General features: G+C 36.6%; 2 protein-coding genes and 6 non-coding genes across 8 annotated transcripts; 6 read left to right on the top strand and 2 right to left on the bottom strand.

Annotated features, from left to right (window-relative positions):
• Positions 1-14,249: 14,249 nt before the first annotated feature.
• LOC108971302 lies at positions 14,250-14,588 on the top strand (the record flags this gene model as incomplete). Its single annotated transcript, XM_018937267.1, has 1 exon — positions 14,250-14,588. A coding segment is annotated over one exon (339 nt), but the record flags the coding sequence as incomplete, so codon positions are not given.
• A 10,875-nt stretch (positions 14,589-25,463) lies between these two features.
• On the top strand, positions 25,464-25,535 carry Trnac-gca. Its single transcript has one exon. It is a non-coding gene; the product is annotated as a tRNA-Cys (tRNA).
• A 2,105-nt stretch (positions 25,536-27,640) lies between these two features.
• Trnac-gca lies at positions 27,641-27,712 on the top strand. Its single transcript has one exon. It is a non-coding gene; the product is annotated as a tRNA-Cys (tRNA).
• Positions 27,713-28,853: 1,141 nt separating this feature from the next.
• Positions 28,854-28,925, top strand: Trnac-gca. The gene has a single exon. It is a non-coding gene; the product is annotated as a tRNA-Cys (tRNA).
• Positions 28,926-29,627: 702 nt separating this feature from the next.
• Trnap-ugg lies at positions 29,628-29,699 on the bottom strand. The gene has a single exon. It is a non-coding gene; the product is annotated as a tRNA-Pro (tRNA).
• Positions 29,700-30,316: 617 nt separating this feature from the next.
• Trnaa-agc lies at positions 30,317-30,389 on the bottom strand. Its single transcript has one exon. It is a non-coding gene; the product is annotated as a tRNA-Ala (tRNA).
• A 228-nt stretch (positions 30,390-30,617) lies between these two features.
• Positions 30,618-30,689, top strand: Trnac-gca. Its single transcript has one exon. It is a non-coding gene; the product is annotated as a tRNA-Cys (tRNA).
• An 848-nt stretch (positions 30,690-31,537) lies between these two features.
• On the top strand, positions 31,538-32,592 carry LOC108971339 (farnesol dehydrogenase). Its single transcript, XM_018937327.1, has 2 exons — positions 31,538-32,221; positions 32,289-32,592. The coding sequence occupies exons 1-2, from the start codon at positions 31,649-31,651 to the stop codon at positions 32,463-32,465; spliced, it is 750 nt and encodes a 249-aa protein (XP_018792872.1). The 5' UTR covers positions 31,538-31,648; the 3' UTR covers positions 32,466-32,592.
• Positions 32,593-53,439: the final 20,847 nt, after the last annotated feature.

Below are 53,439 nucleotides of genomic sequence, written 5' to 3'. Positions count from 1 at the left end.
AAGTACATATGTATGTATGTAAAATAAATATAACATAATATATATATATTTAATAATAATAATTGGAAATGATAATTTTTACATATAAAAACTACGTGTGACGTTATTTGTTCGCCATGGACTCCTAAACAATTGAACCGATTTTAGTAAAATTTAGCAGACTATGTAAAGTTGGAACCAACTTAGAAGATAAGAGAGTAAACAAAAAAAAAAAAACATCATAAATAAAAAAAAATACAGTACAAGCTCATACAAGCGGACAGCTCCATTAACCATGCGCATTGGCCGGTCCCACAATTTGTTCGTGTTTATAAAGTACAATCTATTCAGCGGACAACTCTATTAACCGGATAGAAAGGCTGGTAACCAGATATTTATAAAACAGCCTTAATTTCGTTTTTTTTTTTCAATGAAATTTTTTTGTACGGAAAAATTTTCAAAATTAAACCTCAAGTACAATCGCCTGGGTTCTTATATCGACAAAAACGTTTTGCCTTTATTAGTAAGCAAAATTTTTTCACAGTATTGAATATTTTAATATATGAATAAAAGTGTAAAAGGTATACCACAGCAACGCCTGGCCGGATTCACTTGTAGAGTTATAGATAATGCTTTAGTGGTGCTGCTATCTTTGCTCTTAACTGTAAATGTAAAAGTCCGCAGTTCTTGAATAAATCCGGAAAATAGTTAGCACAACCACCTTTAACGATGCCATTAATCTTTATGACCGCATTAATAATTAAAATTTTTTTATTTTGTAATTAATTTATAACTAAAGGAAGGAAAAAAGTAAACTGCGGTTGCATCGAAGCTAGTAATCTTCACAAATACAAAAGTGTTCTTACTAGAACCTGACGCCGATTGTTTGTATGAAAGCTATACATACATATGCTATAGTGGTTCGATAAATAAGAAAACTTAAAATAGTTATTCACTTCTTCATAACCAAAAAAAACATGTATTAAATTCATTTCCCCTTTGAATTTTTTAAATTCTGTTTGTTCAAAAAAAAAAAAAATGTAAAATTTTTCAATTTGAGGGTGGTCAAGGGTTTTCTTCAACTTAATTAAGCGCACAATTTGTGAAACGTTTTAGTAAATCATTTCCACACTTGTTCAACGTTCGTAAAGACAAAGGCCTAAATATCAAATGCCTGAATCAATAACCGAAACAAGCAATTAACAGCCCGCTGCCTTGGAATTTCTTGCTCAAGTTTCATATTGCACAGTTGCTGCGAATTTCAATTAAAATACCTATTATTTCATACACGTAGGTAAGTTTGTGATTGCGTTTTGTTGCAGATAATGATGCACTTTGGGCACCTATGAACATACTCTTCATTTCGAATTTGAGAGCGTGGCGTATGCCAGGCAAAATTATTGAGAACGTAATGAGTATTCATTAAATTACACAAGCATACTTTCACACTGAGCACACATACACACACACGCTTTCATCACATGTGTATGCAATAATTTGGAGAAGGCATGGCAACACGTACTTCACATACTTGAGTTCCGCACTGCAGGCGCATAATTATTTAAATATTACGTATACGCCAGGGAGCCCGAGCTGCCAGCGTGATTATTTACTAAAGACGAGTGTCGCTGCAAGAGCATAATTGCACGTTCCACGCAAATGAAGTGGAAGGGTAAACAAAAGTAGGCTAGGGGCGCTGAGGAAGGATCATGTTGGCATACAGTATGCAGTCATATAAGTAAGTACACGGCACTGAATGAAGGTAAAAACGAAGGTTTGAGTGGAAGAGATTGCGTCTTATGTGTCATTCTGCTTGATTACCAACAAATGTATGAAGAGTTTTCGCATATTCGTAGTAATTAGTGTCGCCTAGAGTCTTGCATACAAACAATTTACAACAACTTTTCTACTTACATTGCTTTAGATGCTTTAGCTGTATTTGAACCTTTCCTTTACACCACGTATTAGTTTGCTTAATTACTGTTATTTGATTATTGCTAATAACGTTTAGATGCTGAGTACTGCAATAATAAATAAATGCGTGCGCGCAAAAAAAAAAAAATATATATATAATAATAATAATTAAAAAAATACGAGCCACTGAGGAACCATATAGTTTCGTTCGAGGACGTGCGCTTTTAGATTTGTAAACAGATATCGAAAAAAGTGAAGAATGTGTGCGATTGATGGACTCTGGTAGTCATCAATGACAGGGCTAGTGGTCTAGTGGCTAAAAGCCAATATAAAAGTGCTCACAGCAGTCTGCCAAAGGCAAATTAGCTGCAAAATAGCTGTTTGGTCAGAAGGCCAGCAGAATTAGTCAAGAATGGTAGTTCAAGAAATATAAATGGAATAATAATAAATTTGGTTGACAAGTACCATATTTTAAATTTTTGGTTCCACAATTGAAAGCCGCTAATGAAGTGAAGAGAAATAGCCTCTCACGAATAAGAAGCTAACTACAACAGTGCTCTCGTTTATCAAGGGATTATAAAAATAGATTTAATACCGGCTACACACACATTTTAGTACCACATTTTTACTCCACAAAAACAAGAAAAAATGTACACAGACACAGCACATAGAGTCTTTGCAACGACAACATGTATTCATATCTGTTTCCACCACTTGCAGTTATCAACTGCTGCGCGTGAACAAAACACCTCGCATAAAACCAGCGAACATTTACGGCTTTACACTCCGCCTTTGCGGATGACAAACGAACGGTGATAAAAAATTGGAACTGAAGACACTTAAGACGCTAACTACTTGACAACTTCAACTAAAAGCAGCTTTAGCACCAGAACGAAACTGCGACACGCTTTGGGCAGATGATGTGGCACAAAGAGTGAGCTTAGCGTTGGGGTTAAGTGCTGCCGCGGCGACTGTCGCTTATCGATGATGATGCGATTGACAAAGTTTTGCACACGGCAGCGTAACAAATTCCAGTTATCCTGACACTGTGGAGTAGAACTGCGCTTACAGAGCACTTCAGCACATTTAATGTTTTCGTTTCAAACGAAAAATAATGGTTAATATTAATACAGAAGAATGAAAATGCAAATAGAATTCGATTTCTCAGGACGGAGTAGTGCAAGTATCACAAAGATTTATCCAGTTTAATAACTGCCAAGTCAGAAAAAAAGGAAACTGGAAAAAACTATATTTGTTGCCTTTCCTCGCAGAATTTTTGTGTATGTAATTAAATAAGGGTAAGAATGGAAGTCTACAAAACATTTTTGTTACTAGTTTTTATTTTTCTGCTACTACAAGGTGCGTTCCAAAGTAAACAGAACTTAAAAAAAATAGAACAAATGGTTTTTTCGGCAAGATCAATTTATTTGATTCAAAATAGTTTTCTTCTGCTTCAATACAGCTTTTTGCATGTCGAACGAGTGTTTTAGCTTGTTGCGCAATGGGCAAATACATTTTTCCGAAAAGCAGGAAAAAGTCGCACTGTGCCATATCAGGTGAATACGGGAAGTGGTTAATAGTTAAAATCTGATTTTTGGTCAAATAATTGGTCACAAACGTCGATCGATGAGACGACGATATTCGGGCCGAACACTTTGAATACGGCGCACCAAACGCTTTAAAACTCCAAGGTAGAATACCGCATTAACGTTTTGGCCAGGTGAAACAAATTTTTGTGGACAATAGCCTTGAAATCCAAAAAACTAATCAGCATTGTCTTCACTTTTGACTTTTCAATGCGCGATTTTTTGGGTTTCGGCTCGTCCGGGTCCTTCCACTCAGCACTTTGGCGGTTCGTTTCGGAATCACATTAGAAACACCATGTTTCGTCAGTCACAATATTGTAAAGGAAGTTTCTGTCCTTTTAGACCTTTTTAATGCTGTCCTTCGAATGTTGGGTTCTGAGCAATTTTTGGTCGTCAGTCAATTTGTGCGGCATAAACCGTGCACACACCTTTCGTAAGCCAAAATTTTCGATCAAAATGCGATAAATCGATGTTTCGGAGATGTTAAACTCCATTTCCAGAACTTCAATGATGATTTCGGCTGATTTTTAATGAACTCACGCACAGTTTTGATGGAATTTCCGGTGGTGACTGATTTTGATTGGCCCACATGTTGATCGTCATTTATATCCTCACGACCACTTTGACCACGTTGAAAACACTCTTGCACTCTGCTATAGGATAGGCAATTATCGCCATAAGCCTGTTTCATCAATTGAAACGTTGCGGTAACAGTTTTACCAATTTGAAAGCAATATTTAATGTTGGCGCTTTGTTCGAAGACTATTTTCGCATCGATAACACGGATGTACTGACACTTAAAACCCAATAACTTCACTTCTAATCAATGAAATTTCATGAAATCCTCCCCACCGGTCGACATATAGATGGCGCTACCAGGAGGCGCTAGTTTCAAAAAGTCCTATTTGCCTTGGAACACACTTTGTATATTTATCTCACATTATTTTCCTTTTTCACACATTTTGACTTGAACAAGGGAAACATAAAGGGAATTCTAGAATGAATATGTTTCGTTCGTTCGTTGTTTACTTCTTGAAGCTCGCGAAAACTGCACTTCGACCCTTGGTTGTTCTGACAAGATTCTTCGGAATGAAATGCACACTTTCCGCCGCTTTGCTAGTGCCTGCATACACATGCAGCCAAGTAAGTGGGTGTGGGTAAGTGTACAGCGTTTTTGAAGTTTTCCACCACTGCAAACGTCTTTGCTTTCAATATATGGATCGTAAATTGGATATTCAACGTTTGTCTTGTGGCAGATTTTTATTGCATTCTGCCAAGTGCGCTTCGGGCGAATTCATGATGAAATTCCCAAACACACCGACAGCACTTTTATTAGTGCTTTCGCTTTATGTATCTGCGTTATGTGGAAAATGGCGCAGCGGATAACTGTGTATTCATGTTTCGAGATTGAGTGATTGGAAAAACACTAGCGACGATATCATAAAATTCAACAGAAGCTTAAAAGTCATGAGCAATAGAGTAAAAGAGCTGGTCATTTTTAATCGATTGATTTAAAGGGAAACTGTTAGCTGATTTGAGTAATTTTGTGAACAAACTTCAATTATCAGGTAGATTTTAGCTTCTAGAAAGCTTACTAACTGACTTAAATGAGAGGCACTGAGAATTTTGTATACGAGGAGTGAGCTAAAATAAGCTGATCAACCTACGCTTTCGATTAAAAAAAAAATGAATTTAAAATTCACCAAAGCTTTTACTTTTCCATAAAACTCCTTTTTCAGAGTAAATAATTGCAAATGAGTGATTGCTTGGAGCCCAATTAAAGCCCAGTTGATGTTCACTTCTTATATATCTTAAGTCGCTTCGACAGTAATTGATGAGAGTGCAAGTTAAAGCACATAAATACCCTTCTGTATGTGCCACTTCTTGGCATAACTTTGACAGGAAAAGAGTTTAAAAATACGGAATTCGGGTGCCATAATGGACGCTTACGCAAATTTTTCGTGGAAAATTGCGAAAGCGCAGCTGCATTCGCCACTAACCACATAACTGCAATCGGTGCACCAGTGCGTATAAGTGACGCCACAAAATGCTTCTTTGACACAACCAATTTCACAGGTTTTTAACTTAAATCGAATATGCGTTATAAATTAGTCGATAACGTAAAAAAATTATTACACATAAAAAAAAAAGTTTCATAAAAGTATTGTGAAAGAGTCGCACAAAAGAACAACATTGGCAGCGACATTAATAAAATTAAAGCGACACCATGAAAATGTCCGAATGCAACGAGGAATAACCGAATGAAGCGAAAAATTACACAAAAGTGAGGAAATAAACTCATTACGTTACACACGCCGCACCCAGTGCACATTCCTGTCGACTGCCAAGGAGCGACGTGCGCTGTTAAACAAGCTCGTGCCGGCGTGCTGACAACTGGACACACACGCACACAGGCGAAGGTGAATGAATATGTTTAAAGAGTAAATTCAATTTTATGAAGTGGTAAATTTAAATTGCATCGCCGCAGTGCGCGTAGTGGTTCGGACAGCAGTCGGCCGTGCAAGCAGCGGAGAGATTTTGAAGAAGAAGAGAATTTTAAGTGACCGCTGCGTCTGAATGGATAAAGTGTAATTCAGATCACGTTTGCCTCTTAAATAAGAAACCATCGAATGAACTATCGAAATTGGGTGCGAGTTCAACGCTCACAGCGGGGCTGGCGCTTGGTGGGCGCTCCTCCAGTGAGGCATAACAAATAATTTGCGCTGCGAAAAATGCGTTTGCGGCACGAACAGCATTAAAAATTATTTAAATTGCCTTGCTGCGCGGCAACAAAGTAAGGTAACTCGCTGCGGCAAAATACTTTAAGCGCTGCGCTTGAACGTTGCTTCAGAAGTTTCCATTTGGAAAATATACCCATTACATATAAGTGCTCGCTTTAGCTGAAAGAGAGGCCTCTTGTAGGCTAATGCTGCGACAGTTATGCATATATTTGTAATGGCGTGTGTGTAAAAATTATCCAGCAGCCACTTGCTGCTGTCATGGAAGTCATTTTATAGCTTCGTAAAGTAATCTACCGCTCAAGCTGGCATTGCCTCCATCCAGCATCCTTCCAAAAACAATAATAATAATTCAGAATTTTAATAATTCATCATTTCATTCGTATCCGGTTACCTTTCTATATATATAATTATGTATGTATGTATGCATAAGCTCGTTGAAGACAGTTTTCTCATTAAAAATGTATTTGCAACAAAATGGCAGAAAGGCATGATCATATATATATATGTATATGAATATACAAATGTATATTTGCATATATGTGTGTTTATATGGATGTGTGTATAGGTGTAATAGGTTAGTTGCGCATTTGCTTGCCGTCACAAAATTCGAGTTGTGCAAAATGTATGTAATTTGTGATGTAAGGTATGTGTGTGAGAGGAATTAAAAGTGCGGTTTATCGTGTCACTTTTACCAATTTTCTGAGTATATGTATTTAGAAATAAAATATTTAAGTAAGCACAAAGTCCTTACTTAGTTCCTTTCGTTCGAGTTTTGATGAATTTCTTTAGCAGAAACAGTTATATTTTTCAAGACACAGTGGTGCACAAAACGTTTCAGCTAAAATTTGTTTGATCTTTACAAATTTTTTAGTATATTGATTTTAAACATTAGTTTTGTTCTATTTAAAATTTTAATTCTATTTCTAATTTCAATTGATATTTTCATACTAATTAAATTTTTAATTTTAATTTAATTTAATTTTAAATTAAATTTGTAATTTTAATTTCAATTTAAATATTAATTATACCCTGAAAAGGGTATATTAAGTTTGCCACGAAGTTTGTAACACCCAGAAGAAAGCGGTGGAGACCCTATAAAATATGTATATAAAGTATAAGTATGTTGAGCTGAGCCGATTTTGCCATGTCCGTCGGTCTGTATATATACGAAATAGTCCCTCAGTTTTTATGATATCGCTTTGAAATTTTGCAAATACCATTTTCTCTTCAAGAAGCTACTCATTTGTAGGAACTGCCGATATCGGACCACTATAACATATAGCTGCCATACAAACTGAACGATCTGAATCAAGTTTCTGTATGGAAAATTTCACATTTGACGATATATCTTCACGAAATTTGACATGGATTACTGCTTAAGTAATAATATATTTTCCGAAGAAATTGTTCGGATCAGATTACTATAGCATATCCTTCCTATAGCTTCCATACAAACTGGACAAATAGTTATTAAAAGAAATGTACCTGTGAAGGGCTTTGGTGCAGCCGAAGTTAATATTTTTTCTCGTTTTAATTTTATCCTTGGTCTGAATATAAATATAATTTATTTTATTTCTTTTTTTCAATAGTAATTTTAGTTGCATTGAAAATCCAAAATCGTGTTATTTATTTCGACCATATTTTAAAAACTACCAATATCTGCTACGTTCAAATCAGCCAACTCACAATATGTCGCACATGACTGTAGACTAGCTTATTTACTTTAATTAAAAAGGTAAACCAAAGTAAATTTTAATCTGCTTGTTAAATATGTATGTGGTTCCTTGAGCTGACTCGGAATGAAGTATTAAGCCTTGAAGCCTATTAAGGAATATTCTCCTACTGAACTTTGGCATATGCTTTTACCTTACTTTATGCCCAAATTAATAACAACGTAATATTACTGCATTTGCTAAGCTTATAATGTGGCAACTGTGAACTCTCTGTACTTATATGGATATATGTGCTTGTGTGTATGTTAAATATTGAGTGATATATCTGCAGTGCTACCAATCACATAGTGTCATACCATATACTTAGTGTTGGAAAGGGGAGATTTTAAGCTTCATTTAACCAAAAATTAAATTCGGGGAAGTAGAAAAAAAGTTACAGCTGTTCAAAAATGAGTGGAAATGATGAATAAATTCCGTATATTTTGACTACTGATAAATATTTTATATATATTTTTATGATCTTTAACCTTAAAACTTATTGTTGGGCTGAAAATGCCAAAAAAAATTTTGTCCTCTGACTTCAGGTAAATATTTTAAATTTTTTATTAATAAATTATTAAATATTTTAAATTGTTGTATTTAGAAAGATTCCCAAAATAATTTTAAAAGATGCTACTGAGTTGAAAAAGTACATATAATATATATAAATGTTAAAAAGAATATACCTTTCTCAGTGTAAACACGTATAGGTATTAATTCGTTTTTGGCTTGCTGTAACGGCAACAGCAACAATTCACACGATTTAATGTAAATTTTTATCCGGCAAATTCATCTATCTCAGTGCTGCCTCATTTGAAAAAGTGCAGAACTTATATTCAAAATTCATTTAGTTTACTTTTACTAAGGCTTTGCGCTAATACAGATCCGGATAGTCTTCTTAATCGCATTACTCTATTCTTAATTGAATTACAAATATGGGAGCATAGCTCTCATGAACAAATCGATCCACAAAAGCCTGGTCATGATGTTTTTGTGGAAAGAAGTTGGTTTTCCATTTCACACACACACATATATATACATACATGCACACATATGCAAATGAGCTGTTTTATAATTGCACACACCGTCATCAAAGGGCAAACTCTATTTGACACAACTGAGGCGTAGCAAAGAGAGAACGAAAGAGTGCGGCGGAGGCGCTCGAACTTTTTTTATTGTTGCTAAAAGTATCCGTTACAGGATATGACAATGCCGGAATAAATATTTACATAGAATTGGTAGTAAATGCGAAAAGTTGCCAACAAATTAAATCAATATTTGGACAACAATGTCGCTCGCCGGTTGTAAATGTCGGAGAAAGTTTTCCGTCCACAGCAAATGCGACGACAAAGTGAAACAACAACCGTTCAGGCGCAACAAGGCATTTCGTAACAATGAAAATGGTGGAAGTGAAACGGAGCGCACACATAATCGAATGGATGGAGAACTTCGGGTGGAAAGTGATAAACTTTTTGCGCCTAACACACGCCGTGGACTGAGGAGGTGAGTGCGATAGTGACAAAGTTGCAGTTATGGTTCAGCAAAAACAAATGCTTTTAGGTTAGGAGTTTACTGGCAATTAATTATGGAACTCTAATAAAATTAGTCTCCACCGCAAAATTGCAGAAATTTAATTGAATTTTAAATATGCGAGAAAAAATAAATAAAAAACCAATGTTGGCTATCAACTTCTGCCACTAGGGAACAAAGGTACACAGACTAAGCAGATACAGTTATTAATGTGGAAAATATAGGCATATGTATAAATATTTATTGAAAATACAAGCAAAAAGCATTTTAACCCAATTTTTCTCTGCTGAGTGTAAAAAATATGATTTAATAAAAAAATTGAAAAAACTAATAAATATATATACAATTTTATTGAAAATTTTAAATTCAAAGTGCATATTTAACTGAATTATTTTATTCCTCACTCTCTTAGCGAAACCACAGTTTCTCAATGCACAAATCCGAAATGGCAAAAAGGGCAACAAAACTCACTAAATTGTTGCTATTAGTAAAGCTCTCGTTTGTGGCTAAGAGTTCATTGAAAAGTTCGCTTGTTTTGTAATTAGTTTGAACGCTTGGCGGCGTGGATTTCGTGTATTTTACCACACGCACATGCTCATACAATTATTGAATAAGTACATAAATATAAACACGTGTATACAAATGCATGTGGCATAAACTAGTTTCGCCAGCAAAATGAAAATTTACCGGAAAATTGTTATTATTTGTTGTTGTTTTGTTGGGGGTGAAATGTAGAACATTGGCGTTAAAAGCAATTATTCGCAATTACCCACACCAAGTGTGAATCGCACGACTTCACGTTGTCGCAGGACTAAACCGCGCTTAATACACAACACGTTTCCTTTGAAGTAGCTGAAAGCAGAAGTGCTAACCAACATGTTAAAAGCCCTCGTTGTCATTAACTTAATTACACGCTAGCAAAACTATTATTTTCAAACAAATTCAGGGAAGCATTACTATGCTTTCAACATCATTTGTTGCTCCTTTTACTCTATACAGCAATTTTCCCCTCCTTGATTTTATGCTGCTTTGATTTTCACATTTTCCAAATCCATTCTATGCTGCTAAGTGTCAGAGTGGAAGCTAATTTGCGGTTTCACCATGAATATTTGCTTCGATTCGGTTAGTAGTTGTTGCTGCCGTTGTTGGCAACCACAAACCTCGACGAGTCGAAACTATTGTGGATAATATTAAACCAATATTTATGTTTTATATACATACCTACATATATATGTGTGTTTTCATATAAGCAGAAGCAAAGGCAAAAATAAATTATGCAATGAAGGAGTGTGATTTTACGTACTTGTGGCATAGCTTTTATTATCTGAAGCATTACATAAATTATTACTTGGAGAGTAAATATACTTTCATTATAGGGGCATTTTCGACTGACTTAGTTATTTTCTAAGACAATTATGTAATATAAGAAGAAATTGTTCATATCGGCTTATTATAGCATATAGCTGTCATACAAACTGAACGATGGGAATCAAGTTCTTGTATGGAAAACTTTTGCATTTGACAAGACATATTCACAAAATTTGGTATGCATTGTTTTCTAAAGCAACAATGTAATCTTCGAAAAAATTGTTCAGATCGGATTACTATAGCCTATGGCTTCCATACAAACTGGACACATAGTTACTAAAAGAAATACACCTGTGAAGAGTATATTAGCTTCGGTGCAGCCGAAGTTAATGTTTTTTCTTCTTTTATTTATAGCCACGCACAAATAAAATTTATAAAATATATAATATTATTTTATGGATTAGGAAGAATATTGGTAATTTAAAATATCTTCTTAGACTAGTGCAGAAGCCTTGGAAAATGATAAAAATAGGTTGAATAGTTCATAATAGGTTGAAAGACCATAAAAAAGAAAGACGAAATAGTAAGCATTAAAAAAAAAATATATAAAAAAAAGGTATATAGCAATGTGGTAGGTAATCACAATATCTATAATATTTGTATACAGACTTTTATTGACATAACCTCAAAATTTATGTGAAGGATTAAAATAACCCAGATTTTGGGTATTTTTTATCTTGTACAAACAATTCCTTAATTCAAGAAATTTGGTGTAAACTTACCTTCTTATGTATTTAATTTTTCTCTTTATATTGAATAAATATCCAAAAAAAAACGTACTTTTCAATAAAAAAAATTTAAAAGACAAAATATTAGACTGTTTTTTTTTTAAGTTAGTTAATTTTATATTTTCCGAACAGATGGAAAAATATAACAAAATGTAATATAACTCCAAAATGGGTATGCTCTACAACAACATCTGCCGAGACTGCGAACTAGTAGGAAAAAGAAAACAATTTTCCACTTTCTCTGTGCATGCCCAGCCTTATCGCAGATCCGACACAGAACACTTGGAATGCATCAAGCACCAAACCGTGAATGGATGTCTACAACAAGCATAACGGATACTAGTAGCTTCATCGAAACCACAAAATGGTTTGAACGACAAGATGAAACGTGATAGCAATAATAAAAAAGTCCACGACTAGTGCATCAAAATGGCACAACTGGTGTTTATTGAGCCCGAAGTACAACAAGGCCACCCTCCTACCAACTACCTGTCTTATGTTTTCAGAAATCTCTACTTTCTGGTGATATAAAAAATATATACTTTACTATGGTAAATTTTCTTAGAAAATGCAAAAAACGCATGAAAAGAAAAAACAGAATGTATTTGATAATCTTTCTATTATTAATAGCGATAGTTAAGCAATCATCCAAAAATTATCAATATTAATCTTAATTGTTTTATTTAGATTGTGTCAAAAAAATATCCGGAAATTGTAAATAAAACGTAAAATGTTTAATTATCTCTACGATCGACTGAAAATGGGTTCCATTCAAATGCGTATGTGTTGACTTGTTTGCATTCGCAAGATCACGCATGTCAAAAGATACCTGTTTACGGCAATCTTTTTGAAAAAGATTCTGCTTTATCGAGACGAGTCGAGTTAGAACGCGCTTCATACCCAAAATATCCACCAAAATTATTCGAACGAGATGGCGAGAATTGACGAGCTCTCTACCCATCTCTCTGCTGTGAACGCGCTCGTTTTTGGCATAATAATTAAAGACTGTTCTACCAACTTAGCAAAAAACATTCTTGGAAATATTATTTATCCGTGGAATTTAATTATAATTTCTAAGTGCTTTTTCGTCATCATTTTTTACAAATGAACTTCCCACAGCGATACCTGATGTTGAAGCATTTCTAAATATCATATCTAATACTATATTTAAATTTCAGCTCACTCCATTGATATGAAAATATTGGCTATACCAAAATTATAACCTTAACGGAATTTTATTCAGCCGGCCCCAACTTTCCCCTTCCATATACATAGTTATATATACCCAACAACCAACAGGCCATTTCCCTTTCAACATTTCATTTAATAAGAGTGGATGCAGTCAATTATTTATTGTCTGCACAAATGGCCACTTCGCTTGTTCTCTGCATCGCCATTCCGCCACAATGCCCAATAATAATTTCAATTATTTAATAAATATTTTATTGCCTATCTATCAATCAAATGGATTGAAACGGAATGTGTGCACAGAGCGTTCGGCTCATTCGTAAACGTGACAAGCGGACATGTGGCCGTTTTGCTCCGGATTACTTTTTATCGCTTTCATTTTGCAGTGAATTTCAATTTATGTGATTAATTAGCGAGAAGCGAAAAAATAATTGTGTGTTGTGCATTAATAAAATAAAAACAAAATCACGCATCGAGATAATTAATACTCGTATTTGTTCAAAGCAATTAATCGGCGTGCAGCACATTAAAATATATTAAAATATGCATGCTGTACGTTATTTGTGTTGCTTGCCATGGCGAGTGTGTTGAATAATAAATTTAAATTTTAGCCTTCTTTGATTGGGTATTTTATTGCAATATTTGTTCGTTTATGTATGTTTTTGTTAATATGCTACATACCTGATGGCTTTCATACCTTTTATTCATTTGTATTAAATTAAGAAAAACAAAAAGGTGGCAAGTCCCTTCAAAATATTTATAACTGCGTTCTTAAATACTTTAAGTTCAAAATGGATTAATCCTTCAGTTTGGTAGGGTTCTGCCTAAAATGTGGGGTTCGCTTTCCCTTTCACATTTTTTCATCTGATTCTGCGCTCCACAGCTTTTTAGTTCTAAGGTTAAGGCAGAATTGAGCGTTTCAAATTTAAAAACTCCCATTAAGGTAAACTGAATTGAGCATCACTTTTATGGAAAAAAAAATTACGGTAAATTGATTAATGACGAATGTGTTCGGAAATAAACCCAATTGAGTTGTAAACCAAACAATTAAAACATTTTTTATAATTTTTATTTATTGTCCTTGTTGTTTTATTGAAATGACAAAACAATTGGGAACAATTAGTAAACCACTCATGAACTCAGCCGTGTCATTTAAAAGTCATTAGGGCAAGTAATTTCGCAGAGCAACGAATTCCAACGAAGAGGCTTGACTGTCTGTAGCAGGTGGGCGATGACTTCAACAAGTTACTACTGACAAATGGCATTGAAGAGCATTGACTAAAGTGGAGCAACGAAAAAATCCCATAATACAATAGTATCGTCGTAATAAATGGACCAACGAATACAATGCAAGATGCTGTGTCTTTTCATCTGTTGCTTGCTTATCGGCTACTCGTGGCAGGTGATCGGCTTCTAATTACACATACTTTTTTCAGCATTTTCGCAGGATAAATCTCACTTCTTTCTCTCCACAATACTGTTACGAGCTGAAAATACTGGCACCTACAACTGCTCCAATTGAAAACCAAACGCAATCAGCTGGGCAAAATCGAGCCGCCGAAGTCGCTCTACAACGCCACCTACAAGACGTGTGAGTTTTGGAAGTATGTGAAGCGCATACGGGTCTTCAACAATATGGCACGTCAGCTGCTCTTCAAGAGTGGTGGCAACATGAGCTTGGACTGCCCCTTGTCGGTGGGCACGTATGTCTTCAAAAACATCCACATGCCACCCGACACCGGCATGCTGAAGTTCACGAACTGGCCCAACACGATCTACACACTGCTCAGCACGGTCTACGGCCACTACGAGATCAACGACACTATTATCAAGTCGTGTTAAATATTGTTTCACATTATCAGAAACTAGTTAACTGTTAAAAATAAATATCGAAAAACTTGCACTTCTTCTTCTTCTTCGTTGAATTTATTTAAAGTCTTCCGAAAATAAGCAAATTCGAATATTTGTAAAATTGGCCCCCTTTTTTTAATTAAAGCGCCGTGGCATTAGCAACGTTGCATGTCGAGTAGCGTCACTGTGCGTGTGACCCAATTCCGACGGCTCGCCAAGGGAGCCTAATTATGCAAACATTAGTTTTATTTTCCTTTTCTCATTTCCTGACTTTTTGTTACAATAACCGCGCATTGTTGTTGTGTATTGTTGCATTCTTGCTTTTTGCTTTGGCGGCTTTCTAACATCCGCGCGACTTTAGCGCCAATCAAGCAAATGCAGGGCAAACATTCTGCGCGTTGCACGATGCATGTTGCACAAAAGCCGTAAGAGCTGCGTGCCGCGGCACACTTTGCGGTGCAATTTTTTCTAATTACCGCTGTTTTGAGCGCAGCATAAAAATTCTATTATTTACATGGTATGTATTCCCCTGAGTGCGCGCCTATTGGAGCTCCTGTGTGGCGCACAATCCTGCGGCTTCGGCTTTTGTGGCTCTTTGCAGGTTCAAACGCTGTGTTGGCAATTGTTTTTGCACAAAATTATTTTGAAATTTTAATTAGCAACGGCTATAGGTGGATGTGCTAATATTCGAGTGAAAACAAAGAGAAAGCGAAAAAATAATTCTGTTCGCTGTGATGATAATGAGACATGAAACCAGAATTCCGGAAAATTATGTGTTTAATAACAAAAACTAGATTTAGTTAGGTTTTTTCATTAAAATAATTTTTTTTTTGTTTTTGAATTTATTTTAAAAAAATAAAATTTTGATAAAGATGCATTATTATATTTAATTTTCTATAATATTGCTCAATATATATATACAATTTGCCGTGTGGCAACATGCAAGTAATTTTTCAATTTTCTCTTACTTTTTGTTTTAATTGGGTAAAACTTTTCTGGTTTGTAGGCGAAAAACTGTGACAAGTAATTTTCGCAGGCTTCTCTTGAAGTCAACTTTACTCCATTAAGGGAGTTTTGCATTAACCGAAACAAATGGTGGTCCGATGGTGCAGGGTCAGGGTGAATGCATCAAAACTTCCCAGCCAAGCTCTCCCAGTTTTTGCCGAGTCATCAAAGATGTGTGTGGTCCAGAGTTGTCCTGATGGAACACCTTTCTGTTCATCAGTTCTGACCGTTTTTTTTATGATTGCTTGCTTCAATCTCATCAGTTGTTGATAGTAAAATGTAGAATCAATTGTTCGACCATACTGGAGCGCTTCATAGTGGACGATTCCTTTCCAATCCCACCAAACACACAACATAACCTTACGAGGCGACAATCCTGGGTTTGCGACCATTTGTTGAGCTTCAGCACGCTTGGACCATGATCTTTTTCGCACATTATTGTCGTATTTGATCCACTTTTCGTCTCTTGTTACCATTTGCTTCAGAAATGCTTCGATTTCATTTCRTTTCAGCAAAGAATCGCAGACGTTAATTCGGTTCATTAAATTTTTCACAGACAATTCACATGGTACCCAAACATCGAGCTTCATTTTGTAGCCAGCCTTTTTTAAATGATGCAAAACCGTTTGATAATGAACGTTAAGTTCCTTGGCGATTTCCATAATTTCAGCGACTTTTTCAACGATAGGTCGTCCAGAACGAGGTGCTCTCCAACAGAACGGAAAGCTTTTTTTTTTTGGTTAAATAACGTTTAAAATCTGACCTTTCCAATACTATATGACACAATGTGATTGGTAGCACTGGAGATATACGACTGCAACGACAGCTATTGACAAAATACGAAATGAATTTTTTTTGACTACCCAATATTTTCGTTACGAGGAATAATAAAAATATATGGCTCCGATTGAATTTTACGTCGAATTCGTCATTACATGAAATTACTATTTCAAATCATTGAAACAATTTTCCTCATTTGATTTAGAAAACATCACTTTTAACTACCTGCAACCGTTCAATTCGTGTTATAGAAGCCTTACTACAACTTATTGGAACACAAGATTTCGAAACGATAACAAACATATTACATATGCACCAAGTGGCTTTCAAGCTGATATTTTTAATTCGAACATATTAACTGCTGGCACTCCAGTGATGAAAAGGCAAAATTAATATGTTCCCTTTTTTCGGAATTTTATTGTTATTTTATTAAAATTAAATTGTTAAAACTGCTGTAGTTCGTAGTAAAGCTGATAGCATAATAAAAATAAATCAAAACATCACATTCCCGTCATGGTTGGACGACAATCGAGACACGAGCAAACACAAATTTAACTTATGGAAATCGAAAGATAACACACCCCCGCTGAAAAGCAAAATGTAGTACAACCAAAAACTGCTAACAAAAATCAGAAAAAGCACCGAATCCGTCAGGGTGAAAGAAGGCCAAACGATAAAAGAAAGGTCGCAAATAAAAAGCGCTAAATATGAAGAAATAAGGCCCAGAGCTGCTTTCATACGAAATGCATGTGTGTGAAGAGCTCACAGCCCAGCCACACACACGCACAGACATCAAAACACGCGCATACAATATAAAGTGTAACAGAGAAAATTACATTCAAATCAGACAAAAAATAGTACATTTCATAAACCGAGCAGAGTGGGACTGAATCCGACATGCTGGGGCATTACAAACACACACATACGCACAGAGCCGAGTAGCAGCGCTCAACTGACTGGATGGGATGAGCGACAGTGGCAGAGTGGAAGGTGGAGAGGGCATGAACATGGAACGTGCATGTTAAGCAGCGGCATGAACACGCATAAATCGCCCACACGCCTTTGTTACGTGTATGTATGTGTGTGTATTAATATTCGAATGCAAATGTAACCACACATGTGTTTAAATATGTAACGACTCGGGCACTGGATCAGCAAGTTGTCTGACTAACTAAGAAGGACTCCAGCTCGACCAAATTCCTAAGCCAGCGCATAATACACATACATATGCACACGTCTATATACATACATATTTTCTTGTTTTCTCATGTTTGCCACGTTTACTCCGTTGACACACACACACAGACACACATCTGCATGTGCAAAATAGATATTTACCCGCAGGACCCATAAAGTGTGGCGGCGAACGTGTGTCGTATGTTAACATACAGTTATGTGCGTATGGGTGTATGTGTGTGTGTGGATTATTACATGAAATTTGCATGAAATTCCACCGAAGAAAAATATCGAGAGCAGAAGCTTCCGCAAAACTCGCCAACATCTTGGCTTTAACACAAAGAAACACACACTTTTCGCCACACTCGCACTTACATAAACATGTGGCAGCACTGTTGGACTTTAGTAGTTGCTCCGATTACAAGCGGAAAGGGACGAGCCATTCGCATGCAGTTATTTGCCGATTGTCAAAGCTACGGCAACCATTTTTACAGCAACCGTTATTGAGTAATGAAAAGAGCGTGTATGTGTGTATTTGTCTTGAATATTGCTCGGAGCTTACTGTGAAAATACAACAATAAATCCTTTGAATTTATTATTCGACTGTGCAATTTATGGGAGCGTTTTTCGACAGGTGACTCCACTTTAAAATATTGCTTACATAATTGAGCCGACATTTTGGCTGATAAGACAAATTTATACCTCGGCCCTCCGCTCTACACGCACATAAATATTCGGTATTAATGAGGTACCATGATAAGCCATTTGTGAGATATGATACCCGAGGCAAATTTTAAAGCAACAATAATATATAGAAAATATAACGGAAGCTATAAGCTCGGCTAGAACCGAACGCTGAATACTGCCGCAAATGGTAGGCATTAGAGAGATCTGTAAAAATTGTAAATTGTAACTGAATTAAAATTAAAGTGCAATATTTTCTTATAAAATGTTTCGTTAAAGGGTTACAGGTTACATATTTTATTATTAAATATAGATATTTTTCGTGTAATTAAATAATTTTATTATTTTTTTCACATTTATAAATAAATAATTAAATATAGATATTTTACAAGCATTTTTTTTTTTAAATTTCTAAAGAATTAATTGAAAACGCGGCCATTACGACGACCTTTGCAGTAGTCCCTCGGAAACGAGGTGTTGACAGCAGAACTCCTTATAAGATCATCAATGTTAATAAGAGTAAAGAATAAAATATCAACAAAAACACAAATAGGAGAAAATATTATTTTTGGCAGACGTTTTTACAACAAAATCCAAATTTCGATGAACATTTCTCGACTTATTTTAAATAATTGGAATGAAACAAAAAATCCTTTCTTCAACTTTATAAATTATACCTCGAAGACCTGTGTAAGATTTCACTAAGATCGGTTGAATAATTCGACAGAAATCTTGACCACCGACTTTGAAAACACGATTTCCAGAAAAACGCGTGTAGTTGACCTCAAGCGCGTACCTTTTATCTGAAAAACTATTACGCGACCAACTTGAGAATTCAAGACAATATTCTAGAGATGTTATAGAATTAAAGAAAACAGTAAAAAATATTTTTTCTTAAGCCGTGAAACCCATTTAATCTTTTAATGATCTGAAACATCCATTTTTTAGAGTCTTAGTCCTTAGACTCTAAAGCTAAAGAATGATTAGATTAATTTGTTTGATTAAATCGGAGTATTTTAGGCTTAAAATCCTCATATTAACAAATCTCCAATCGGAACTCAATGTTTAAATTTAATTTCATTTATTTTTATGTAATATTTTACTTTATTTCTGAGTTAATTGGATATGCAGATATCTGCAAGAAACGCTTGTGCGCCTGTTTGGATGTGTGTGACCGCCTGTACTATAGGTATGCATGTATGACTTTCAGAAACGCACGCATGTACATACATATGTATTTGCTCGCATGAAACGATATTTATGTCTGTAACGCACGTAAAGTCCATTAAAACGCCTAAATTACGCTAATGAAAAACTGTGGCGAAAAAAGGGATGAGCAAAATGATAATTATATCAGCATGCGCCTAAGGCGAAAACATTTCTGCTGCGTAATTAACACATGAAATGTCCGAAAACATTGTACAAACCCGAATATGAAAGTGTTTTTATTTTTTTTTTTTTTAATTTTTTTTGTTTATTTTTATAATTGCACACATATTGTGATATGTGTGTGTAGGCCTGTGCAGGCGTGAAAGAATATTCATCATTGTGAATGAACTAAGCAAAAACCATTAGATGGAATAAAAAAGAAAGCAAAATACGCGTGCCATAAGTTAGATAAAAAAAAGTAACGGGGAAATGGTGGAAAGAAACAGTGAAATCAGTTCGTAGTGACTCCACTTATCAGCTTTCTAATAAGCCTCACTCCTAGTTGGGGGCACTTTTTGCGGTGGAAACCATTAAAATTCTTGTTTAGCACTGCCTCTCTCATTACCATCGCATTCCCCAACGTCCAAACTTTGTAATGACCTCATTATTTTGCTAATTTCACAGCTCGCATTTGTTGCACTCTCATTTGGGCGAAATGGCGAAGCGAAAGGCGCTGCCTTTTTATGGTTTTACGCAACTCATTAAAACTCTGACATTATTCTACACCTAAAATCATAAATTTTCATAAAACACACACACACGAGCACTTACATACTTCCGCCATTGCATATGTGTTTGTTGAGGGTGTTGAGGATGTTGAGGGCACCCACGTATGTGTGTGTCGAAAACAGACTGTGCACAACTATTTGGTTACCACAATTGCCTTGCCAATTACAAAATATCAACAGCTTTCTGTTGTATGGGTTTGTGTGTCTGTGTGCATGTAGTGCTGTGTTTACAACTATCGCGTTTGTGCTTGTGGCAGTTGCATTTGTGACTCGAAGTATTCCCCCCTGTGGGACATGTACCCTGTCAACTCTCAGTCGGTCGTCTTCCCTCCAAATATTTTGATCTCTGCTTGCTTTGCATGAACATTTCATTTGAAATTTGGCATTTATTATTGCATGTGGGTGTGGAAATACCCGAGCAGAAGTACAAACGGGCCCATACACATGCGTTATAAGCTTATTTATTTAGATTTTGAATTTTTTTACCAAGCGAAAAACCATAAATCTACTAAATAGCATTGGGAGAGTACATCCAAGACAAATGATTAAACTTATGGCGTTTTTAGTAATTTTTAATTAATCGAATTAACAAGCATAAGTTGTATAAGAAAGGACTGTGATCCTAATATTTGGTTTAACATAATGTTAAGAAAAAGGGATTCACCCCTCTTCGGAGATGTGAAGTTTTATATCGAAACATTTTTTAATATTAAATATTGGGAATAGTTTTCAAAGAAATTCAACTACCAACCAATTAAGATAACGCCATGGGAATATTATGTACCAAATTTGGTGAATAAAAATCATCTAATAAGTCGTTGAGCAAAACTGTTTGCAAAAAAGTAAACCTTTGGGAATAGACAATATATTAGACTTACCAGATTGTTCAATAAGTTTTGTCGTTTGATACGAAAAATACAATTTTATGATTCAATTTACACTTTATTATTCAGTATAATCGCCCTGAACATTATTACACTTGCTCCAACGATCCTCCAATCTGTGGATCCCATCCCTGAAGTGAGAGTCCGGAAGGTCTGCAAAATAAACTCAATTATGACCTCTTCAATTGAAGAAAAACGCTTGCCACGCATACATTTTTTGGGTTTTGGAAACAAATAGAAGTCCCTGGGGGCCAAATCGGGTGGCTACGGTGGATGCTCCAACAATTTGAACTTTAGTTCATGGATTTTAGCCATTGTCAAAACGCCCTTGTCACACTGTGCATTGTCCTGATGAAAAAGGTTTCTTTCTTCTGCAAAGCGGTTCTTTTTTCATGAGTATTTTCCTTTAACTGATCCAAAAGGTGGTAATAATATCCAGAATTAATTGTTTTGCCAGCTTGTAAGTAATCCACAAGCAAAATGCCGATTTCCGGACACGAACTCGTTTAGCCGAATAATCACTTTCACACCATTCTTTAGCCTTTTGTTTTGATGCAGGATTATGGCGATATACACAAATCTTATTCATAGTGATTGATGCACAAAATCCACTTAATCCTTTTTAAAACGCCACAAATGTTGCTGAGGAAGTCGCATACGAATATGTTTTTGTTCCGTTGTTAGCGAATGCGGCACCCATTGTGCACACGGCTTTTTAAAAGCCAAAATATCACTTAAGATATGGCTCACACTGCCTAATGAGATGTGTAGATCTTCCAAAACCATAACCTGAATTTTGGCTATGGTGTTGATGCGCTTTTGGACGTTCTTCACGTGGCTTGTCTTCACGGCTTGTACGACCACGTTTAAAAAAAAATTTGGGCTAGTAGCAACGCCCTCTCTTATCGAACGACAAGACTTATTGAACAACCTGGTATTTGATTTTAGTATAAAACTAAGCAAATAGCGTTATTTGGTATAAGCATCACATCTAATCCTTTCAGACAGTAATAAGTAAACTTGAAATAAATAATTAGAATTTTTTCTTTAGCGAAGTTTGGAATGGTCAAGCTTAAATATATATTATTTCACTTGCATTTTATGATTTCAAAAATTCCAATTCACAAGCGATTAATACACATCAGGATACGTTTCAAATTGCTTTAAAATTAACAACAACTGGTTCTATTCATAGCTGCCAATTATAGTTTGAAACATTTAAAATAACATCAACAGCAACACAAACGCACTCATATCGCATTATATCTGGCTTACCGTCTCGAGCTATCACGACAAATCCTTGCCAACAGCACCACACCCCCTACAGAAATCCTTTTAATTAATAGATTGCTGTGCTGAAGACTTTAGTGACGGATCGTTTGCCAGAAATTGTCGTAGCACGAAGAGATGACGACGTAGACGACGAGAATTAAGTTAGTCATAATCGAATAAAGCATTTCGAATATTTATACGTTTTAGAAAAGTTTCATGCGAATATTTTTCATTTCTGCCTCATCTACCACAACGGTAAAGCAACGAGATTTTGTCTCTCTCTCACACACACACAGGGATCACTTAGTTGAGAGTTTGTCACATGGAAGGCATTGCATATTACTAAACTGTTATAACAGCAACAAAAACTAGAAAAATACTTATTTACGGGTGTTTGTTAGTTGACACTACCTCAATACCTACATTTTAGTTAATTTATAAATTACACGCAATTGTCTAGCTGCTTGGCACCCCACACCCCAGCGACTGCCGCACAAAAGTAGTCAAGAGAGGTAGCTATAAATTTGGAATTTCCTGGCTCCTTTCATAATGTGACACCTTGCTGTGCTCGACGCCTGTCGCTGGCGCTCGTCTCCGTAACTAATGCGTCTTGGTCGTGTTACGAGCATTTTGACTTGATGGTCGGTTGACTTGTCACTTTTTGGTAAACGACCATGTCTGAGTGTAAGTCGTACGTGTCGTTAGTTCGCTTGAGTTGACTGCAAGTAACATATTTTGATGCTTGCAAGGATATCCTTGGCTACGCGGGCTACGTGTTTGGGCCAACGGCTTGGTGTAATTTGCTTACTTGTCTGTCGGCGCTCAGGTTGTTGTGCGATGCTCATTTGCGGTAATAATCCTGCTTAGTGGAGTGAATTTTCACGTTAACTATTAGACGGCTCAAGGGCTAGCGTTTCGTTATTTCGACTATTTCGTACCTTTTTTCTATTTTTTATTTTATTTTTTTTTTTTTTTGGTGAACAAGTATGTGTGTAGCATTAAGAGTGCCTTCGGTAGGGTATTATAAATGGAGGGTAGAGGTGTATTTATACAGGCTGACACGCATAATTGAGATTTTATTTATTTTTCATGGTTCTATTATGTTATTTTTTAAGCTCACTTTTATGATTTAAAAGGACGATCCTGCAAACTTTAAGTTACTTTAAGTGTCTGTCCATTTTGTTTTATGAAAGTATATAATTTGCATCTCAAAAATTCATTCGTTAGAGCAAAGGTACGCGATTAAATTCTGTGTGAAACTCGGTAAATCTGCGACAGAGACGTTTGAGGCTTACCCAGATGTTGCTTTAGCAAGAAGCGGTATGTCTCAGTGGCACCAGGCATTTCTGGAGGGCCAAGGACCTCTTCTTGATGAGTCCAAAGTGAAAACGATGCTCATTGTCGTTTTTCACACCACCATGAATTTGTTCCTCTTGGACAAACCGTTTTACGTGGAAGTCCTCAACAGACCCAAATGAAGGATCAATCGAATCCGACGTGACATCGCAGCCGATTGGAAGTCACATCACGACAACGCCCCGGCTCACCCCACCTTTCTTGTGAACAGCTATCTAGCCAAGTCCGGCATCCTAACGCTTCTGCAGCTGCCCTACATCACAGATGTGACTCCTCGGACTTTTTTTGTTTCCTTGCCTGAAAAGACCGGAATGCAATTCGGTTCTCAAAGCTATTCCGAAGAATGCCTTCTGTGAGCCTATTTTGAAAGCTTTTAAAGAAACGATTGGTTCAATAAATTTTTTTAAATCGACTCAGTCACATTAGTTTCCGGACAAACCCTGTATGTATTTATAATTTGTCATGTGTTTTGAGCGACCTCAGTGCTGTCGCTCTGAATTATGCTCAAAGTAAAGATTCCCCAAACTGAATCGTGGTTTTGTGTTTAAGTATCTACAGCATTATCGTGCACCTCCCAGGTTTCACTTGTATTTCAGGTCGCCAAATTCAGTTTGCGTTGATACAATTTTATTTCATTCAATTTTTTTTTTTTTTTGCCTATAATCAAATGCTCTCAGCCTGCAAGTAGTAGTAAAGTTTTATGGCAAACTTGATCCTCACGAAAATTGAAGCGTCTTTTCCGAGTTAAAGGCACACACACACCCACAAACACAGAATTTTTCATATACGAATACGAATGCATGCAAATCTTCGTGTCTGACACCCGTGACTTTGCCAGAAACTTCTAGCGCGGCTTTGCTGCATTTTCATTTTGACATTGAATATACGAACTTTCAGTCATTCTTTTCCAAACTGCAACTGCTACATTTGTGGCTTTCCTTCTCCGCCTCACATCTCTCCAGCTCTGTGCAGAAGTGCAATTGTTTCGCAGCGCTTGTCAATATTGTTGTAAGTGATACGAGGAAGTTTCTCTTTTAGCTTGAGCGGGAGCTGAGAAAGGGCGGACGTAAACCCATGCACAGATAAATACGCAGCGACATAAAAGTAAAGTGTCCCGCAGAAAACAAGCTTAGCGCACACGCTCGCCCAAGAATGACGCAGTATTAATAAACAAAGAGAGATTTCTGAAGCAGTGAAATTCAAAAGACGCGCGAAGCTCATTCTTCAGTTCTTTGTAAATCGCAAAAAGTGAAATGAGAATATTGCCAAGCAGATTTGGCGAAAATATGCTTGATTTGATTAAAATATATGACTTCCCAGCAATCGCCATGAAATATGACGACCATTTGCATGCTAAGATTTTGTGGAAGAAGAAGCGAACGTCATTTGGTGCATTGAATTTTTTGGTTCCACTCCTAGTAAAAGGATGTGTGGACGCGTGGATGTGCATGTGTTGAAGGTTGATTAATTTTCTGTGACAGAAGTGAAATTTTCTTATTTTATATAACACTCTGCAGAAATATGTTTGTCTGTTTGATTAAATAATTGTACTAGAGAGACAGAACTCATATTAAAGCTTACATAAACTTTAAGTTAAAAATTCCACTACCAACCAATTACAATTATCTTGATGTTGATAAGACATACATACATCAATTGTATTGCTTTTTAAGATGCTTTTCGAACGGGTGACAGGAAGAGGGTAAAAAGATAGCTTGATAACAACGGTTACATTATATAACTTAAATTTATTGGGGGAATATTAAATATGTGGGGATATAGCTCAGTGGTAGAGCATTCGACTGCAGATCGAGAGGTCCCCGGTTCAAACCCGGGTGTCCCCTAATTAAGTTTTTTGCTTGACAGCTCATATACTTAGAACATAAGGATCAAATTCTCTACTTGCTATTTCATTATTGTAATTATTATAAATATAAAAGTAAATGTATATAAATGTTATAAATGTAATAATAACAAAAGGATAAATATTAATTTTAGGTACTTAAAAGGTAATGAAAGTGTAAAATTACATAGTCTAGAAAAGCTACATTTTTCATGAAGAAGACAGAAACGGATTTTATGGGAAATGCTTCTTATCATTGGCGTTTATTTTTTGAAGATTATCTCTTTCAAATGTTGACCGCGGCTATGTCTTAGATGGTCCATCCGGGAGTGTCGACTTAAACTTTTGACATTACCATGTGATATTATATTATATAATCTTGGTGGCCAATAGACCAGCCGAAATTATCTGCTCAACAAAGTGTTCCCTCAATAAAGCCATTGATTGAAGCGATGTGTGGGAAGCCGTCTTGTTGGAACCAAATGTCGCCGGGATCACGAGCTTTAATTTCAAGCATTAAATAGTCGGCCATCATGGCGCGATAACGGTCGCTATTGACATTGACGTTCTCACCGGCATCATTTTTGAACCAACATGGCCAGGTGATACCACCGGCTTACAAGTCACACAAAAACGGTATTTTTTCTGCAATTAGCTCTTCAATATCTTCAGGTTACTTTTCGTTCGAAATTCGACAATTTTTTAGATACGAAAACGATGGATCGTCTTGGAACTTTCGCTTTCAATTTACAATCTCGACGTAAAATGCGCCAAGTCGTTTCATACGTCAATTCGAGTTGTTGCGAACGGCACCGGAGCGACCCTTCACGGCCTTCGTTTATACTCTCAGATACGGCTGGTATATTTTCTACACTGCATGCTGGACGTGGTCTATGTGTATTCGGCCGAATATTATCCAATAATGAATACTAGGTCTCAAAATGGGTGATGGTGTTGCGAGTAGTACTCTTACTAGCCAATTATGCTGAGCATAAGAATAACGAAGCGCGCTAAACATATTCTTTACAGAACGTGAATTTGCTTAATAAAGTTGAACAACGCTTACGTTCAGGCGTAAGTCCAATATTGAAAAAAATACTTGAAATACTCGCGGATGATCAGTCAAAAATAGACAATTGAAGAAAGTACCTCTATTTGGATCACCCGTTATTTAGCGAACCTCATTTATAAAACATTAAAAATTATAAATAAACCTCTACTAGGCAACTCTCACCCTTGCGTTTTGAAAAGGGTAGAAAATGTTTTTTCCGCTTAGAAGACGACATTAAAGGAAAGAACAAACTAACCTAAAAAAAATAGAGAAAATATCACTCAACTTTTTTAGTCCAAGCAAAGGACAAAATTAATGCAACATATTTATTACCAAAGAAATCGTTTTAAAAAATCCTGATTATATTATACAAAGCGAAAGGTGTGTTATTTCGGCCTGTTCGAACGTAGCCCTGGTGGGATGAGTATAATTTATGAAATTTGTTTAATGCGGGATGGGTAGAAAGGATTATGTCTGCTTAAAACATTTCTTCAAAACTACGATACTAATAATAATTTTAGTTGATAAGCGGTTCACTTTAGATGATCCTGTAAGGAGTTGTGTTACGCGAACTTAGCTTTTTTCCAAGGGGTCACCGGAAGTGGCTTCGCAATGGCCGAGTTTAAAATATATATATTTTTTCAGAATTTCTTTGTTAATAGGGTATGTTTGTAACAACAAAAAAATGTACTCAAATATTTCATTTCTATATGAGAAAAAAATTTTTGAAAAAAGACTGTTTTTTATCTGATGGAACCCACATATTCCCTTAATTAATTTAAAGAACATCATAGTGCCTAAATTTATTACCAACAACGGTGCTTCGGAATTCTAAAGAGAAAGGCTGTTAACATAAAACAGATCTGTTATATCTCTGTTCAGAGGAAATGTTAATGACTTCATTCTCACCACAAGCTGAACCGTTTTCAAATACAAATTCAAAAGAAAGAAAAGACAAAAGCAAAAGCAGAATAAACCCAACTGAATGAAATAGAATATTCTACACGTACAAGCAGTGCATATTGAAATACCGTTTTGGCGAAAATATTTAATATGGGGATATAGCTCAGTGGTAGAGCATTCGACTGCAGATCGAGAGGTCCCCGGTTCAAACCCGGGTGTCCCCTTAATAACTTTTTTTTGTTTTTTTTTAGAATATTTTGAAATTCAAAATTTGGCTGTAAATTATTATTTAAATGCTTTTAATTCAATTCCATCATATCACATATGGCTGATTGGTAAGCAAAGTGTTGTGAAATATTTAATTATTTCTCATGATTATGACTAATGTTTAATAATAAAAGTATATCCCGAAGCAGAACGAAATATTCAAGTTTAATGTACTCAATTGTTTCAAAACGGCTTCCCCAAAGCGGTCGTTTGAGTTTGAGCTCACGAAGAATCAATACAATATGCGACGGTGGATTATCGTGGTGCAAAAACCAATAGTTGTCGGCCCATAATTACGGCTCTTGCACGAAAAGCTTGACGAAAACTACCCACAAAACTCAAAAAGTATTTCTATTGACAGTTTGCCTAGCCGGAGAGAACTCGGAGTGTACCACACCTCGATAATCGAAGAAAACTGTTGACATAAGCTTGATTTTTGACCTGCTTTGACGTGGTTTTTCGGCTCGGCTCACTTTTGCCACGATATTCGACCGTTTGATCGTCTTTTTGAAATTGTCGATTTTAAACTTCAATAAAGTTTAACCGTAGGCAAACAATCTAGTGTTTCATTCATTTTCAATACCACTAAGCATTCAAAGATTTTCTGAACTCTGTCATCGCCGTTATGATCATTAATTAATAGCTAAATCAACAAGTAAATGTCTGAGTGCAAGCCCAACAGTTTGCCAATAGTAATTGTATTTTATTGACAAAGAAAGAATGATTACATACACGCAAGAACCTTTGTATAAAAATTACAGAATTTCAAATTACATACTAACTCCAACCCTTTATAATAGGAAAACGTGAATTATTGTCATCCGTTGATGGCAAATCGTAAATAAATGTTTAATCTTTGTCAAACGATTTCAGAATTAAAGTGTATATGATTTTTCGTGTTGCGATACAACCTATTAAAACTTGCAAATGACTTTAGTAGACCAATAAAATAATGAAGAACAGCAAGAAGGTAGTTAGAATTGTTCTTGCCTCACATACACAGTGAAGCGCCACTGTATGTAGGGTACAGTGACAGCTCAGTCATTTATCCCCAATAGGAAATTGTTTTGTGTGCATTTTGACGGAGAAGCCCCAATTGGGGATATAGCTCAGTGGTAGAGCATTCGACTGCAGATCGAGAGGTCCCCGGTTCAAACCCGGGTGTCCCCTTAATAACCTTTTTTTTACTTTTTTAGAATATTTTCAAATTCAAAATTTGGCTGCAAATTATTATTTAAACCTTTTTAATTCAGTTTCATCATATCATATACGGTTTATTGGTAAACGAAGTATTGTGAAATATGAAATTATTTCTCATATTATTATTATATGTTTCTATTTTATTATTTCATAAGTTGTTGGAGCATGGAGTTCACGCAAGTGAGGGAAATTCTCTGATTGCCATTCACTTTGTAGTGGGCGGAAACGATTCTTTTACATATGACTTAAGCAGCTCACAACTTCCGGTCCTAGTCCAAGTATCATCTGGGTAGCAAGAGAACATCCGTTTGAAGGCGAGCTAAAGTGAGAAGGCGAAAGATCCCCTCCGCAGGGTTGTGAGCTGAGTTTGGCACCCGCCACGTTAAAAAAAAGAAAAATATAACTCGGCTATAAACGAGTAAGAGGTGTATACGCTAGTTAAGGAGAAGAATTAAAAAATTCCACCATCAGATTTGTCTTTTTTCGCTATGCTACTCTCTCAATGGTTGCACTTAATATATCTTTTGGAGTACTTGTTAACGGAAATTATACGATTTACTAATAATATATTAAGCTTAGCATACTTATAATTTACATTGGAAATATTTATTCAAGCTTTTTTTTAATTAATAAGTTTAAAAAAACTGTGAAAGGAAAATAAAAAAGTCTACTGGGCTCAACCGGGATTTGAACCCGGGACCTCTCGCACCCAAAGCGAGAATCATACCCCTAGACCATTGAGCCGCACAAAATTTTACTCAAAATTGTACTATTTAGCACCACACGTGGGTATTTCACCATTAGCAAAATTTAGCATATCCTACATAATGAGCTATTCAGTTTATATGTACATATGTTACCATTTGTAGACAAACATATTTGGGTACATTAAATGCCAACATTGATATGCTCTTACTTATTTTGCGGATAAGGAAGGACGAGTTCAAAATACCTGCAGTTTCAGAACAAATTGAAGATTCTGATCAAATTTAAAAGCTGAACTTTCAAATGTAAATATTTTGTTTCAGTATTTTTGCCTCAGAGAAAACATTTGAGCATATCATTAAACTTATGCTCTTACTTTGTGTAAGTAACTAGAAAACCAAACAACGAAGAATCAAACCCACCCAAAAATCCATGAACAGTTTTCAAACCTATTAAGAGAAAACATTGCCTGAATGTAAGAATTAGAATGACGGAACAAAATTATATTTATTATATGTTGTCACAAATTATTAGCAGTTTCATTTTAATTTTTGAAATAACATACGTATTTTGGAAAGATGTGTAAAACAAGCCAGTCCAAAATATTCGTAATTCCTAAAGAAAATAAATATTACAAAAAAAAAAAAGTGACTATTTGGAGATGCGGGGCATCGATCCCCGTACCTCTCACATGCTAAGCGAGCGCTCTACCATCTGAGCTACATCCCCACCAAACACATTTGGGCCAAATGCACTATAATACTAAAGCCCACCTGCGTTGAATTGTTGATTCTTATAGAAGAAACACTACCTACAAACGTATTTTAGAAATATAGTATATGGCTGGTTTTGCTTGGTTTATTTTCTCATATACATACGTACGTATTGGAATTGCTACAACCAACTACATATATCTAATTTCGCTTTAGTGCCTCTTAAACTCAAATGGTATTGTGTGGGGATATAGCTCAGTGGTAGAGCATTCGACTGCAGATCGAGAGGTCCCCGGTTCAAACCCGGGTGTCCCCTTAATTGTTTTTTTTTGGCCTATTAATTTTATATTTTACAACTGATTTTTTTTTTTAATTTTACGTAAATATAAAATAAATAAATTTGTGCACAATTGCATATGATCGGATGTTATATGAATCCAGCAGTAGGAAACGAACACGTAATGCTGACGGATAAAGATAGTGAATATGTGTAATCTAAGTATAGTAAATCCAAGTATGACACGCTAATATGTATATAAATACATGCTATATATACCTATTAACGATATATATCTGTTAGCTGTCTTAATAAGTGTACATTAGATTATATAGTCCATAGTCCCTAATGGATGGCTGAGTTCAAAAGTTTCGATGTGCTTTCGATAAGTCGTGTGAGAAATAACTAGTGATTTCTTAAATTTTTCCGATTTTGGAATCATATTTGAAAATTTTTTAAGATAGAAATTCGATAAGTCCTATTTTATAAAAGAATTTGATCGGGTATCTCAAGGTGTTATATTTTAGTTCTTTTTTGAAACGGTCCCAATTATTAAAATTTTCAACGTTCAAAAAATAGTGCCGTTAAAAGGAAACCAAACTATAAAACTAAAATAAAAAACTATGAAATTAAAATAAAAATGTGTTCCATTAAATTTTCTGCACAACTTTTTTGCTGAAACAACAACACTGTGCGCTTACAACTGAGTCTGTCGCTTTATATGCGTCCCTTTGGTACATTGAAAAATAAACCAAATAAATCTGGTAATCAACAACTAAAGACATGCATGTCGTTTGTGTGTTGCGCAGCAACACTCTTCGCTAATCAGCTTATCAGTTGTCGTTTGTGCTCGCAAACATTGCAAATGCACAGTTGTGCCACCAGCCCTCATTCAGTAGCCGCTACACAGCACGCGCAACTGGTACTCTCTCGGCGCAGCACTTAGCAAACGATTTAATTAGATTGATCAAGAGGGGAACTTGTAAATTCGCCAAAATATGAATCGCTGGCAAAATCGTGTAGCCGTCGTGACCGGCGCCAGTTCGGGCATTGGTGCGGCCTGTGCCAAGTTGATTGTGGCTGCTGGCATAAAAGTGGTGGGCCTGGCGCGGCGCGTACACCGCCTGGAGGAGCTTAAGCAATCACTGCCTACCGAACAGCAACCGTTCTTCCATTTCAGGCAGTGCGATGTTTCGCAGGAGCAGCAGGTCAGCGAGGCCTTCGATTGGATCGAACAGACACTGGGTGGCACCGACATACTCGTCAGCAATGCGGGCATACTGCGCGATGGCAACCTAGTCGACATGTCAGTTAGCGATATACGTGATGTGGTCAACACCAATTTGATGGGCTCGATTTATTGTTTGCAAAATGCGCTCAAAAGCATGCGAAAGCGCAACTATCCCGGTCACTTAATTTTCATCAACAGTACTGCCGGTCTAGCGGGCTACAATCCGGGTAAGGACGAACCGAGCTTAAACGTCTATACACCGACGAAGTTCGCTCTGAATGCGGTCAATGAGATTTGCCGACAGGAGTTGATCACGTTGAAGACGAAGATCAAGACGACAGTAAGTGCACAAATATGATATTGGAGAACCCTAGTTTTTGAATGATGATTGTTTCTTGATTTTTCAGAATATCAGCCCCGGCTGGGTGTCCACCGAAATCGTGCCGGACGAGACGAAAGCTCAGCTAGGTGATGTTATACTCCAGGCCGCCGATATCGCCAATGCAGTAATCTATGCGCTCTCCACGCCCCCGCACGCGCAAGTACAAGAGATAACGCTGCGTGCTGTCGGCGAGTGGTTCTAAGGTAGTCGATGAAGGAAGGGGAGTAAAATAATGTGCGCAAACACTCACATATATAAACCTATATGCATATGTAAATATCAAAATAAATATATTTAGCACATTTTTGCACAAATTTCCAGCTCTCATTCTCATGCCGTGTTTATTTTCGTTATAAACAAAATTTATTTGGTGTTTTTGTTATTGTGTAGACGTAGCTCAATTGTTTACTATGCATACTCTGCGCCACTGGCCACACAAAGTCTATTTAATTTGAAGCGGCCGCTCGTTGATTGTGTTCGACTGATGAAGTCATTAAACTGTCATCACCTGATAATCATAAAATTACGTGTTTGTTGCTATTGTAGTTGCCATTGATATTGTTTTTGGGCGATAAGTGCGATGAATGCGCTCCAATAAGCAAATTAATAGCAACAAGCGATTTACGTGAAATTAATTGGAGGCACACAGAGCTGGAGTGCCGTGCGAAAAGAGAGAAAAAGAGAGAGATGGAGAGAAAAATTGGGAGAAAGAGCGTGAGTGGGAGCGATAACGGAATTGTATACAACGAAAAGCGGGAGGCGTGTGCGGCTGACCGAACGCGTACAATCACAACAACAATCTAATCAATACAACAATTGAGTTGTGTTGGCTTTTCTATCGGCAATAAATGTCAGTTAAGCGATTAAATTATTCAGCAGGCCTCTGGAAGGGACTAATTAAAAACAAATAAATGCCGGAATTTGCAGAAAAGCTTCCCAGCATTGTTTATATACATACACACACAATTTATAACAACATAGTATTAGAGAGTAAAATATGATGAAAATAAAATATTTAAAAGGGAAATTAGCCAAAATGTGCACTCGAGTCTATGAAAATCTTCTGTGAGCACATTCCACTTGATTCCAGAAATTGTGTACAAATTGTGTAGATTTTCGATAAGATGGAGACAAAAAAGAATATAGGTTATGCGAGTTTCGTCGCGCTTGTTTCGATATTTCTGAGACTTTTGATAAGACTAGACTACTACAAAAGTAGACCGATAGGGATATCAAAGGACGCCATATTTTTCCACTCTTTTGACATTTCTCTTCAGTAACGTTTGTTATTTGATCATGGAAAGATCCAACAACGACTCGAAATTATTAAAATTTACTATCGAAACTCGGAATCAGTGGCCTCAACTTTGAGAGCGGGGTTTTCAATAAGAACGCGACAAAAGTTTTTTTATAATAAAACAAAAACGGTTTGGAATATCGATAAAATTCTTCATTCCTGTGCAAGTACATTCGTGCGTACTGCATGAGTCACCATTGCATTTCGAAAAACTACGGTTTGGTGAGGTTTATGGGCCGATGGCGTCATTGTACCGTACTTCGTCCGCTATGCTCAAGACCCGGATGTTACTGTGAATGGGAATCGCTACCGCCCAATCATAACCGAATATTTTTGTCCCGAATTAGATGAAATGGACTTGGACAATAACTGATTCCAACAGGACGGCGTCACAAGCCACACAGCGAATGTCACAAACGATTTATTGCAAACCAAGTTTGGTGAACATTTTACCTCACGAAATGACTCAGTTAATTGGCCGTCTCCGTCGTTAATTTTGTTAGGTTTTTTTGTTGGGTTTGGTCTAGCCATAAGTTGCTCAGTTTAGTGAAATTGTCGAAAGATATAGAACACTTTTGAATAAGTTGAAATCTTCAAAAACATAGAATATACAATTTTTTTTTTAATTTTCACCATTTTAGTAAAAAAAATTCATTTCTTCTATTTGCTCGATGAAGCAAATAATTAAACTCAAGAAACAAAATTTTAAAAAATTTGTATTGGCTGCCATATCTGGCCGCATGATACATTCACACACATACTGTACGCGCACTTAGTTGGAATTTACTACATCTAAGGGCCTGAGGGCCTAGGCTTGTGGAACTGAACGAACAAGTATCTTAATTAAAATATTTCGCTGCAAACAATGCTAAGAAATTCCAATGTTTAACTTTGTCAAGAGAAGCCCGCAGGAGTTGTGAATTCTCATTTTCAGAAGGAGCTCAAGCTTTCAAACATATATCGATCCACGAAAAATGTACAACTCCCGGAATTTACACGCATGTCGGGGCATACTTGTGTATGCGAGTGTAATTCGAAAATGAGCAAAGTGGTGAAATTGCGTAGATGTGTGCGCCGATATTGAGTTATGATAGATAATAAATGGGATAATGTGTGCGTGAGGGTTAAACTGCTGACAGCCTTCACGAAGACAATCCGCAAATATGACACGCTGCATGTATGCATGTACGTATGTGTGCGCTGAAGTTAAGTGCAATCAAGTTTAATTAAAATGTGAAAAATAAAAGTAAAATATAAAAACTGAATGACAGAGCATAAAGCAAACTTTTTCAGCTGCCGAAAAGCAAAAGTAATCGCTTCCTGTTGCCTACTAGAGAGCGCCTTGCATCCCTAACCGAGCGCCTGTACGTGTGTGAGCGGCGTTTTTTACTAGCTACTGGAAGCTACTGCTCAAACTGCGGTTGTGTGTGCGAAGGGTGTACATGTGCATGGTTTTTTATGCAATGTGCGCTCTTGCGCGACGCTCACATACACGCAGCAGTGCACAGCTGACTACGCTTTCAAGCTCTTTTTTGGGTTTTTTTTAGACCCCTGTCATAGTCGAAAAGGTTGCTTAACGCAGGTTGACTGCTGTGGGTTCTGCACGCAGCCTTCCGCTCGCTGTTCTTCGGGCTTAATGAGTTTTGAAATTCGGTCTTGCGCCTGCACCTGCCCCACACATGTGGCCAGCACGCACATAAGCGCATATACTTGCGCGCGGAAATTCCTGTGCTCCGTGAGGCAAGCGGCACTTTTTGTTGCGCAGTTTTCACGCTCGAAACACCATGACGAGCGACCGAATTCAGGTTATGTGCTTAAGGGGCCATACCAGTGTGACGCATGAAAAATTAGGCGATTTTCCTGAATTTGTTTAAAAGAAAGTATTAGATTGAATGTTTCGACGTTCTATGGACGTAATTAAGTATATTTTTAGTTGTATTAAAAAAATATTGAGTTATGCGCTGTCTGCAGAAGTGCCGAAAAAAGTGCCTCAACTGCTGGCATGATTCCGGTCGAATGAGTAGCTGAAACAAAAAAAATCGAAATGTGTATTAAACTAAATATATTTTCTTACAGTGAACTACGATCTTTGAAAAATATCAAATATAAAGAAAATGCCGTAATTTTGAAAAAAAAAAATCGTTTGTTTTTACGAAAAATTGTCGTTTTTTTAATGCCAAATTCACAATTTTCAATTGCATAGCAAATGCATTCAACTATGCCCAGTTTTAATTTGAAGTCGATCGGTAAATTTCTTGTTGAGTTATGATGTCAGCAATTTTGAAAAATGTCGTTTCGAGAAAAACGCGTTTAAAGTTTCACTCATATATCATTATACCTCCGAGCGGTCGCTCTTTAGAACGCTGTAATCCGAAAACTATTCAAGATACGGCCTTCCCGATTTCAAAAGACATTTTTGAATATATAAACTATCGAAAAAAAAAAAAAATTTTTTGAAATGGTCACACTGGTATAGCCCCTTAAAGCTGGCACGAAAAAAGCGCATGGAAGGGAGAAAGGAAATTTTCAGGAAGCATAGGTGGAAGGCCAAAGAACAACGGCGATATTTCACATTAACGCCTGCACACGCACAGCCACTGCTACACACGCCAATAAAAAAATTGGCAGCCGCGTAATTTGGTTTATGAAATATGAGAAAAATGTAAATATATACAGTTTTGCCAGTCATAGCGGTGTGTATTGCTTTTTTTATTTTGCGCGACATTTGTTGGACATTTTTGGCCTTAAAAGGAGTACGGTATATGATACCTTTGTGAGCTAATCTCACCAGCTCATTACATATATACATCCATATATATATATGAATTATGAACTTGTATGAACATGTGAACTTTAAATGAGTCATTACCCCACCTAAGTTGGGTAATTAAAAGGTTTAATGAGGCGCTTACTTTGTTGCTTTATTAACATTTTCAAAGAAAAGCTCCTGAAAATAACTTTCTACATTAAAGTGCCATAAATGCAGTGCTAGTTAATATATAAGAGTGTTAGAATTCGCGACAATATATCTGTGCAAAAAAGGGTGACCTTCTATCTCATCTATTCGATGAAGCCCTTTTTGACAGTTGCCAAACTTTACGCTTTCTTAAAATTTGTTAGGTTAGGTTAATCTGGTAGGTTAATGAGCCAGGCATAGACCAGTTTGGTTCTTTTTGCAACCAAATGGAGTTCAGTTACTAGGTCCACGAGGTACTCCTCCCTCCTTCAGGATGCCAGTGCTTGACTCGAATTTCAACAGACTCTGTGACCTCACTATTGATACCTTCTCCAGTGTATCATATTGTGTTGACTCCAGATGATTACAGCGTACACTTGCCAAGTTCACAAGAGCTGCTCCATTGTTTCCTTGGTGACTTGCTGTATATATTTCCCGAAGTCTTCTCGATCTGTCAGACCCATTCTGCTGACGTGTGTCGCCGGTTAGTATAGCTTGTCATCGAACGATTGCCATTTACGAAGCATTTTATTCGGGAAAAATAAAACTGAAAATTTAAAACTATGTGTGTCAAACTTAATGCATTTAAACTTACTTTGAACAAAGAGAAAATATACTTTTAACGAACAAAGAAAAAATTAAAAAAATTTAGTCACTTTAAACATGAAAAAGATTGATACTTTTTTGGCAAAATATTTGATAATTTGTCCTAAAGTTTCTTCTACGCTGATTCTAAGAAAACCTTACTTTATATTTTCTCACAGAATATTTTTTTTTTTTTCAAAAAATATAATTTAAATTTCAAAAAAAGAAAATTTTAATGGAAAAAATTATCATTTAAAATGGAAAAAAATGCAGAAAATTGTTTTAAAATTTTAAAAATAAAATCTACTTATAGCGATAAAGTTGCGAAAACCGGATACAAACAACAGCAAAATTTAACGCAGATAATCCAAATAAAAAATCGAAAAATAAAATTTCCGATTGCATGACATAACCTTACATTTTGACAGTATTATAATGTCATTAGCATAAAAAGTGCAGCTATCAACTTAAATAGCACTTAATGTCTTCCAAATTTCTCAAAATCATGGAAACAACACATACGCACACCCGCATGCCATGTGCCCATACCAGCAATGAAGACACAAAATCAACAACGAAAGTCAGAGTTGAAGCGTAAAATGAAATTCAAAAATATTTTTATAGCTCTTCAGCTGTGCGATGTGGCACGCCACACCAACACACACACACACGCTCTCTACCAAACGCGCCCAACCATTTTGCCACTGAAAATACTCGTATGACTCGACCTTGCTGCATTTGACTCACTTTGGGTGCCACATTAACTTCAGGCGAGTCAAAAGCCAACCAAGCTAAGCAGCAAAAGACGGCGAAGCAAAGCGGGCAACAGCAATGAGGCAAGTGAAAATTGCACACTCATGCCATACGCGTGTTAGTGTGGCTGTGCAAAGCAAAAGCAAAAGCAACGCTTTTCTTCCCACCTACTTGACTCCGAACTGCAATGTTGCAATGTTTGTAAGATTGCGCCGCGCCAGAAAGTATGCAGTGCATTTAACAATTCTGTTCTGTTTACACAAAACAACCCAGGCCATGGATTCGCCTGCTTGTCACTCATTGCCTTTCGATTTGCAGCGTTTGTTGCTCATTTTTTATGCACTTGCGATTTACATATCCGCCACGTGCATGTGTGGGAGTGTGGCAAGCCAGGCAGTTGACAGGCAAGAGTCAACAACTAACGGAATAATAAATGCTGGATAATCAAGCGAAAGTTTGGATTGAAATTTTGAGTTAAGAACACAAATAAATTAATTAGAAGGCGAAATTAAACATAGAAATGTGCATTGTATTCACACATATGTACATACATATATTCAGCTATGACACATGCATGCGCTTGCCGTTCAGTGCTAAGAATATATTTGGTTCTATTTAAGTTCGCTGTGTCTTTTGTTTTTTCACGACTTTAAGAAGCAATTTAATGTCAATTTATTCTCTAATTATTTATTTTTTTAGTTCGCACGGCCTCAACTGTAATGTTAGCCTAGTTTACTTCCATACATAGATATATGATATGATAAGAGTGATATGATTTCTTAACAGCACACACACTAATTGTTGAGAAAATTCAACTGTTTTCATGTTATGTGAAGCGCAATCGATACAATCAAGTTCTGAATGTAATATCTTTCAAATGGCCTCCACGACTTCTTTTACAGGAACGAACTCGGTGAACCCAATTTTTTCATCCATTCTTATGACATGAATAGCACTTTCAATATTGACTTCTAAATATTGAATCTGGTTGATTACTAAAGACCAATGAATTCAAATAACCTCGCAAGAAGTAGTTGAATGGTGTTTAATCACAACTTCTTGTGAATGTAATGAAATTTCCAAACTTTTTTCACAATAATTCGGTTGGAACTATGGAACTAAATGTTGTCAAGATCCACTTTTTCTAATTGCGACCATAAAAAGTTGGTTATCATCGATATATACCGCTCTTCAGTGACAGCGACAGTACCACCAGCTTCATTTCGAAGAAAGTACGAACCGATGATGAATGTAAAGCATCTTCATGAATAATCTGGGGATTTTCTTCGCACCAAAATCGATAGGTTTGTTTATTTACCGGACCACTCAGACGAAAGTAAGCATCATCGGAGAAGATGATTTTCTTAAAGCAATCTTTATCGTTTTTAAGTTGTTTTAAGTTATTTCAAGGCAAAATCAGCAATTTCACGAAGCTTACGGTAATCCAATAACTTCAGGTCTGGAGTGAGAACAATTTTATACGGATGCAAGTCCAAATTCTCGACAACGTCTTGAGATCGACAAATTGCGATCTTCAGCAATGCTTGCTTGGACGGCAGCTATATTTTTATAACTTCGAGAACATGTACGGTCGAATTCTACAACAATTCGACGAAGATTGAGCACAGGTGGACGATTATTACGACCATAAAACGGCAAAAGCGTACGAAAAGTTGCAATTGGAGAAAAATTATTTTGATAATAAAGTTGAAAAATTTGAAACATAACCGAAAACAATGAACAAAATATAAATAGATATAAATATGGCCGAAACGACATTTAGAAAACATATCATCCCTTCTGGAAAAACCGGTAAATAGGTACACATAAACAGTAAAATTTTTTTTTATAATTTTTCTATGCATATACATGCATTCATATAAGTAAATACTTCGGTATATGTATATATATTTATATATAAATATTCAGGTTATATATATTCATATATATATATGAGTGATGATATTTTATAGGTAAATGTCAACTGTCAACTGTCAAAGTCAATTGAGAAGTTGTCAAATGCTTTGTCTCAAATACCAGGCCATTGACAGCCACCAGCGTCATAATCAACACACAATGCATAGTTAAAAATTAATCGAATTAAATTTAAAAATTTCCAATGTTTTTACTGTTTATTACTGAGTGTTCATCAGGCGAATGAAGTGCAATAGCAGCATCAAAATATGAATACTTCAATTGATTATTTCAAAAGTCTCTTAAGTCAATTTTTTAATAACTTTTTTCTTGTATAAAACGCTCTCTCAATTCATATAGATGCGTATTTTAGCTATGTCTGTATTTATATATGTAATACCTGAATGACATCGCTTATTTCTGAAATAGCAAAAATCAACTTAAGTGGTTTTGCATGCCACTTAAGACATGTTGTAAACTAGGCACTTATGTATGAATACAGAAAAGTTTCTCTCAGAACAAACACATAACATTTTAAATAAATATGTTTCTGATTTTGATAAATATTTATGGCCTGAACAGGGACATATTAAGGCACGGAGTTTGTAACGCCCAGAGACGTCGAAGACTGTACAAAATTACTGGCCTAGTCGATTTAGTCATGTGCGAATGTTTGTCCGTCTGTATATCCGCGAACTAGTACCTCAGTTTTTGAGATATCGATCTGAAATTTTACACAAGCACTTTTCCCTCTCAAGGAGCTGCTCATTTGTCAGAACCACCGATATCGGACCACTATGGCTTATAGCTGCCATGCAAACTAAAAGATGGGTATCAAGTGATTGTATGGAAAGTTTTTTCATTTGATGAGATATCTTCAAGAAATTGACATGGCTTAATTTCTAAGACAATGGTACAATTAACGTAGAAATTTTTCAGATAGAGTCACTAAGGCATATAAGTTAATATATCACTGTAGCCCACAACAACAGATGCAGTTATGAATGTGATTGCAGAGCAAGCAAAAACATCAAAGGTGCGAGACTCAAGTTGCAGACATAACAACGGAAACGCTTGCCAGTAGCAAACAACACCAACAGTCCCAAACCGTGGGAGTTGCCGAATCAGTATTACGGAATCATGCGACAGGCCACGTGAGGTGATGGCAAGTAGATTTGATGCGTGTTAGGTTTTCAGGTGCAGTTGTAAAAACTCGATCGTAGCGAACGGACGTCCTACGTAGTAAGAAAATAAAAATAAATTAACCCAAACCTTGTGTTTTATTTACTTATACATAGGTGCCACACAAACTGACCAATCAAAATCGACTTCTTGTAAGGATCCTTTTTCATTTGTGAAGGATTGTGTCGCTGCAATCGAAATTAACGTTTTACATACACATAAGTTTTTCTATTAAATTGCAAATATTATTCATTTCCTCTCACGAAACTGTTACTCATATGCTCTACCATATAAATATAGCAAAAGGTATTAATTTGTCCTTGACCCGTGTATTTTATCATTCTTGCTTTCCTCCAATTATGTCCTCAGAAGTTTGGTTCAAATAGTATATATAAATAAATACGGCCAAACTAAATTACACACAATTCAAGGCAAACAAAGATACATAAACACACACACACGTTAACATATACATATGTATATTTGCATCAACAGTTTTTGAATTTCTGCTGATTTCTCTCAGACCTTGCAGGCGCAGACCAATTTGCTGCTGCACCAAATGAAAATACAGCTTCCTCGACAGAGAATATTCTGTATTGACTTGGCTTGTCTTGAACTTTGTCAATTTCGTCGGCAAGCATTTGTCGGTCGAAGCGTCATGGAGGTGTAAAGTTCAAGTTTAAATTACCTCAATGCTATTACAACAATTTTTAGTTTACAATTAGGAGCTGAATTCAACTTGATTGAGTGTACACTGCTTAATTAACTGATTTTCGACAGCTGTGAAGAGTTTGGAATTTATAGCAATAATATTTGTTATTTCTGGGGAGATGAGGATGGTTATAGTACTTTACGCATATTTAAATAAAGTTTCAATAATTAAGGCACAGCTAACGCGGGAAGGGCGAAGGTCGGAACCTCGATGTAAAAATGAAAACAAAAAAAACTATAAGAATCAGATAGCCATGCAAACAAGTATTACACTTTCTACAGAGCGACAGGTTTTGATAATAAAATGAAAATGAAACTAATATCCAAATTTGACACAACGCAAAAGTGTAAGCGAAACATATTGTTATCACAACCTACCGTTAGAATTAGGTGTTAAATTTTTAAGAATTCTCATACGCCGATATATGCATGAAATGGACCGTTATTATTTTAGACGCCGGAAAGCTCATAAATATTAAAAGCACACTTCATTCATTCGAAGTAAGTCTACCCAGTTACGAAAACTATTTAGCCGCACACATGCACATCGTTGTAAGTCGGCGTCCGTTATAATAGCCGTATCGTACTTTGTCTAATCTAGCGGAAGAAATGGTATGTCAAGTACAAAACTTACGCATCAGCCAATCTACCGTATAATTACAAGAAACACAAGAATATGGGATATGTATTGATTCTTAGCCCAAATAAACGAATATGGAAGTTCTTAGGCACTGAAGGACTAAAAAAGCGCCTAAAAAGCTTAGCTTCGTCACAAAAGGTGAGTATGTAACGGAAATAATGCGGAAATTGCGGTCGTAAATGATTTCGGCCTTTTTCTGATTGGTTTGCTTTCAAAGGCCAGTTTATTAACGAAAAAATAATAAATTATAAAAGAGCACAAACAAACGCCTGCGTGTCGGTAATAACATTTCAAGTCTATAATCTCTTTCTAATTCCTCCGTTTGGATTGCGTGCCGCGACACAATTACGGTGGCTGTCTTTCTGACACGGCAAGTGTCACTTTTGACAGTTGTAATTTACGCGCTTCGCTCGCGTAATTGTGCGACGAAAATTGATACTTTATGTTGCATGAAATGTTGAAGCATTAAAGCCAAACACCCACACGCGCCCATTATCAAATTATCAGAAACCGGTGGCTACGTTGTGAGGGAGTAAGTGTTTATAGTGAAGAAGTGGCAAATTCTTAGAAAAATTCTTTTTTTTTCAAGGCATTTAATAAACCCTGAGTTCCATGTGACGTATTATAGTGGGTGTAGACTTGCAGAACGGCTCACAATAGAATTAAATTTGTTGCAAAATAGCTTTACTTCTTCATAAACTTCCAAAATAATGGTTTTCACCTTGAGTATGATGAAAAATTACTTCGTAATGCACAATACAGAATATCTGCTGTCAGCAAACAAACAGTCGTCGCACTAGCGACTAGGCTCCCATTTCACTGTTGACAGTCATAACTTTGGATCCGGTATTAACACCAACAATAATGGTCGAAATCCAACGCAGAGTAATTCTTGCCAATAGACTGTGTTACTTCGGACTGAGTAAGCAATTGAGAAGTAAAGTCGTCTAACGACGCACAAAGACGAGACTCTACAAGTCAGTCATCATGCCCGTACTGTTTTATGGTGCAGAGGCATGGACGGTGACAACATCCGATGAGTTGGCATTAAGAGTTTTCGAGAGAGTTCTGCGGAATATGTGTGGTTCTTTGCGCATTGGCAACGGATGAAACTATTCCAGCTCTGAGAGTACAGGACGCTTTACCCACCGCTCGGAACAGAGGAAGAAGAAGACCTCCTTTCCATTAGAAAGACCCAGTGGAGAAGGATCCTGGCTACACTTGGAATCTCCAATCGCGCTAAACTGCGAACAGAAGTACTTTCTCCGATCTCTTTCGTTCAAATTTGCGCATTACAAATATTCTATAGTAATAGCCCTGAAATTTCTTAGATCAACCATTGGAATGAATTCGTTGGACTTTTAGCAGCTATATTTAAATTTACCTTTTATAATGATATAACTATTTATAAGGGCCAGCTAAACATTTTCAAACGATCAAATCAATTAATAAAGCGCGGCGATAATTTCACAGCGCCTTTCTGTGCATGCCTCACTCATTTCTAGATAACGTAGAGCTTAAAAAGTTCATTTATGGATTAGTGCGACCAATAAAAGGGAAGCCCACCGACCTCAAAAGCAAGCAAAGTAACTTGCAAGAGACGGCGATTAACGAAGAGCTTACAACTTTTATGGCTGCCACTATCATTTGTTGTTTTATTGATTTTTTTCTATTTGAGTGCAAATTAGTGATTATGCAAAAAGTGATTAATTTCAATCCTAAATCAATTGTCGGAGCGATTTGGTGTGTGCAGGACTTCGAGGATGAAGAGAGACACTGGAAAACTTAAACATAGTACAAACATACATTCGCAAGTAAGTTCCTATTCGAAACCAATAACTACAATACAAATGCAAACTTACTTATTTAAGATGATTATAGAAGTTATATGTATATGTGCCTAAAGACGAAATCGATGGAGTCGAGTTGAGTTGCAAACGAGGCAACCAACTTTCTTCAGATTTTTTGATATTATCTTCAAATTATTATGCAAAGTATTAAAATCCCAGCAATGCTTTAAAATTAATTTGGATAAAAAACTTTGCACTTCTGGAGCGTTCTTAAAAAACCAGCCGTAATTTTATGCTGAAACATGATGACACATTAAAAATTTTATTGCTTTATAAACGCAGCAAATGAAACCATCAAAGTGGGAGAAGCCAAAGTGGTGTATGCAGAGGATCTCAATGGCGGTCAGTTAACAAACGTTTAAACCGATGTCATCTTCGCCTGGCCGTATGTCCGTCAGCACTCCATTTGGCCAACAACTCAAATATGATATTCGTCACCAGAGAATTCTCTAATAAAATGCGGGACAACTCAAGTTTTTGGCGGGGAAGCAGCGTGAGAAAGGTTGACTTGATTAGCAAATTTATGTTTTGCCGCCAAATGTAAAATATGGTATATGGCGTCATAAAATGGCGAAAGTGAGCGAGCAGATATCAACTGATTGGGACAAAAGTGACCAAATGGGAGATAAAATAAATATGAACATTTTATGGACCACCATGAACGTCGTGAATATTCACTGAGCGGTGTAACCTATTTCAACCAAACAACTTCCAAAACCAAAGCTCTTTAGAGAGCGCTCTTGTTTTTCATATAAATATACCATTTACTATTGAGGTCCAAAACTGTCATATGGAAGAATCAAAACGGCTCTTCCCCAAAACTATCTATCTCTGAACCCACAAATCTGTGAACATCTAAGATGGAGTGAAGCATTTTTGGTTTAAATAAAATAATTTGCTTCAACTTCCGTCACTTGTGGTCACTGTGCTTTTAGTCTCTGGGTAATATAATACATGTGAATTGGTCCGAGCAGCGGCCAAGGTGCTTGACGAATACACAGCAATGACAATAAAAATGCGGGAAGTTTACGGCCAACTACGACTGAAATATAAACACGTTATTACTTTTTATTTGTTTAATGTTCCCTTGTGCGCGTTCTTCAAACACCCGTTGGGCGGTGTCAAGCACAATTGGCACATTAACACATGGCGCAGCGCATAACTCAGCTCTGCCGTATTCCCCATTGGCCAAAATATGTTGTTGAAGGTAAAGTAGTGAGTGTAAATGTTTTGTAGAGTAAAAAAGAGGCAAAAGAAAGTTCATCAAAGTAAAGTCACGCTTTTGCTCAGGCTTTCGTAATCAACTTTAGGGCTACTTCAAGGATGCGAGGTGATAATTTTCCTCTCTTTCTCTCATCCAAATGCAATGAACATCACAACTTTGAAAACCTGACCCAAGTGAGAGTTATGACGCAAGCCACACGAACAGTGCGCTGAGCACAAAGAATTGAGAAAAGACGCGAACAAAAATCAAAAGGAGTTCAAGTTTCAGGTAATATACAAAGCACATATCGCCCACCTCCAGTCATACTTCACTGACAACTTGCTCACACTCTCTCAACCAACACTCAGAGTCACCGGGTACTCCACACACTTGTCATTTAGTTATGACAGCCGCAGGGAGACTATGTGAAAAACAAACAACACCGCATGTCGAACAAGTCCATGCATATGTTTATTCTCAAAGGTGAAATTCGTAGGCTCGTAGCATGAGCTCCGTGTTGAAAAAGTTTTGCTGTTAGCATAGTTTTAGGTGCCAAGTGGCGGCTTCGATGGCGTTTGTTCCTTCGCCTTTGCTGCGCTTTTCTTCGGCAACTCCGCAACAAAGAAAACAGGCACTCTGCGCATTTGGTTGAAGGACAGAACGAAGAACCAATGACTACTCACCACCGAAGCACCTTTTGTATGTAGTGCTCGACGCCTAAAGATAACTTTTGTGCATTTGTTGGCTTTTATTTGCGCTTCTGTTGGTGAATGTCAACTCTTGGCCTCGCTTCCTTCTCTCCTTCCTTTAGTCCTTATTCTCTGCAATATTTTCGTTTAACCTTTTGTCTCTTTTAATTTGCTTGTAAATACCATTACAGCCAATAAACACATACGTGTGTTCGTACATAATTGCATGTTATTGCTGTTGTACGCTCTTCATTTTATTATTTGTTTCAGCCTGTGTCGTACATCTAAAAGCAGCACTTCGCCTTATCTGGCTTTCCAGTTTATTGTCTCCGGCATATTTGCTTACTTTGAAAACTTTGTGAAAACTTTTTGTTAGTTAATCGGAGGAAACGTAACGGGATAGCCGGCAGCTGTATGTGCGAGTGTTTTCTAATTCTGTTTTTGCTCTTTGATGGCTTTACTTGCACTTACACATATCAACACATATGACTTAATATTTGAGTGTGTGAGTGTTTGGCAATGCTGCTGCTAAGTGTCACGCTTACCCATATGCAAGCATGTTTTTCTGTATGCATATGTATATGTAAATATGCACATGTGTATGTGTGTAATCCCTTGTGTTTGTTTACTTTTGTTGACATTCTGTGCTTTTTGTTTGCATTTCGTGCAGCTTTGACTTAAACTCTGCTTTTACAGCGAGTTGACGCAAGTGTTAATTGAATTAAAGCTCTAGAAGCTGTTTCAACTGATTGAGATTACAGCAAAGCGTTGGCAGGCAATGTGAAAAAATTGCAAACACTCGCTTTCGAGTGGCTGAAAACGAGAGTGAGTCTTCATTCCATACAAATGGGGCTGAGTTCGCATTGAATGCATCTCGTTTAATTATCAAACAATATTTTTGCAAAAATATAGTTCAGTAATAGTGATAAACATATAGATGCATATAAAAAGTTCATTATTAAAAAAAAATTTGTTGAATGAAATTTATTTAATATGAGAATAAATTGAAAAAAAAAAAATTAAGCCAAAATGTGTGAGAAGTCCCATTTACATAATTCTATACGAAAAATTCCGGCCATTAGCAATGGTTTTTTATTATATGTATTAGGGTGGACTTTAAATTTTTGTAGCATTGAAAAAAATGTTTCTTTTGAAATTTTTCCCATCTACAATTCTGTGCAAAAAATCCCGACAACTAGCAGTTTTCTTCTATATGCATTTATATATGTAGCTTCGAAAAAAAATTATTTGAATGTGCGACTAGTCCCACCTACAATTCTGTGCAAAACAAATTCCGACTTAGAGCAATTGTTTGTTTTATATGTATTAGGGTGGTCTTTATATTTTTGTAGCTTAGAAAAAAAAATTATTTTAATGTGCGAAAAATCCAATCTACCATTCGGTACAAAACAAATTCCGACTTCTAGCAATTGTTTTTTCCATATGCATTAGGGTGCACTTTAAATTTATGTAGCTTTGAATTCTCATTCGATCAAAACTACTTGATTTGGCATACTTTTAAGGTTAGGGACCATGCTTAATTGTTGCAGTTCAAAATATAAGATTCAAGCAAGTGTTTCAAAATCAATTATCCTAAGGGAAAAAACTAAAACATAATTTTTGATAACTGTTTTTTTCGTTAAAAAATAATTTTGACTTTTTTTGTTTAAAAAAAAAAAAACTAAAAAACAATTTTTATTTAAAATAATTTCCCTGCCTTTTTGTGATTTGAAAAAAAAAAACTAAATGATTAGTTTTGTTATTTTTTTCTGTTTAAAAAAATAATTTCACCTTTTTTGTGATTACAACTCGTTGTGAAAGTCTTTGTGGGAAGAAAATATGTCGGAAATATATTTTTTAACGTAAAATATGATGTTCTTCACCCCCAAACGAACAAGCCACAAAAAGTATATTGTTTGTGAGCTAGAGCGATATTTAACTCAATCTTTCTTTAGCTATTTAAGGACCACCCTAACACAACCTGTTTAAAATAATGCCTTTAATACACTGAATATTTGTCAAAATAACTTGCAAATTCTGTTTGTGGCTGTTTTCCATTGAAAACACGTTAATATGACATTGCCATTATTATATGCAACATTATTATTTATTGTCACAACATAAAGAATGTGATTGTCATATCTTATGCCCGTAGGCTTGTAGTTATTTCTCGAAAAAAGGTTCGTAAACCATTTCTAGTATTTTCTGCTGCAAGTACAGCACCGTGAGGCACATGCTCACATAACTGCATGCTTATTAAAAAATCATAAGCTGGGTACAAACATTGGCATGCCACGAGCCCGCAATACGGCAAAGCAGCGCGCACAGATGCCAAGAATTCAAACCATTGCAGCCACGAAAAGTATGAAAAAATAACTAGAAATAAATACAGCAGTAATGCAGCAGAAATATGTGGATTGTGTGCCGCTGTTTCATTGTGGCACGTTGCATGGGAATATTATATAAATATGTGCGCGAATCTACTCATATATTTATGCGTATAGGGTGATGGAAATGGTCGATTCTCATGTTTTTGCTAAAAAAAAAAAAATGTGAAAATAAAAAGTTAACTTCAGCTGCACTGACAATATCTTTCGCAGCTGCATTTCTTATGCAACAAAAATGGTATAAAAATATCTTAATCTTGGTTGTAATCATTCAGTTTGTATGGCGGCTATATGCTATAGTGGTTCGATCTGAACAAATTTCTCGGAGATTGTAGCGCTGTCGTGGCAATATCTGTCAAATAAAAAAGTTGTCCATACAAGAACTTTAATTTGAGCTGCCAGTTTGTATGGCAACTTCCTGAGGGTAAACGGAGTTATGCGAAATTCTAGACCGACGTCTGAAAGACCGAACAACTAGTTCGTGTATGTGGAGACAGAAATTTAATCTGCTCATCACGCTATTTATATAAATATTTACTAACTCCGTGGCATACTTAAAATACACTGTTCAAGGTTTAAAAATGACTAGGAAAGTCTGGCAAATTATTTTTCTTTCATTACTTTCTTTCTTCTTATATTATTTTATGATAAATACACTTTTTTTCTCACTCAGAAACATCTACATTTTGAGAAATTTAATAAAAACCTGTTACTTTGTAAAATAATTTAAGAATTGTACCCAATAAAGTTGCTGAATCGTCGAAAGCACCCCATATTTAGTTGTATGCGTGGCCACGGGCATAAACACACACACGCATACAACGGCAAATCATGGTGAAGTATGTCAGACATCCACTGACGGTAAATTGTGCAACTGCATTGAGTTTTACGCTTTTCCCTTTGCGTTGGAAAATGCAGAACAGTGAAATAGCAATTTCCTTTAAAGGGAAACAGGGAAACAAGAAGAAATAAAAGAAATTGTGACATTTTTTCTAGAATTTCATGCGAACAGCATGACAGCAATAATAATAACAATAATAGAAGCCACAGGTTGTATAGTAGTGGGAAAAAACATAACACGAAGCAAAACAAAGGCAGCAATACAAGAGAAACACCGTTGGCGGAACAGACAGCAGCTGGTGGCAAACACCCACACACACGCGGGCAGCCACACTGGCGCACAATTATTTACTATGCTGGCACAATTAGAGACAGTGTAGCTGCAGCCTATGCTGCTCCTTGCCACTTGAGCGTTCGGAAAATTATGGCTGTCGGCTTTCAGGCGGCTGCATGCCGCGCTTAGCGCCGTTTCCGCCTAAGCGTCGAAGAAATGTGTGTCGCAGTGAGATTTGTGCACACATATCTATAGCCCAAGATAGCGCTGGGTGCAGCGATGTATACTAAAATGTATGCTTGAATACGAGTCACTCAAGAATTTGTACGTGTGAGCGTTGTTCTATAATTTTCCGTTAGCATTCTTTTGTGAACTTTCGCGGCCTTCTTTGCTAATGGCTGGCAGGCCGGGCGGGTGGCGCGTTAATGGCGGAAGTGGCGCTTGGATACCTGCGAGCTTACATTGATGTAGCCTACTTTTGAGCGCCGCAGTGTGTGAAATCTAAATGCAATATCACTTCATCGCGCAGAAGATGTTAAAAGTGAGCACTTAACGGCCTTGCAACATTCCGTGTTACGCATCGGCGGCGCGGGCATGGCGTATACGCAACAAATGGCGACACGTTTGCGCCCGAGCGAGTTGCCTGACATTTAAACCACAGATTGCTTGCGTGTTGCGCATTGTTGCTTATGCTATTTTTTTTTGTTTTTTGCATTGCCATTATTTTCTACTTTCCTTCTCTGTGAGTGCGGTGATACAAGGTTAAGCCGCACGGAATGCAGGTAACAAATGTTCGGTGGCGGAGGGTGGGGTTGAGGAGGAAATTTATTAGCTTTACTTGCTATTCTTGTTGTTGCTACTATTGCTACAGGCAACGCTGTTATTGCACTAGAGTTATTGGCAATATAAATCACATGTTAAATGGTTAAGCGGATTTTTTTCTATCCCAACAACAAAGTGAAAATGCTGGTTGGCGCCGACAGCAAAAAAATCGAGGAAAGTAAATACAAATCGTTTAACTATTCTTCTCTCATCATGCTGTCAATACATCAAAGTGATTTATACATATAGTTTAATTGTGCAAATAAGCCAAAGAAAGACTTAGCGCTCTCCCCACGAAACGGTGAATAAAATGTAAAGGAACGTGTTCAATACTTAAAAGTACTTAGAAGTGAGGAAGCTTGGATAAGTAGAGTATTTCAGCAAGAATATAGGAAAACTATTTCTCAAACTAATTTGATAATTGAAATATATTTGATCCTAAAGTCTCATAATTCTGTAGTATTGTACTAAGTTAAAACTGGTTAAAACAAGCAAGGAAGGGCTAAGTTCGGGTGTAACTTAGACTTAGTTATATTATTATACGTATGACGTGGAATACTTGATTTAATCTATTTTAGCTAACACTACATACAGCTAACGCCACAGATTAATAAGATGCTCCCAGAGTTTCATCAAGGTTCCTTACATACAATCACCAATCATATGAAGTAAAGTCAGCCGGATATTCGAAAATGCTGATATTAGTTATATGGACGCTAGGCCCACTTTAGGCACAAATATACACTGTTATGAAAAAAAAACAAGCTCTCTTATTTTCATTGAGATAACTTGCATATTGATCGATACATGCGGTACAAAGTTACCCGAATTTCGGAAATCTTTAATTAGGTGTATGGTGCCTAAAGGAAGCAAAAGGTCCGAATCAACCCATTTTTGGCATACAGACATACCTCTTCTTCTTCTTTATTGGCTAACGACAGCGCCAGTTGTTTCTTCTTTTTGCAAGGTGGCACCAAGTTAAGATTTCAAGCTCATCGTTCCATCGAATTCGATATTCGCCATTGGACCATAACCTTCCGCAGAGCCATTCTCTCGAAAACTCGTAACGTCGACTCATCAGTTGTTGTCATCGGCCATGCCTCTGCACCATACAGCAGAACGGGAATAATGCCTAACTTATAGAGTTTAGTCTTTGTTCGTCGAGAGAGGTCTTTCTCAACTGCTGTTGGCAAGAGATATTCTGCGTTGGTTTTCCAGGCGGACATTGTTGGTGGTGTTTATAGTGGGAGCCTTGTCGCGAGTGCGACGATAGGTGATATTTCTTCTTCTTGCCTTATTTCACTACCGACAGGGAGTAGCCTTGTCTGAAACCACATTTGGATCGGATAAGACCTTCCTGAAGGCAAAACTTGCCTTCTCCTGTGTTGTRCGTTGGTTTTGGGACTTGCCACCAAAAAGCCTATCAAATGAAAAGGAATTAACTGCAGCGGAAGTGACCGATTTTTGATGACGAGCCCTTCAAACACAAACACATACTACTATCAAGAAAGCATTGCATTATATTTCTCACACATTGACCGATATAACCTATAATAACGGTACTGGAGTCAACATATTCGGTACCTAGGGGCTTGAACAGTTTCGGCTCGATTTGGATAATTTCTGAAAATAGCGTGGCACCCTCCAAATGTAGTGCATAAATTTTTCTCTTTTAGCTTTTCACCGCTGTAATTTCACCTTTTCCATAGTTCGTGTACATAAATAACTATTTATTTGTACATAAACGACGATTGGCATTGCTCACACATTTTCCCATCCACCTTTACATCCCCCAACACACAAATAACTCGCATCAGCGCAGCTCTATATTTTTTATTGTTGTTGCAACTATTGTCATTGCTGCTCTGATTGAGCTTTACATTATTGTTTCTGTTTTTAATGCCTATTGTTGTTGTAGCAAAGGTGCTACCCAGCAGGAAAGTGCTTGATGGTGCAACTAGCGGGCAAATGAGACCACGGATCGACCATAAATTTGCTTTATGTGCCCGCTTAACACCGCGAATCTTCATTCGTGATTAACTGTACTTGTTGGCCTCGTATAATTAACGTTTGATATGGCAGCGCTGTGTGCGTGAGTGTGTTTTTGTGTTCGTTATGCTCCGCTGACGTTTTTATTTGCAACAAGCACTTTTCCATGTGTATGTGTATGTGTGTGTGTGTATGTGTTTCAGTTTCTCGCACAATGCACTGCTTATACACAAACATTCACGTATTTTCTTTATTATTAAGTGCTTGTCGTTGAGCGCGACGCACATTTACAAGTCCTTCGGCAGGTAAAATATTTATCTTTGCAAAAATGCTGGTAAATAAATAAATGCATAATTTTTAAATAACTATTGATTTCAACTTTCATATTTTTTGCTGGTTTCCTTTCACTTTTGCCACCCACTATGGCCTCTGCTCGCTTCTGTTTAACCACTCAATGCAGAAGGAATTGCAATAAATTATTCGTTTGCGCGGCGTGTGTGGTTGTTATTATTCTTTTCATATTTTTTCAAGCGTTCTGTATATTTCCGGAGGCCATTGGGCGCTGGTAAGTTTCACTGCTATTAAAAATGCAGGTTCAGGGCGCATGAAGGTGTTGCTGCAACGATACTTTAATAATAGCTGATATTGAGGGACAATTGCATTAAGTTCGTACATTTTTTAAATTTATTCAGATTAATCAGAAACACGTGTAAATGTTGTGCGCTGGAAAAAATTCCACTTCTGTGAATTTTTTGTCGGATTTTTGCAGTTCTTTTTTCTCATATCAGATGAAAAGTTCTGGAATGTAACATATGCATAAAAAACTGTTGGGCTGATTATTTACTTGACGCAACTAATTGAATGAATTAATACATAGCTGGCGGCCAAACAGGTAGTAGCATATTATTTTGGCTGAACATTCTTAACTCGAAATACATTCAAGATAAGCCGTTGACAAAGTCAGTAAAAACAAGTAAGGAAGAGCAAAGTTCGGGTGTCACCGAACATTTTATACTCTCGCATGATAAAGTGATAATCGAGATTTCAGGCGTGGTTGTGAACCGATTTCACCCATATTTGGTA

This window comes from Bactrocera latifrons, unplaced genomic scaffold, assembly GCF_001853355.1.
Source record: "Bactrocera latifrons isolate USDA-ARS-PBARC rearing strain unplaced genomic scaffold, ASM185335v1 scaffold_34, whole genome shotgun sequence".
Taxonomy (NCBI): Eukaryota; Metazoa; Arthropoda; class Insecta; order Diptera; family Tephritidae; genus Bactrocera; species Bactrocera latifrons.
The sequence above is the reverse complement of the archived record's forward strand: the minus strand, read 5'-3'. Positions and strand labels throughout refer to the sequence as shown.

Excerpts from the sequence above, each read along its gene's own strand:
- LOC108971339 (XM_018937327.1), top strand. The coding sequence starts at position 31,649 with ATGAATCGCTGGCAAAATCGTGTAGCCGTCGTGACCGGCGCCAGTTCG. Across the intron at positions 32,222-32,288 it reads AGACGAAGATCAAGACGACA|AATATCAGCCCCGGCTGGGT; the intron begins GTAAGTGCACAA and ends TTGATTTTTCAG.